Genomic DNA, 69,918 nt, shown 5'->3' on the forward strand with positions numbered 1-69,918 from the left:
AAAGTACAGGATGAACTCTTAAAGCGTGCGATTTTAACGGAAGCAAGGATCCAATTTCCAGAGGTTTATTAAACAGCACACACATTCACTTTAAACAGCGTAACATCAATGAGCTATATAAAATCTAGAGGAAAGCACTCTTAGCGTGCACTTTGCAGGAATGCTTCTACAAACAGGAGAGTTGTCCTGTTACTTCTCAAAAGCGCGTGGGACATTTGAATGGCCCTCTTCAACTTCCCAGCATGCAACTGCACTTTAAAAATTAACGAATTGTTCCTACTTCAGACAGTTAGGATCCTTATGCACATAGCACTGCTGAAAGATTTTTCTAACTTGAAAACTTTATACGGAAGTTAGCTTTATAAGTTCAGCTGGTTAAAGTTTCCATGATGAACTTTTATTTGATGTCAATTTATGACGATCTTTGGGACATTAAAATGTCTAATGTGCAACTCCCAGTGAATTTTTAAATTGAAAAAGGCATGAAAAAAAAAGTCTGTCTCAGTTGCAGTTTTATGCACAGAGAAAAGACAGAATATGGGGGGAAAAAAGTGTTTGTGTTCACAGCATAAGTATATAAAAAGACAACATTTACTATGCTCAGATGCTTGAGCTCATTAAGTACACTGTAGATGATGTGAATGTAAATGGGGCAACGCGTTGTGCTCTATCACAGCTGACAGAGAGTGTCTCAGAGAGATGCCACTTCTTTAGGAATCTTACAACAGAGAGTAAGAGCCGCGCAGTCTGATAGTCTGACAAAGGAGCCACTTTGGGCAATTGAGAGACGGCCTGCATCAGCAGTTTTTACCTACTCTGGCGCAAGTGGAACACTCATTCTGTCGGAGTGGCATCGCTTTCTCATCACCATCAAATCTGTTTAGACGCTTGACAAGCTGCCAATATTTGGGGTGTGTTCTGACCACTTGTGATGCCTGTGAGTCTGAAGATAAAACTGCAGGTCTTTATCAGACACAATGTTATCTGTCTCTCTTTTATGCAATGTCAAAGAACAAGACAGAGGATTAACCTGAGGGAAAGTGAAAACGTTTATCAGTTTTACCCTGCGTTTTTTTCTCATAGCCATTCATATTATCAAGCGTCCTTTCTGTAGTCGTTTTCATTCGCAGTGGTTGCTCTAATACAGGAAACAATCATTTACACTCTTCTGTGATTGCATCTCACTGTTCACTTTCTCACAGTCTTTGAGTTTTTCAACGTATTCTTACTTTTGTTACTGTTGCTGTTTGACATTAAAAGCAAACTGTCATACAGGCCAGCTTTTACAATGACATCTCATTGTAAGTTAGTCTAGTGCTGCTGACAGCATCATTCCTTGAACATATCTTCTTTTTTTTCCTTTTTTTTTTTTTTTTTAAAGGAGAGCAATGCTATTGAGCATCAACCAACTCTTTGCTAAGGTGTTCTGATACTATTTGTGATGGCAATTGATCCTGCCCTTACTTGTATGATTCAACTATCCTATGTGAGAAATATTGATATTGATTTATAGAAATAAACAACACTTGAAGGAATCAGAGTCGTAAGATTAATACAGTTCATTTTAAATGAACTGTATTAACAACAACAAACACTGACAAAGACATGAATGCAGGTTGTCTGTGCTGTTAAGAAGTCTCCCATTACAGGAACAAGTGGCAGAAATCAGAACAGACAATGACTCCCCCTTCATCAATTAACCCACTGAAATCAAATGAACCCACAAGGAGTAGCACTCCCCTCTGGCGTTATACGCCACAAATGAAGAGCGATGCACATTGCTGCACTTGTGAGGTGGCCAGGGTGACACAAAAGCACCAAACAGGTGTAGAAAAAAGGCCTCTGGGGCTGCATGCACTAAACAGATGCTTTTCCTCCGCCTTCAGCCGCCACCTTTACAAGTCCCTGAAAAACAAGGGGACCGTCATTTGATCTGTGTTCTGCTGCAGCATCCCGCCCTGGGAGGTGAGCAAGCCAAGCGACCTAATTAGAGCAGCGAGAGTCCCCGGGGTTGAGTGACGGATAGACCTGCCAATCACGCGGCAGAACGCCTCCATCAAACCGTGACTTCTCACCTGACACAAAGAGGGAAGGGAGGCAATAAGGACAGAGAGTGTGTGTGCACTGCGTCTAAAAGGGCTGACAAGATCCCCAGCCAGTTTGGCAAATAAAAACAACAGAAAGCTGCAGTGTCAGGATGCTTTTAAAGCGTACAGAGGGACGGACTAAAGCAGTGGCCGCGCTTAGCTTAAATTATTAACGTGCAAATAAATAAACCAGGCTTGGCTTTACGAGCGTCTCTGGTGTAACTTAATTAACCATGACAAGCCACAGGGAGGAAGAAATGACACACAAAGACAGAAAAACTGAGAATCACAGAGTAGGAAAAACATAGACGACAGAGAAAGAAGTAAAAACAGTTGCTAGGCAACATACAACATCTATAGGAATTCAGCAAGGTATTCATTTTTTGAGATTTCTGTCTCCAGGGTTACCGTGGAAATGTAACATCTCAAGCGCTTCTGTGGACCTTATTTTACTCTGAAAAAAAAAAAAAATCACAAAGAGATCTGCTCCACTGTTTTCTCTGTGTTGTCTCGACATTTTGTTCCCTAACAGCCGCGATAAATCAGCTTACATTTGGCTGGAGATTGAAATCTGTCACGTCATACATGGATCAGGGAAGTCCTGGGATTATCAGAGGCATTGTAGCATTGCACACTGAGCTTTTTTCGCTGAGAAAATGACAGCACAGTAATTGTACAATTAGCACAGCATGAAGGTTTTTTTGAAATGCCTACAAGTAGTTAATAATGTGATTGTTCCTCAAATTGGGTAATGGAGCACAAGAGGTATGAAAAGAATATCTCATTTAGGCGTGTAATTTCCTGCACTGATTTTTTTTTTTTTTTTTTTTGCCATCTCCGATAAAATGAGAGTGCTGCAGAAGCCAGCATGACTTTTTCTTGATTCAATAAGATAAGCAAAAATGCTTCTGTTTTGTTTGTGTGTGTGCATTAAGAGGGCCGGGCCTTTATTTAAAGGATTCAACTCGCAACTCACCTGGCTGTTGTCTGTAATCTCTTGCTTGCTTGCTTACTGAGTGGGAGTGGCAGCCAATCAGATTTTTAACACCAGAAGTCAATCTTCTAACACACATTTACAGACACACACACAAATACACACAGTGACAGTCTTATGTAATCAAGCTCTTCACCATCCATCCATTATCTCTTTGAAACAGATATAATATTAAAATAGCAGGTTTATATATTTTTATTGCAGAAAATCCATTTGTGTCTGATTTTTATTCGGAGAAGTCACGTGTTAATCCATATGAAGCCATCCAGATCTAAAATGGAGCTGTGCATATTTTCATTAGCTTTTGAAAAATGATGGGTGTCTGCCTAATTCAGGATGAGCGAAAGTGCTGTTTGGCAGCGGGCAGCAAATCAATGCACCAAAAATGTTTGTGCATCCAAACTCTGCACATAATGTGTTTGTTCTCATTAAGCAACCGTTTGATTGGTCGCAGATCATCTCTCAATGGAACGTGATAATTACGATTTGCAACAGCAAAGACAGACAATGTTAATGCCCCCCCCCACCACCACCACCACCACCACCACCACCACCCCCCGGCCCAAAAGACACCCTTTAACCTAAGTGTGCTCTAACTGCAATTGAATCCCAGCCAAGCATGATATTGGCAAAGCTGTCGGGCTTGCAGAAAATATTTACCCGGCTACAAGCAGGGCAGCGTTTCCCTTTAGAGAAATTCTCTTCCTTGATGTGTCTGCAGTCAGGTGAAGAGATTACAAACAGATTTTTCCCAAAACAAAAACCGAAATCCTCATGTGGCACAGATGCACCATCAAACTCAGGTTTTATCTGTTTCTGGAATTTATCAACCAATCAGGCAACAGGCCAATAGTTTGTTGTTAGGCGAGAGGCAACGCGGCAACATAAACATCCAAAATGTAATACACTGGAAGAAAGTGGTTTGCAATGTGCATCCATAGGGGGAAAAAATGTTTTGGGGTTAAAAGGATACAGAACAACTAAATTAAGCAGTGGTGAACATTACTAGGGCTATTACTATCGTAATGTTTGTTTTGTCCATGTTATATTAACAGTGAATCATAATGCACACAAAGTCAAAGTCCTGAAATAAATCTTTGACTGATGAGTTGCTCAAAACCAAAAATAACTGAGTTCAACTTTAGTAATATAATAACAACCACTTGATATATTTAAATGACTTTAGTAATGAGCGTTCTAAATTTAAAGTTTTTTTTTTTTTTAATTACAGAGCAGTGTTCTTTATTTTTGTTCTAAAACGTCCTTGAAACAAGTCAACACGGCGTGCAACAGATTGATTGTGACTTCAGACTCAATAACAAAGCTGATGTGAAGGTCCAGCCTCCACAGTCTTTCATCCATTCATAGCCAGTATATTCTCTGTTGATCCGTTTGTTGTGATGTTATGTCATAAGTTGCCATGTCTTAATCTGAATCTGCCAATATGAATAGCACATTTGGGACATTACATTTTTTTCAGAGAAAAAGAAATATGTATATGCAATGTATTGGCAATTGACATTCAAATGATGACTTTAACTATAGGACTTTTATTTGAAAGTAGAATGTTCATTGTGAATCTATCTATCTATCTATCTATCTATCTATCTATCTATCACCAGCCAACTTTCCAGTAATCACAAGCACTTGGTGGCTTCAGCTACTGCCCATTCCTACCAACCCTCTGTTCTTACTCAGCCTTGCGTCGCTGTGTACACAGGAACACCAGTGGGCTCTGAGAATAGCTCACAGCTGGCACTGAGAAGCTTACATATTTCACACTCAAGCCACCGTGCTCAGAAATACTCCTCCTGACTATCCCGGCTCATTTCCAGCTAAGGACCAGCGGTGATTCCCTCACTCAGGCTTTCTTTCTCCTTGCTTCTTGTCAGTCTTTGAACCGTTCTTTAAATCTCTGACACAGCCTTAACATGCTTACTCCACTAATAATACCCATGAATTAAGGAGAACTTAAGAAGGGAAGAGATGTGACAGCAGAAGGCACTAATAGGTAATAAGAGAAATAATCACAATTAATGAGTATAAGAAAATGGCTGGTACAAATGATAAGATTTGGACAAAATTTTGAGTTAGAATAACCATGTATAGCTAATTTTAGACAACAGCTAATACTAGCATATAGCCACTTCATATTACTGCTAGCAGGGAAGTTGCTGAATGTAAAGGTTACCTCTTTATTTCGTGGGCAGGTGTTATTTGGTCATGTTTATGTTAGCTAGACATTGGTTAAATGGTAACCTTCACTGTTGTCTGATCTAAGCTCAATATTCTTTTAACACAGTTCCATTTGTTTACATTGTGGGCGCCAGTAGCCTAATGGTTAGTGCGAGCGCCCGATGTATGGAGGCTTGGTAATCCAGGTGGATGACCCAGGTTCAAATCAGACATTTGGCTTATTTGCATGTCATTTCCCACTTTCTCTCACCCCGATTTCCAACTCTATCCACCGTCTTATCTCTGAATACTAAGAAAAACATAAAAATCCCCAAAATAAACAACATTGCTTGATATAATAAATAATTATGTAAGCATTAGGTCACTTCCTTGGTCATTTGAATGTGATTCAAGGCTTTTTTTTCTGAGTCTTCAACTTCTTTCCTGTAAGGGAAAGTTAGTATTCACTCACTCTTTTTTCAGATAAATAATACTAAATTCTTACATTTTTATATTGAGTCAAAATATAGGGCTACCCATCAGGGGGCCGACGTGAAGTCAAATGAGTTCCATCTTAAACAGTTGAAACTATGAAATGATGCATGGATTAATGTGTCAGTTAGGATAATAATATTACACACAAAAAATGTATTATATAATATAATACATTTCCTAAGAAGGATTCTGTACAGTAAACTATGTTATACTTCAAAGTATAATTCTTTTTTTTTTTCACACGAAGAAGAAGAACTTAAAGTTGTTGATTATTTCTGCACTTTAGTATTACTTCTACTTTAGGCTGCTTCTAAGATCTGACTACTTCTTCCCCTGCCACTAACTTATTTGTTCATCGAAACAAGGTCTTTCGGGAGCTCCTTTAAAAAGGGTTAAAAAGAGTTTTCTGTCAAAAGATTCTTTCTGCTTTCATCCCTGGGTGCATACTTTGTATTTTTTCTGTCTGTTCCTAATTCCTTCTGTTATTTACACTCCAGTTTATCATCGCTAACAAGCTGAGGAGCATCTTTGTCTGTGTGTGACATACAGAAAGTCATGTTCACACAGGTGGGCCACTGCCGGCTTGAGTCATATTGAGATGACAAGGGATTCCCACAGCAGTGACAGGGGCAGATTAGTGGGAGGCTCCACACACAGAGACTCAAGGTGAAGCCAGAGCTAGCTGTCAAAATAGCGAGCAAGCACAGCCAAAAGCGCAGGTTGGGCGTAGGGGGGGTGGACTGTTTAGTGAGAAGCAGCCAGATGGAGCGGCTCCATAGGGCACGAAGCATAGGACTGGGAGTGAAGCCTCGGAAGCCTGGACTGATCCTCTCCTTGAGTGAGAGGACGCTGCTGTAGCTTCAATGTCAGACTGCACCGTGTCAATTTATTTTACACTTTTCAAAAGGGCTTCATTCATTCAGCAGCTGTAGTCACTGATCTTAACTGGTCAACGCTTCCTCTCTGTCATCAGATATGGTCCCACTCTAAAGGCTGGTAATCTCATTTCATCTTATCATCAACAAATCCAATGGAACAAAACAAGTGATCCTGCTACCTGCTAGTTTTAGCATATTCCTCGACACTGAACTCTATTGTTGTCCAGAGATGATTCAAAACTCATCAATGAGCCGTAATACTGACACAGGAGATATGTTCCTTCAAGAGAAATAGCTGGCTCAGCCAAATATTTTGCATCTGACCTTCCCAAAAGGCCAACAGATACTAATCTGTTTCATTCAAACTAATTCACTATTTAGGGTGCTTTGTAAAAGTGTTACAGAGCCGATGAATATATCTGCATAAAATAAACAAGCGCCTTAATGATACCCGCCCTCATATGAACTCTGCCGATACTCCGACCCAGCAGATCCTGACACACACTTCATCCAACCACTGCCTCGCTCTCATCCTTAAGCATCCCTCTACAGTCCATCATTAATAACCGGTATATGCAAACAGTCTGTATTAAAAAGCCTCCATCCCTGATTACCTCCTTCTTCTTACAAGACACAGCCACTCACCTGCCATAAATTAGAACTCTGCTGTTAATGGTTCTCCCTCTGCCTCATCTCCCAGCACTTAATTTCTACACCAGACAGTGGCATCATCATTATTATACATGCAGGATCTCTATCGGAATACAGTTGGACTAACGAGCACTTCTTACCTGATCGCATTAGACTTGCACTTGAGGACACTTACTTACCACCGAGGGGACACAGTTAGTCCTCTAATTAAGACCTCTGTCTCTTACCTATGTATGTTCAAGCATACGTCCTTGGGTTCTAGGATGTATTGAGCTTCTGTGCATGTGTGTGTGTGTGGGTGGAAGGTTTGGTGTATGTGTGATGCATTTGTGCTACATATGTTTGTGCGAGCATGTGGGTGTTTATTTTTCCCCCCCCTCTCTCTCTCCGTCGTGTTTGTGAATGCATATCTGTGTGTGTGTGTGTGTGTGTGTGTGTGTGTGTGTGTGTGTGTGTGTGTGTGTGTGTGTGTGTGTGTGTGTGTATAATATGAAGGGTGTTTGAAGTTTGTCTCCAGAGTCTAGATGGTTTACAATGTTTACAGCACACACTCACACGCACTCACTCACTCACACACACACACACACACATAGTACACACAGACAGGCACAGGCACACACCAAGGCTTCCTGTGTCGTGAGGCGAGCTCTTTACTGTCTCCTCCTTGCATTTCATATTCAGAGTCAGAGTCAGTGTCAGAAGAGAAAAAACCTGCCCAGTCCACAGAAAAGATGACTGTTTTCTCTCTCTCTCTCTCTCTCTCTCTCTCTCTCTCTCTCATTACATTCCCCCCTCTTTAATTTTCTCCCTCGCCATTTCTCTCGCTCTCTCTCTCTCTCTCACACACACACTGAGGCTAGCAGTCAGGAAATGCACATCAGTCATAATACTTTCCTAAAATGAAAACAGATTCCGCTGCAGCTGAAAACATTCCTCTGTTTCTCCACTGTTTCCTCCTCTCTACCCTTCCTTTCCCTCTCCTCCTCTCTGCTCCGAGCTTTTTCTCCCACATACGAGGGTCTCGTTTGCTTTCTGTCACAGATGGATGATCACCAGCACACCAGACAGTTGTTTTGTGGGTTTGTGTGATCGCAGCGATCTCAAGTATGTGACATTGGCCTCACAGAGAGAGAGAGAGAGAGAGAGAGAGAGAGAGAGAGAGAGAGAGAGAGAGAGAGAGAGAGAGAGAGAGAGAGAGAATGACAGTAATCTGCTGCTGCCTCCATAAAGTCCCACAGTATGGGCTCTTATGCTTTCTAAAGGTATTTTTTTATTGATGCAGGTTGCAATAACAGCTAGTAAATCAGTGTGAGGGAGATGTTAGTGTGAGCTGGAATGTTGTTTTACAGGCTGTCGCTGGTTAGCTACAAGTCCTTTATGTATAGTATGACCTAGAGGAGAAGGTGAACAAATACACCACATAAGGAATTGTATTCTTGTCAATTTTGGACCATAACTACTTATGTTTTCTGGAATTAAAGCTGCAATTTAAGATTACAACAGAACAAGTATTTAACACATGTCCTTTTTGGGTATCCTGGTTTTGCAAATATAGTGTTTACCAGGTCTACAAGATCCAGAGGCCAGATTCACAAACATTTTCTTGAGATAAAAATGAAGTGTAATTTCTGATTGTTTTCTTAAGACCAGTGTCATTTCTCGTGAACTTCCTTATTTTCTTACCCACGAACTTCCTTATTTTCTTACTTGTAAACTTCTCAGATTCTGTAGGGCAGTCATATATCCCTAAATAATAAGTATATATTAGATGTGAAATCATTGACTAAAGGACTGAAATATTATTTCACTATAATAAGCATGTTTGTCAAAATTATCATATTTATGATTTACTTAAGAAATAAATAACTTTGAGTAAAGCAAAAGATTCTAACATTAGTTAGTTTCTCTGTGTAAAGGCAAATTAGATTCAAATTAACTGTCAAATTCACGAGTTTATTTTCAGGAGTACCAGAGACATGACACCTAAGCCAAAAATTTTACAAAATTAAGTTAAAGTTAGTAAGAAAATTAGAATGAAATTTAAGAAATTTGCATCCAAGAATCTCGTTAATTCTTACGGTTTTTTTCTGAGGAAGAAACATGAGAATACATAAACACTTTATTCATGAATATCAAATCTACTTAACGTTTGTCTGAAGACTGAAGTTAAGAAGAAATCAGCACTTAAGAAGTTGGGTTTTTTTTCTTAAGCAGGTTTAGTGAATCCGGCTTCTGATTAATTATCCCCTTGTAATCATGGTCACAACACAGCGTACAGACTTCTGATCATGTGTGTGCGAATGTGTCTTGGTTCCTCACCACATTAGGTTTTTTTTTTATCACCCTGGTATTCCTGGTTGCAGATCCTGTTTGTTTGTTGTTTTGTTTTCAAATCATGCAAAGAACTTATGTGTAAAAAACCTCAACATGAACATTGTCAAAAGCAGGAAGAGACTCAAAAATGGGATTTAATAACCATGTTAATATGCTCATATAAAAAGGAATGCCTTCATCTGTTTCTGTTGTAATTTTCAAGATGTCACTTTAGATAGATAGATAGATAGATAGATAGATAGATAGATAGATAGATAGATAGATAGATAGATAGATAGATAGATAGATAGATAGATAGATAGATAGATAGATAGATAGATAGATAGATAGATAGATAGATAGATAGATAGATAGATAGATAGATAGATAGATAGATAGATAGATAGATAGATAGATAGATAGATAGATACTTTATTGATCCCGAGGGAAATTCAGGAAGGACTTTTAATTCCAGAACACTTTATTTATCAAACCAAAAACTGATTCTTTATAAAAGGTGTTGACTGACTTGAAGGAGGACACATCTGGCATCTACATATTAAGTATGTATATTATGTATGTTGTTTGTAAATCTGTTAGTAGAGTTTCTGCCTGTCTTGACCAGGACACTCTTGAAAAAGAGATTTTTAATCTGGATTTTTTCATCCTGGTTAAATAAAAGTTCAAAAAAACTAATAATAAGTAGATGCAAAAGGATTGGTGTTTAAAAATGGCAAGGATAAAATCTTAAAAAGGAGCATATTTATGAACCTTTTCGTACAGATTACGATTTTTACATGCAGAACACAAAAGTGAAAAAAATAATAATAATACCCAGGATAATAGGGCGCACTTAAAGAAGAGAACAGAAGGAGATCCTCACATTTTACCAGCCAGGACCAGTAAGTGTAACGCCAATCTCCAATTTATGTATCAAAGTTTTTGTTGAATTCAAATAAATAAAATACATTTCTGTCCAATAAATCAACTAATGTTGTCCAACAAATGAAGTCAGAGGTGGTTAAAATGCATTTAGGGAAGCATAACTACGCAACACACAGCCTCCTCAGCATACCATGTACATATGTCTAATTGTCAACATTAGTATGCAATCCGTGTCAGTCAGTCTGTCTCTTTGTCTCAGACCTTACCTCTAACCAGGACACTTGGAGTGTCATTACCGTTTCATTTTCTGTCTTGGACTTCCCTGTAGGAGCCCTGCCAGAGAGGCACTGCTGTGCACCAACCAGTCATAAATATTCTCAACAAGCCGGCTGATGGATGGTCTCTTTCTCCCTCACTCTGAAAGGGATGTTCAAACAGGGGCCAGCGCGACGGCCAACAAACGCCACGGCAAGTGAATGAAAGCTTTTCTCCACGAGGGAATAACCTCGGCTGAAGGGCTGACAGAGACGTAATCGCTGTAACGTGTCAGACTGAGTGAATTTAAGACGTGTGATGCTTTGGATTTCAGCGTCGGTGCACAGGAATTTCAAATAAGATGCTTTTGAAGAGCTTAGGATAGTCCCTGCTTTCTCTGACGGACACAAGAGAAGAAGAAGGGGAAGAAGAAATCAAGTTTGTCGGAGAGATTGAGAGATTTCTGCAAGGCTCATGTGTCACCTCTCAAAACTTTGTTTCTCTTCCTAATACAAAAGAACTGCAAAAATCAGTACCATGTGACATGAGTTGCTTTAGCTTTTGATATAATATGCCTGGTGTCAGAAACCTGCATGATCACCTAAAAAGTCCTCAGGACCCCTATGTTTGTGTGCTTCTCAGCAGCCTGGGCTTAGTCCATACTGCATGCCTTTCCACTCGGCTGCCTTCTGTAGTAGAACAGTTAACACGCTGATTGCAGGATGAAAACTGTGAAAACACTGCTCAATCTTCTGCACCCTCAAAACCAGCCACTTTTGCAAAAAAAAAAAAAAAAAAGTAAAAGATGCTGCCTGCTGAGCCAAAAGCCCCTTATTTCTCAGATAAACTGAGTGCAAAAGTGCCTGTTTCCGCTGTGAGCTGTCAGTCAAAATCTTATTCACCTTCCTCCCAAAATGCAAGCCTAATCTTCCAATTTATCACCTGGTGAGCCTTTTATTTGTACATCAACATATTCAACTGAAAGAGCTTTGATTTTTGGCTTTAGATATCAAACAGAGGCAGCATTCTTTCCAAGTTAGTTGCTTGGCAATGAAACAAGAGTTACAGCAACATTTCCTGAGAAATTATTATTGAAAGAGGGAAGAGAATGCTGGGAAGAGTGAGTTTCTTTGTAACGTGTTTGTGTGATTTGGTAGCATATGAACATTACATCTTCAGTATGTATGGTTTGTGTGATGAGCTTTAAAAAAAAAAAAAGCATGTTCATACTGTATTTAATTATGCCAGTTTGTCTTGGCCCCACAGAAATGTGTATTATAAGCGTTTTGTGATATGTTTAGGGCATGAAAATAACGTAAAACAATTAAGTGGCAAGATTTGTTTGGAGCATTTTACAATTTTGTTTAAAGCCTTGTTTGTACAGTCAGATATGTTTAGGCCAAAAAGTGCTTGTTGGTATAACATATAAAATTGGTATTCAAAGCATCATGAGTTATGTTTGGTGTTAGAATCATAACACGAAGGGGAGTTTTTCTTGTTATGCATATAAGCTGGGATGCACTGGTTTTGTTGTGGTTATGGTGCTTTTTTTAAAAACCCCCGTTGCAATGATTGCCCAATAACACCACCAGCAATTGGTTCACCTTTGTACAGCAGACACACATTTACGCGTGCCTCCCACAGTCTGATGACTTGTCGATCACAGCTGGCCTCGCGTGTCAGTGTGACGTGCGTGATTTATTTATTGATACTGTACCAGAGAGAAGATGTTGGAGTGGCAGTCCTCAAGGCTTGCCCCGTTAGCCACCCAATTCGCTGTTGTAGTCATAGTCGTCCGCCGTTGGGGTCGTCAGCGCTGGGCATGTCGAAATCCTACATCGGTACCAAACACCGAGCAGGGCTGACAAATCTATTTCCTCAAAACAAGCAGGATTTAGAACCTCACGAGACGTCCGGATAAGAGACGAGGAATTGGGCGTTTTCAGAAAGAAGTGAAGGGCGCATCCATGAAACCCCCCGAGCGGATATAATGTTGTAATGTAAATCCGGGGATCAAAACATTGTTACAATCCAGGTCAGGCGGTTCCAAATGTGATCACTGTCAAAAGGCGGAGGGCTCACAAATGTATCCATGTCAATCCAAAACGCACAGAAGATCAGCCTGTTTCCATATCAGTCTGTCCGCGGATAGTTGTGTCAATAAAAGAGCAATAATCCATGAGGTAAGCTTTTTTTTCCCGCTCCGGAGGACAGCCTAAATAGATGAAAAGAATCAGAGTCAAACTTCTGTTCAAAAAAAAAAATGTCCAACGCTTTAGAGTGAACTTAAACGCGAGACATTACATGCGGGATATCTGATGCCGTCTGCTCCACAGGCTGATGCACCACTTGTGATAGTTTTCGAGAATTGCATGAGCTATTTATAGCCTCCTTTCTTTACCACAACCCGTTCCTCTCACAATGTAGCCCAAGTCTGCCTCGGCACAAAACAGGCGCTGCGAGCAGGAATGTTTAATCCCTCTGTTGCTCTTGTATGAAACGGAGCGCAGACGAAAGAGAGCGGGGTCGCCGCTGAGGAAAAGAGAAAAAGCCCCCCTCCGTTAGTGCTCCTCTCCGTGGCAGGCAAGGGCGGCGGGTTCCCAGTATAACCCCGAATCATGAGTCAAAGCGATCAGACAAGAACAACTATTCTTACACTTCCACCAGCAGCAGCAGCGGCGGCAGGAAAACGGCGAGCAGGCTTCTGTAGACGGAGGTTTGAAAAAATCCTTCCTTCCTTTCAGTTTGATATCATTACGAAACGTCCTCGCGCGGTCACAGCAGCCTCAATCTTAAAACAAAAAACCAAAAAAAACTGTGATAATTGTGTTCAATGACTCACTTCAAGCCAAAGTGATCGTCCTCGTGTGGCACCGATGGGTTGACAGAAACAATGTGTTTTTTTTCTCCCCTTTCTGCAGATTTCTCCTTTTACGACATTTAAAAGCGAATCCTCTTCCTCCTCCTTCCTGGAGAAAATGATGATTTGATTATTGAATTACAACCTCAAAAATGTGCATGGTTTCTTGAGCAGATAGACTCTTTCTTTGCTTGCTTACGTCCTTCCTCCCTCGTTGTGTTTATCCCTCACGGCGTGTTATTATATTTGGTAAATAAGTGCGCGTGAAGCTCGAGTGTGTCATTCTCACCGTCTTGTGTGTGTTTGTTTGACGCGAGGTGCCGCTGTAGCGTTTTTTTTTTCTTCCTCGCGCACGATCGTCCAGCCCACCACGCATTGTAATGTAATGGCGATCGGAAGCGGAGCCTACTACAGAGACTCGCCCTCCCATTTGGCCAAGTTTGCGCTCACGTGATCAAAGTCTGGGATTACAGTACTGTTTAGTATCTTTGATATGAGGCTGCATGCGACAATGGAGACGCCGTGCCTGTCGCGCGCGCTTACAGTGAAATGCCCTGTAGTTTTTTTTTCCCTTTTGTTTTGTCATCCTTTGTTGTTATATGTGTTCCTTGTTTCTTGCTGCCGGTTCTTCTGGTTGTTAAAATGCTTGAATAAAGATGATTTTAAATGATTGCTTTTCATCTCTGTGTGGTCTTGTTTTGTGATGCATGTGTTACATAATGTAACTGTTCCCACAACAGAGGATGTGACAGAATGGAGGTCAGAATGACTTACTGAGCTCATACTGTGTTTCATAAGAGTATGCAGTCTTACCCCCCCTCCAAATACGACATCATTGCATTGGGGACAATTGGTGGTCTTAGAGTTTGAAAATAAATAAAAACAAATAATTGACTTAATATTTATTTGCTATTTTTGACTGTTATCCTCAGGCCTACTACAGCCACTGCAGGGTATGATTGGGTAAAGTCCCTTGAGACACCAATTTACATGTTTTTGTGCTATTTACTATTTTCATATCAGTAAAATAAAAACAAATAAGGTATAGCATAAATCATATCAACTGTAAAGAACAGCATCCCAACTCGTTTTTTTACTACAGGTCCTGAATCAGCTTGCCTTTTCATGTTTTAATCTATATTAAAACTGTATAAAAAATAATTGATAACATATGAGTAATTATATTTACACTTAATCATTAGCTAGTAGTTTACTATAGTGATAAATCAACTGAGAATGTGTTCTTCTATTCAATTGGACAATTCAAACCAGCAGTGCTGCCCCCTGTTGGTCATTACAAAGTATAAGCAAATTTAAGGCTTTGCCTCTCTTTGGGGACCATGAGACTGTGACTGAATGTTTATACCGTCTGTGCTTTACAGCTTTAGGAAAAGGAGCCAATTCCCAAAGTACATTTCTTGTAAAAATCAACAAGTGCTTAAAAAACATGGTTTATCTTATCTGTAGTAATGGAACTTTGATACAATCATGTAACTTTTATAACATTTAAGACTTTTCCAAACTTACAATTCAGCAGCTCAATAGTTAGTTTATTTTATTAATTTTGTAGACTATTGCCTATGTATGTAACTTCTGTTTCCGAGTTATAACTTATAACTGTGTTCAAAAGGTTGTTCAACTTCAGAAATATATTCACACATGCAAAGGTGAACTTGCATCTCAAGGCACAAGAGAAAAGCGATGTTTTAAGACCGCGCTTCAAAGTTAACTTAACAGTTCTACAGACATCAGGTCAAGCAGCAATTTTGTTCCACAAATTCTCACCATGGTGACTAAATGCACCTTCACCAGATTTCGTTTTGTCTTTGGATAAATTCAGCAGACTCATAATTGCTGATCTGATGGATCTGATTGGGCGGCTGTCAGTGAGCAGATCAGAAAAATTATTGAGGTGCCATTCCATTTAAAGGTTTCTAAACCAGAAGACACATTTAGAATTCAATTCTGTTCTTCTGTGTTGTAGATTACTTTTTCATGAATTTAGTTTTAAAAAGAGAAAAAAAAAATAGTATACGCACATCTCAGCAAATTGCATACAGGTGCAGGACAAAAATAATGTTGCCCTTAAAAGTTATTGCTCACTGAAAGCTGAACAGACCAGTGTGCGAACCTTCCCCTTTTTTCTACATGAAATCAGTTTGAGTCGTGAGAAAATGGAGAAATGAATAGCTGCAGACCTTTAAACACTGGAACCCCTTAAGGTTTATAAAAGGTTCAATATTGAGTTAATTCAGTGAATACACTTTCATCCCTCAATCACTATGTCCCTAACAGGAGAATCAAACCTATCACATGAAATTGAATGGGCTTTTTCATTTGCACTAATAAATGTACAATGATTTTTCTAAATGTCCACACTCTTCACAAATTACAGAAACCTTCATCCTTTTATCAGGCATCCTTTCCAAGGATTTATTTTGAACGTCAGTGTGACTGCATGGGGATTCAGCTGAGACCGTGTTCGAGACAGAATTAGTTACAGATGGTGACAGAGAAGTCTCTTCTCCCTGCCAGGTTTTCCACTGAGCTCAATCACAGTCTGTACAAATAATAACCGTGCTCTCCTGGAGTGAGATGAGGTCTTTAAAGTAGCAGCGTCAGCAGCGGAGATAAGTGTCACTGGTGTGTCAGAGTGCCTGTATAATCTGAGGATGAAACCTGAAGTTAACTCAGAAGAGGAGAGAAATAATACAAAAAAAGTTCTTGACTTCAATTTTGGAAAAGAAAAACAATGTATTATTTAAACAGGCCGATTAATTAGTTTTTTAGGACGTGCAACATTTGGGCAGAAAAGAATGAAGTTTTAAGTGTTCTAACGTATTTCCCAAGTCCGATCCGTAAAACTAGGGATTGATTTATCAATAATTCCCGTCTTTTTATAAAACAGAATATGCTGTTATTTAATTAAGCAATATAACCACAAATCAGTGAAAGCTAATGAAACAAGAAGAACTAGAAAACCCTAACAGAGAAGGAGCGTTTACTTTCAGCTCAGTTACATGATGAGTATGAAACCATTTTAATTAACTCTACTGTCATTCAGTGTTCTGAGAACATTTCTCTTATCTGTCACTATCCTCACCATTTCCTCTTCTTAAGAAACTTTTTAAAGTCCTCCTCACTACTCCGATCAGGTTTTCACCGTAGGAGCTCTCTCACGATTCTTCATGAACGACTTTAACTGTTACAAGGATTTAGTCCAAACTTAAAGGGGAAATACTTCAAGATGTCATGAGAATTTTCTTAGAATGCTTTCTGGAATTGAACCCTAAAGTGCATCAGAATTGTCTGATCTGACCTCCAATCTATAAATTAACATTTTAAAAGATTTCTTCTCTTTACCAAACATGTTTTTGTTACAAATCTGCTGCATGTTAAGGATATTGCTGCAAACTTAAGCGCCATTAATTGCAGGTATGAGAAAGAGAGAAGCCTCTAGGTGACTTACTATACTGTAAACTGAAATTCACAGAAAACAGATGAACTGGCAGATGTTGCTTTGCTTTTGATAAGAACAGGCGCTCACTTGTTACTCTATAGACAGGAATGTAAACAATGCAACAAACAAAAAAGAAATATTGGCTAGAATTTGTTTGATGCTAACAGCTGGCTATGTACATCAGAAATACAGAGATGATGACATCCGTTCCTCGATGCATACATCCAAGCCGTACAATAAAAGCTGCTGGGTTTCAACGCTGAATCCATCTGAAAAGTCGTTTAAGGCACAGTTTTCTGACAAAAAAAATAGGTTCAAATGGCCAGTTTGAGATTGTCAAAAGGTTTGTTTTGGCCCACATACCTCTTTTTGAATTAGTGTTATTTAGCACAAGGGCTGTTTTTGTCACATTAATGTATGAAACAGGAACATTATTAATATTTTGTAGAATTTAGAAGTTCACATTTTCTCAAGGAGACATTTAAACGCCAAGCTGCCATCATGTGAAAAGGATGAACAGTGGCAGTTGTTTGATTTCTATTTTATAATTTATATGCAGTTCTAGGCTGCGTTTCTACATGTACGAGATGTAACCTCTGAGTGTAAACCTAACAGAGCTATTTATAGACAATTGTGTGTTTCACATTTCTGGAAAAGATCACCATGCTGACATTCCCACTTTATTGTGGCATGTAAGTTCACATGTGACAGCCGTCATCATGCATCTTTTCATATATATTATTTTTTCAATTTCATAAACTATATTAATCTCAGAGGGGGAAATTGTGGTTTGCACTCTGTTATTTTGGAGACATGCTTCCTACACATAAAGACCTGAATCACACACATGCAGAAGCACAAGCAGAACCTGAGGCCATGCATTAATGGAGAGAAGTCAGAGTGCGCGGCTGCCCCCACAGGAAACGCCCCCCTGAGCTGGTGGGGGTTCGGTGCCTTGCTCAGGGACACCTCGGCAGTGCTCGAGAAGTGGTCTGGCACCTCTCAAGCTACCAGACCAACTTCCATATTTTGGTCCCCAAATTGAACCAGCGACCCTTCGGTTCCCAACCTAAGTCCCTACGGACTCATGCTGCCGCCCCTAAAATATAATAATTATATATTTGAGGAAACCGTTAACAGCTGGTATGTACTGCCGCAGCGAGGGAGCCTTTAGTCCAGTGATTCCTTTTTCTATCTGAAAAGCAAGAGGGGGAAAGATATGAATCAGATGGATGAGCGAGGGCTTAGCCTGCCGGTTATTGATCCCTCTGCTCCTGGACTGATCCAGAACTCATTTAGAGACTTTTTTTTCACCCTTTTGTTCAATACATCCTTTAAAGGCTTCAAAAGACTCTCACACACATCTTGGCACCCGTGCTGTGGAGCTGATGGGATGAGATGCTATCAGTCTGAATAAATCTATTTCAATATGCCACACATTTCCCCTCATCAGGCCCCCACTGACTTCAACTGTGTGAGGAGAAAAGATGCATTACTGCTCTGATTAAAAATAATGTGCTTGTCTAGACAATGTGTTTAGACTTCTTCTGGGCGGAGTGTATAGGCATGTGCGTGTGTTAAATGTGTGGCTTTCTTGAAGTGTAAATGGATCTTTCATATATTGTGTGCTGATGAAGCTGACAAGGTGCAGTTATGAACATATAGCCTACTCACATGGATATTTAGAGCTGTTGTGGGACCAATCAGAAAAAATACCAGTGAAGGAAGGTTCCCAAATGACCACACAGGGGTGTCCCTGCTCTGGTTCCCAATTAAAGTTAACACGGTTGTGTTGCAGGGCGCCAGAAAGGTTGATGCAATGGGGCGGGTAGAAGTTGTCAGTGTATCTGGCGAGCGCACATAAACAGCGCCTGGGTCTGGTAAAGATGGCAACACTGTTCAGATTGAGAATAGGGCTAATGATAATTAACCACAGGAGGAAAAGACTAATGATGCCTGACACTGGACTCAAATCTGTTCAGTATGTCGAACATTTAAAACACAAGAGCTCTTAAATAACAAATATTTCCGAAATATCATGTCAAATTGATTGGATATGTATAATCATTGCTGAGGTTAGCTTAAAACAACAATAGCTTTTCCACCTTAAAGTAAATGCAATGAATATACAAACAGCATGTACATAATAAAGCAGACTTTCTGAGTGTGGTTTGAGCAAATTTGAAACCACAACTGCTCACTTGTTGATTGAAATTCAACGTGACATCATAGCTAGCCAATGGGGTTTTTTGTAGGGCCAATATAACCTCACAGAAGATGTCAGACATTCTAACTACATGTTTTCCTTAATGTGTTACATGCAGCTAACTGTTTGGTGGCTCATTATAAATTTAGGACATGCATTTTGCCAGGGATAATGCTTACGTGGACATCTTAGGCTGTTTATCATTCATACCCAGGGAAAAAACGTGTTTCTTTTTAAGAACAAGCAGTAGCCTCGCAGTATCTTCATTAGTGATTGATGGATCACCATGCACTAAGTTAACACACACCGAGCAGCACATTCTCTCCATAAAATCAGATGAGAGTTTCTCCTCTCCTCGTGGCTCCACTACCTCGCTGGCATTTCCTGGAGCGCAGAGAGTCTGGCTGAGAAGAATAGATGGTGTGCATTATAATGAACATGGGCTGACACCGTCTCATCCATCATTCCACAGAGGAAAATTATAGCAGTGCCAGGGAGAGAGTAAGAGAGCGAGAGACTTTAAATCACAGTCGGTCCAACTCTTCTTAGACTGTCATCAGCTCTTTGTTGTTTTTTAAACTGCCAAGTTCACTTCTGGTTTTTCTCTCAGAAGAAACACTCTGTGTCCCTGTCACTTTACTGTAAACCTTCTGTAATATCTACTTTAACTTCTACTATTTATCCTTTAACGTGCTTCAGGCTGTTTCTTCTCATATGTTAATGTTGTTTACTTGTCTGCAGATTTGCTTCCTGTAAATGAGGCAGCACCTTACTGTTATTTTTCATTACTGATAAGGTGGTAATTTTTCAATAGGTGAGGAAATCTCTCCTTGATTATTTTCATTTATTCTTAACCCAAATAAATTCAATTGTTTAATATTTTTTGAAGTGAACAAAACATGCGAGGACAGAACCAGTCTTTATCATTCCAATAATATTTCTCTTTGGGTGGTGTTGCAGTTATGATGGTCAGTCACCTGGCTTGGATAAGACTTGAGGACCACACCAAGTCTTGGTGGGAGGGTCAGGCTATTTTCTGTACATTTTTCTTTCTCCTGAATACAATTGTTAGGTTGGCATAATGTTTTGATCAAACATTTATTTTACAGAGATGAGGCACAATAGATTTCTTTTGCATTTAGAGTCATCATAAGTTTGACATTCATGACATTTAAATTTTGATCTAATATTTTTGACAACTCATGGATAGTACAGTCCTCGTTCCCATAGGTTAATTTGTACTAACGCTGATCTCCAAATGTTTTACTATCTGAACACACAAATCTCACTTTGTTTAGTACTTGTGTCTGACCAAATATCTGCAGAACTAATAACATATCCAACAGCTTTAGATGGACCTTTGAATTGCTAACAAACAATTGCTGCTGTGCATGCAACTTTCTGAACTTCACTTCTGTAATGCCAAAGCCTCGTCGTTTAAGACTCTTAACTCACTAATAATTCAAACTAAGTTCATCCCCAAAAATGTGCTTAAATCATTTTCCGCTGATTCATCATACCGTTTTTTTTCAATAACTAAGACATGCTCCCAAACACTACAAGCTACAATTAGTTTTTTAAAGGTCACTTCTTTGGCCTTAATCAGAAAGGATAGCTTTAAAGCCACAGCAAATGAGGAGGGAGAAAGTGAGGATAAACATATCATTATCACATATTTTAATAATTATTGCCTGCCATGTTACATGCTGTCTCATGCTAAGTGATGTTAAATGTACTCTCCCTCTGTGCATGATCCACTCTTCCTGTGCCAAGTATAATTCACCTTCATCCTGAACATGATTCCAGTTTTCCTTCTGTGTGATTTTGCACACATTTATGAAAATAACAAAGATTTGTCACCGAGCCAAACACGTACTGAATTAGCACTCCTGAGTTTTGGGGGGATTTTAAATGATTCTAGTTATATAAAAGGATACACTGGATGTGACGGTTTTTTTTGTGTGTGCCTCATTTTGCATGTAAATGTGTCTGACTATGTGTGTTATTTTTATCTGTTGTCTCGAGCGAGTCAGTCAAGCTCTGTGAAGACTGTTGTAATGGTGTTTCCGCAGCATATTGATTTCATGACGAGCAGACGATGTCTTTGTGAGATTACTCGAGAGATGGGAAATTAGATGTTATCTCATAACAACAGAGGGTGAGGAGTCATATGGTGTGTTATCTGATTTTGAAATGATGTTGAGCTGTCAAACTCTAATTCACAGATGATATTGTACTACAATTTTCATTTGCAGACAAACATGATAACCTGGGATATATACTGTTACAGGCAAATCAAGCGCAAGAGGGGACAAATATAGATTTTAATTTAAATTGCAAATACTTGCTTAAAGTTATGCAGGGTGAGACGTAGCCTGAAGGTTAGAGCAAGGCCTTTAATCCTCTGTTGCTCCAGTAATGCTCCACTGTGGCCACTATAGAAACCTGGTTGTGATGCATATTTCAAACTGCAAGTAGAAGAATACAGCCTGAGCCACACATTGCGCTTTCATGTAGAAATATAACCACAGATAGTGTTCTCTTAGTGACCAGCCAGCATTTCCACATGGCTGCACCCTCTGATGCCACCTGAACAGAATTCAGTGGGAGCCTTCAAGCTCCTCATACATTATGCATCTCTGAAGGTCTGCTCAGTTTTCATGTCCTCCTAATTCACTTCACAAAGAGAGGGAGCTGTGCCAGCATACAGAGCACACAGCCAGTGTTGCAATGTTCAAATCTGCAATCAACACATCAGCACAGTTTCTTTGTTAAAAAGAAAGCTGCCATTTTGCTTTTATGTGTCTTGAACATTTTGGGTTTTTTTTTTTTTATGTATGTATGTTTGTATATGTACCGGTATTTATTATGAAATATATGGCATATCTGATATTCAGAATGAATCCTGGTATTTCTGTAAAAATAAAAAGGTGAGTCCAGGTAAAAGAAGTTCGTCAATGATTCCCTGGACAATAAAGAACATTGTGCAGCCCCCTTTAGCGACTTGCTAAAGGCCTTTGACTCTGACCGTGTAATTATGAAACGCAGACTACAAAGTGTAACATTGTCCGAACGGTATGTCTGTCTATTTGTTTGTGAATGAGTTTTCAAACAGATCCGAGAGTGTGAAGGCAGAAGGCATCAACTCTAAATGTCTTAAAATATTAAATGGCAATACTGTTCATCACACTTTTATTAACAGTGTCAGTCATAATGTTTCTCTTGTAGATTTTTATTTAGCAGATGGCAATGTTATTTATTGCTCCGCTCCTGCACAGCATCAGGCTCTCTGTCTGTTGGAGGAAGATGCATCAGATTGTCAAGACTTTGACTAATAACTTTCTGCTCTGTGACCAATCATACGTCGACTTTTGTTTGGAATTGTTATACGTGTTGTATGTGTGTAACTTTTGAGAATGTGCTGCTGCCTGTTTTGTCCATGGCACTGACAGGATAAAAGCGTAAGCACTGCTCTTTGTCTTCATGTTGCAGACAGAAACTGATATTTATTAGTTAAATGCTCAGTGACACGGCTCTGGCCTTGCCCTTCATTTTTTATTCTCCTTTCTCTCATTTCTTTTGTGGTGTGATTTGATGTGCCCTGATTGTCTTTTGTTTTTCTTTGCTGCACAGCATAAAATCATTCATGAAAATCAATCCTAACATAGCCCGCTCCTCTGTTTCTCAAAACGTAGCCTTCTGCTGACCTCAATAAATCGACCAGTGAGCGTTAAACATTTCAGTTAGTGCCCTTAAAGTAGCCCTTCCACAAACATAGTCCTTTACTAAAGGGGGGCCCTGAGATGTGTGTATGAGACAGCAAGAGAGAAAGGAATAGAGATAGTGGCATTTAGTAACCATCATTTAACTGTTGTAAAATGATGGCCCATTCCAAAGGATTACGTCTTTTTGTCAGTTTAAGATCAGGAATGTTGTTCAGTCTGTCCTTTTTGGGTGTCAAACAAAAAGTCATTAGGTTAAAGGTGATTTAAAATTGTCTTTCTGGTGCATGGGTGTTTGGTTAGAAGGATTTTTACTCATGCTATTGCTGTAGGAGAGGTAATTTGAGTCTTTGGTCTGTACACACTTTGGTCCAGACGTTTAAATTATTCCAACAACGGTTGGATAAATGTCGCGTTGCACCCAGATATCTTAGTGCCAAGAAGTCTTTATGACTTTTCGTTTAACTCCACCGGAAGTTAAAAGTCTTCAAGGATACTCCAGACGTTAATCCCAATCAATTTGGTTACCATGAGGTTTAAAGACAAATAGATTTTCCACTATCAAATGGACTGTCATGACATTAAAAAACACATTTCTATCGGAATATTATCAGTGCATTTTGTGTTAGACCTTGAGACCAAGCAGATAGTGGTAGAAAGGGATGCACTTTTTTTTTTTTTTTTAGCCGTTAGCAGACGCAATTGAGTCTTAGTGAATCAGGCCCTTTTGGGTCAATAACAAAATGTTTTCAGTTTTCTTTGGTTTTTTTTTGTTTTTTTTAGATCAAAAAGTTTATGATATTCCGTTTCTGACATAGAAAAGATAACAGTTTTAACAGTACTACTTGATAGATGTCCTATATTGTCAGGCATATGTTTCTATCTGGCAGCCAATCAGAATAAATTCTTCTTCTAAAACAGGTATACACTCAGGGAGGATTTAGTCTTTCAGTAGGTATGGATGTTTTCTGTACCTGATTATCATGTCCTGTTCAGGATTAGTTACTTCCAGCCTCCTTTTAACCATAATAGGAACCTAGAAGCTTTTACAACACCTCTGCACCCTTTGTCACACTGGCAACACTTAAAGTGTTCATCTACCACCAATACTTTGCCCTCCGTTCACCTGCTACTGTCTTTGCATCAGGTCTCTAGTATCCTGTGCTCCGATAAAAGCAGATATTATCTGATATCACTTTGCAATCCACACATCCTACAAAAAGCAATGAAGAAATCAGAGCTCTGTATTTCTATTGAACATCCTCTTAGCACCTGTTCCTTTAGCAGCTCAAGAGCCCTTGAGGGCAGGTGCTTCAGAGACAAGAGACTAAAGACTCAGAGCCAAGAATTCCTCGCAATGAACACACTCACACATTTGATAAAGTGCACTGCTGCTGCTATTGTTGCCAATTGTTTGTTATAATGAAATATTGAGCAGGATAGAAGGTTTTTAAAGTAAATCTATTGCTCTGACTACAGGGGTTAACTGAAACATAATACTAGCTAGGATCAAAATATTAATTTCCCTGAAAGTCTGGAAACCCAAACAAGGAAACTCAAAAGAGAGCTCCGGTAAGAAGGTCATCCACTTTGTTCTTATATGGGTCTCACAGTTAGATGATGAATATCTGGTTCAAACTCGATGCCAGGGGAAAAGGATTAACTAACATTATGAGAAAAAATAAGTCATGACATCATTATCTTTAAGCTTAAGACATATTTTGATGTAAAAGAATGTAACATATTTGGAAAAAATATTTTAAGGAAGTTTCAACTTTGACGCAAACTGCAGACATTTAGATAGAAAAATGTCCACTATTTTTGTATTTTCTCGACCTTTTGACACGTTTCAGACTAGCCAAACAAATAATTGCATTTCATAATTCTGTGGCAAAGTCATTACACTTGTGTCAGCATGCTCTGTATTTCATTATAGCAATCATTAGTTTAAGGTTAAGGTTGCTTTTTTCTAAGTGAACTGCACACATACTGTATATAAAAACAAACTGACAGATATTTATGCTTGCTTGTACTGAGTGAAGGCTTGTTTTTCTGCTTCTGGCTGTATGGATATCAGTGTGAGTTGTGGGGGTGGAGGAGGGGGAGGCGATTGAAAGGCTGGGAACTCCTGAAAAAAAGGCAGCGAGACAAGTGAGCGCGAGAGAGGGAGGTCTTTTGGCTACTTGTGGCCTTCACAACCCGGGCACAAATCATAAAGGGACATGGCAATCTGAGTGACAGATGAACAATGCTCCCATTTTCCAGCCCCCTGTGAACAGGCCCATCCATCACAGGAGGGGAGATTAATTCAATTCATCAGCTTTTTGTCTCCGCGGGCCCCCTAATGCCACCTGATATTGCTCAAGGGGGACTTATAAATGTTTGTGGATTTGATCCGAGCTCGGTTGCTTGACATTGAATTAAAACATTACTCTTTTGTTGTAGCAGCACTGGTTTTGCCAACAGCCTTCCTGCCAATTCTGCCATAATTCTGATCAAAATTAATTCCTACAAAGGGAGAAATGTTTGCCAAAGGCATCAAACAACATCAACGAGGGTTTACACAGTGAAAAGAGCTGTGGTGATATTTGGGCTGGAGGTAACAAAGAAAATACATGTGCTGTAAATGTTTTATAGAATCTCCCATAATGAAAAAGCTATAGTACATTACGGTTAAGACTGATTTTTGAATTCTAAGCATGTCACTGTAAAAAGCAAATCACAAGTTTGGACAGTACATCACTTCTTATCCGCCCCGCCCCCCCCCCCCCCCAAAAAAAAAAAAAGTCATCTTTTAATATCCTTCTCTTTCAACACAATCTCAAGTCAATGTAAAGAAAACCCATTTTTAGAAAGTGTACACCAAATCAAAACTTCTTGTAGCCCTTTTCAAAGTGAACACTTTCCTCAGCTTTAGAAACAACCATGTTTGTTTCATTATTTTTTTTTATTTTTTTTTACAAATGTTCAAGTGATGAATAAGAAAAGGACCCAAGATTTTAAATAAAGGTTAGTGAGGACATTTCAGATAATTGAGCAAACATGGAGGACCAATACACGTTAAATATATAAAGATAATACATTTAAGTTTAACACTAAAATTCAAGTACAAGCCAAACGTTTAGTTGGAGTTCTGTCTGAGGTGAAATATCGCAAAACCCAACGTCAGTGCTGACCTCTAGTGGCGAATTCAGGAATTGATTACTCCTCAGATTTTGCACAAAAGCAGTAATCACAAAGCTAAACTAAATTTACCTCGAGCCTGTTGTCTTCATATTTTAAACTGGATGAACGCGTTCAGTGAGCCTTTAGGGATACTAATCTGTAACATAGGTTTGTTCATGCCACCGTTACTTTGCCAAGTGCTGTGCTCACAGTGGATTAATGTTGGGCCTATGTAAATAACAGAACAATCTTGACCTGCTCCTATTGGAAAGTGTCTTGTGAGATCATTTGCACTTCATATTGTAGGCAGTCTTGTACACCCTCATTAATTAAAAGTATGCATACCAGTGTCAGGAATCACATGCGCTGAATATTTAGTTTAAGTACTTTTGGCAGTTAGCATACATTTTCACATTCAAGTGCTTCAAAGCCTGACGTCTTGAATAAGGATTTGACTGCCGAGAATAACCGTTTAATTTGCCCCACAGGTAAATCATATGGAAACACCCACAACTGTATGATCATGAGTAGAATCTGTACACTCTCAGAGAAGAAGTGGTTGACAGAAAGTTATAAAAGTGCCATTGCATAGTCCATGGCCTAGTGTTGGGAAAAAAAAAATACAAACACCAGAGAGTCTGATGGGTTTTTTTATACACAAACGTGTACTTTATTTCAAGAACAGCCATCCATCTGATGCCGATAGTGAAACCTGCCTCCCCTCCAGACACAGTAATAATAAGCCATGCTCACAGAGCCCACAAGAGACACCAAGAGGATGCCTACAACCAGGACGACTTTCCAGGCAGCGGTCTCTGTTACTTTATCTAACTCTGAGAACAGGACAGAAACACAAAATGTAAAAAAAAAAAATCACATTTAATCTAATGTGGAACAAGTTTTACCAAGAATTTGCTAAACTCTCACCTTGTGCATTAAGAGCACTAGAGTCTGGAGTGGTCTGTAAGTTCTGGTCCATTGGTGTCACCCATTGAACAACTTCCAGGGGGTTGTTGAACCACTCAGTATCCTCTGCTGGCTGCAATTGTTCATCTGTGTCATCAAACAGTGGCTGCTCATCAGCAAGAACCCACCGGCCCTGGACATATCGAGGAAAACCTGAAAAACCATTCAAAATTTCAGGAGTGTTGTGGTTACGTTTACTCAGGCTTGAAGCACATTTAAGCCTTTTCATTTGTTCCCACCTGGTTGAGCCGATGATGATGATGCGGCCAAAAGAACCAAGAACACAAAAATGAGAACAAACATATCTGCAGCTGCCGGCTCTGATTTCTGAAGCTTTTTATGTGCTCACTTCGTCTCCAGAATTGGCCTCAGCTGTGGCCTCCTGATTCAATCAAGATAAATGACTGCAGAATCCCTCTTGAGTGGCTCTACTTCATTGGTTAGACTTTTCCTTGACTTACACCATTCATCTGATGATGGAAGGTTTTACACAGGAAGAAGAAACTGTGCCTGCAATAGAGTAAGTGCTTCCAACGCCACATGAGATAACACGATGGAAGGAGTTATGCAGTAAAGCAGACTTTGATGTTTAGACAAAACCTGAGCTGATCACTTTTCTAAAACAGGTTGCTGTGGATTTGTGGTAAAAGGAAATAACATGAAACTGAGAAAATGTCAGTACCTCATGTACATTTAAAATGGAGTTTAAAACAGGTCAAATGTATTTAGAGAGTGATTTGTGTTTTTGGAAAGAAAGTCCAGGCAGACTCATTGCTCCATCATTTATTTCACTTCTTCCGATTTTACAATGTTGATAAATCTCCAGTGTTTCATATGTTCTTATAGAAAATGAGAAGCGCTGAAGATAAAGTGTCCACGGCAAGGAACAAAGCTTTTAGCGTTAGACGTTGTTTTCACACTTGAAAAATAACCTTCACCTTATGAACAACAGCAAACAGAACTAATGTTGTTTTTCCCCCCCAATTAAAGCTGAAAAATGTGACTCATGAAACCCACATCCGAACATAATGCTGCGAATGAAAATGTGACAGAAAGGTTGAGAAGTGTAAAACAAGTCATTGTCATTTTGTATCCAAGACAATAAAAACAATAATCCTTGTACAGCATGAAATGTTAAAATTGCACATATTAAATATTTTATTTCTTTACTAGGGTAGCTTCTCAATGCCGACTTTAACATGTGACATACAGTACAGTGTAACATTAGTAATTGTTGCTTTATATTTAAGAGTCAAAGATCCAGGGTCATGTGCACAATAAATCACTGGCGTGGTTGACAGGGAAGAAACTTTGTTCAGATGTTTGACTCTGGCCTCTTTGTTACATTTGCTCTGTTCCTGATCTTCCATGACAAACAGTTTGTGCGTGAAACAGACGGTTTCTTGAAACAAGGTGAGAAGAACATTTCTCACACGTCACAGCTCTGAGCAGGTGTGTGGCCATTATTTTTCAAGAACCTCGTACTAATAAACAGGTTGAGTCTGTTTTCAAGTCAAACCATGTTACCACACTCTTCTCTATCAGTAGGACAAAGTGAACCAGGTCCCTCCCAGCACAGAGAAGACAGCGTGACACTAAAACATTACACACTAAGTATTTCTTTCAAAAACAGGTACATTTGTGTACACGTACACATCACTTGCAAAGAGAAGTATTCCCAAAGCAAGGCGTCCCTCGTTCCCTTTGTGACAGCTCATCCCAATTTTAAGCTCCCATCTATTTGCATAAGATTTTCGGTCTCACGTCCTCACATTAAACCATTGTGCAACGACAAATATAACGTGTCAACGATCCCTTTAGTTTGTAGAGTTCACGTTTGACTCAACTTGTTTCCCTTGCATAGCTCAAGATGAGAGACTATATACAGTCATATGGCTCGTCAAATAATATAAATATATAACATCTGAGTGTTTCTAAAATAATCCCTTTTCTGTATGACACTGACCTCGACATTAAAGAGAAAATTACACTGCATCTCCTCTTCTGCATCAAGGAGACACACGTTTCAGCTGTAAAAAAAACCTTAAAGTTTAAAGCCTGATTTTGTGTAAAGTTTAAAGCTCAAAGGATTTAGCTTTGTATTCATATCCTTTTTTTTTTTTTTTTTTTTTAGAGTATTTTATATTGTAACCGTTTTATCTTAAGCCTAACATAATCAAAACTAGAGTTGTAGTGGAGACCACGCTGACCGAGACATGATCTAAGATATTTAGAGAACGAGGTCGAGACCAAGACCATAAATACACAGAGAAACCCTCATCTGGTGGTCAGGGGTGCGTGTCATTGACTTACACTGTAACAGCGGGAAGGTTGTGGCCGTAACTAGGGGATAAAAATCTAATTATGAAAGAACTGAAAGGATTAGTTCTTTTGGAAAGATGTGTTTTCTTTTCTAATCACGGTAATGACGAGAGAAAGAAGCCTTTCAGTGGCGGTCTTGACTCGTCTTGATTTAAAATCCGGCGCCCACCCAGTCTGAGATCGAGACGAGGACGAGTAAAAACTGGAGGCGAGACAGAGGCCCTGAAAAAGGCCGATTTTGGAGTGCTACGATTTAAGAAAACACCTGGAGTCCTGATGCAGGGAAGACCGCTTTAAACAACAAATCTTGTGGAGATAACATTTTCAAACTAGACGTAGAGAAGATTTGCGACAGAAATGTAAGAGATGAGAAACCATAAACTGAGTAATAATTTTGAAAGACTTGTGACAGCACAAGTCTTTCAGACCCGTAAACCATTCAGAGAAAGCAGATAGTAACCACGGTGTGAAAGATGCTCCCTATTGAAGGCTCACGTGTTAAACAATACGAACAAAAAGGAAACAATGCAAATGTGCAGACAAGTAACAGACATCTCCGTTTAAAAAAAAAAAAAAAAGTACAGCTGAAGACATTTTGAAGTGAACAATGGATGACGTGACGGTTATTGGGCCTTTCATTACAGTCCCACTGAATATTGCTAATAGACACAGGAAGAGGGGATATCTCCTGGACATGAGGTGACTCTTCAGTGGAGGCTGTCTGCGAGGAGGATCACAGGAACAGAACAGCACTCTGTATTTCTGTCAAAGAATTCTTTAACAAGCAGGAATTCACTGCATGAAGTGGACTTTTCATACGGTTACGTCCCTGATTAAAACTCCTGTGGGGCTAAAATTACAAAGAAGAAGGATTTCACTTTCACCAACTTCACTTAACTGTTGAACGTTTGGTAATGAAATCAATTGTGTGTCTCTATCGTTGACCAGCCGTAGAGTCAAAGCTCCATGAAATCCTTCCTCACATTTCTTTAGTGCTTCACAGTGTGGAATAATCAGCAGCGGTCGGCTTCGACTGGACTGCTCCCCGACACAGAGAGGAACATTTCACCTGTGTGATCCTCCTCCTCTTTTTTTTTTTTTTTTTCATTATTTGTGCTTCTCTTCATCATTGTAGACCTTCCGAAGGCTCGAATCCAGCAGGTAATCCACTGACCTACAAGTACAGCAAAGAGAAAAGTTGTGAGGTTGAACATGGTTAAACATTTCTAAATTCATTTAGTGAAAGAGAAAAGAAAGAAAAGTGGTTGATGAAAAAACACATCTATAGAGAATATCAGTGAAGCCAACTCTCTGTTCATCCATACAGAGGGGAAAGGGGATCTGAAGGTGTGGAAATCTGCACTTATTACACCGATTTACAAATCTGGTGAGACCCCCTCCCCCCTGCAATTATAGGCCCATCAGTATTCCTCCTATTATGTCGAAAGTTGCAGAGAAATGCGCAGCTAAGCAAATATATACGTCACCTGGATAACAGCTCTCTGATGCAGTTTGGATTCAGACCCAACCGTTCAACAGAGACAGCTAATTGCTTCCACATTGAAAAAAAATCATATCGCATTGCTTGTCCACTGGCATCCCGATGGGATCTGTTCTGGGCCCGCGTTTATTTTGCTTGTGTGTGAATGGCTTGCCATCTGTATGTCCTGAGGTTAACGTTCAAATATATGCTGACAACACTGTTTTTATGTACATGGTTTAAACAAAAGGAAGACGTTGCTTCCAAACAGTTGCAATGGTCAAAAAAAAGAAATGACAGCATGGCTTAATCAGTGCTCTCTCCAACTCAAGGTGCACATGCATACCATGAATTTCTCACATTTGACCTGCTTTCTGACAAGCTGGTCTCAGGCAATTCACACCGCACTGAAGCCACGACAGTCTTGGTTTAAACAATAAACGTTTTAAACAAAACAAAACAAAAAAAAAAACACAAAGCAATTTCACCACCGTTCAATCCTCCTGAACATGATTAAACACAAAAATGCATGCCTGGTTTATGAAATGACCCATGGTTTGGCCCCTCCCCTACTCAGAGACTTTGTAAGCATACGAACAAACGCACATCACCTCACGAGAGATGGAACATCCCGGCATTTATCAGAGAGCGTAACTCTTACCGCTCATGAAACACGGGCTAATTAATAACCACGTCTGTCAGCGCTGAGGCAGTTCCGCCCTCTGCTGCCACCTTGTGGCTGCTTGTCGCTGAACGCGTCCTGTGTTTAAAATGAACGTGGCCTGCATGTTTTAGTTGTCCTTTGTTGTGAGCTTCAGGCAAAGCTCGCTCAATTATTTATACGTGACCTCGTGTAATCTGTATCATAGTGCTACATGTCCTGTTGTGTGCACGTAACATTGACTTTAGTTTGTTATTGGATACGTGTTTTTACTAATACCTGTTGAACTTGTACATTGTTATGTCTGCTCGATGCTGCTCCACGTCTGTCCTGCATGTTATACTTTTTTTTTTTTTTTTATGAACCAAATGCTGCTTGTTTGGCTTCTCGTGATGTATTTTCACTTGTGATCTGTCTGCTTCATTAACTGCCATGTTTATTTTTTTCCATTTGTAGTTTTTAGCAACTGAATTTGTTTTGATGTTCTACGGATGAAAATTAGCCTTTTGGCTAACTCTGGCATATTTACTGAAATGTCTGGGATTTTTTTGTTTTTAATATGCATTGTCCCTGCAAAATGTAATGAATTAAAGAAGAGAAGCACCGAACAAGAGCAGACCCACAAAAAAACTTTTAACCACCCGCATACTTCCACTTTTGTTCGATAATAATAAATGGAACAAAGGTGAAGTGTCCTGGCGTAGGTCCCTGGTTAAGTGTCTCTTAATAATACTCAAATTTTGGGCCTTAATGATGCACCTCCAACAGTGTAAAGAAATGAAATAACAGATCCTCATTTATCTGCTGTGAGCACTTACTTTACGTCTAACCCAGCAGCGACTGAAGCCTAACCCGGAAAAACCCATCAAAGCTTACATAACGAGCGCTTTACATAATCTACAAAGAGCCAACCTGTCGATGGGAGTGATGATGAAGGGGATCGTAGAGAGGCCTATCGCTGTGGTGGTCCACTTGCGGACAGGCAGGGGCCACTTGGTGCTTTTGCCCAGCAGGTATAGCGACGCAGCACACACGCGGTTGATGGTGAAGCCCGGGATTATCACAGAGGCCAGGGCCTGCCACACGAACGTGTCCACCACCGCCACCGCTATCCGCGTCGTCTTCCCCGGGTTCTCCCCGTGGGCCTTGAGGAACAGATGGAGGATCGAGACAATGAGGATAGTCGCAAGCTGTCGCAAAATCGGGTTTGATAACACAGTAGAAACACTCTCTTTATTGAAAGACACAGCCTCTATTAGACCTTAAAAGGCGGCGAAAACAAACCTGCTTGTAAGTAGCTGCATCCAGTCACCTGTTTCATTTCCATGTCAGACAACTTCATCTCAAATCATTGCTTAAAGCCTGAGGCAGTGAATGAGTCCAGATGTTGATCAAACTAAAATGAGCATAACCGAAAAAAAACTTCTGCTGTCTGTTAACGAATCACATCAGCCATCAGATGAGTCGAGTAATCCGCTGTAGCATTAGCAAACAAGTGATATAAGATGCTGTTGACCTGGTATTCTTTATCTCCTTTCTCATTACATAATGAGAACACACACACACACACACACACACACACACACACACACACACACACACACACACACACACACACACACACACACACACACACACACACACACACACACACACACACACACACACACACACACACACACACACACACACACACACACACACACACACACACACACACACACACACACACACACACACACACACACACACACACACACACACACACACAATGTCTTACCAAGGCTGCTTTCTTCCCTTTGTCCACAGCGTCCGCGGTGACGTATGCCGTGGCCACAGCATAGCTGGCCCACACGAAACTCACCGGCACCAGAGCCCGAAAAGCCTCTCCCACCTCATTGGTGTAGCCTGTGTGGGGAAAAACACACATCTGACTTTTGACCTTCATCATTTTCTCTAAATGCTTGAAGTGGTCACCGAGCTGAGAAGGCGTCAAGACTGCATAAAGAGAATCGTTAGGACTGAACATTTAAAGAAAACTAACTCTGCTTTGATTCCATTCAAAGCCATGGGACAGTCCGTCATTTAAATACCGACCCTGGATTCTTGAGCACATATCAAGAGGTTAAAAGGCCAGAACTTTGTCTCAGGCACTGTGGAAACTGAGAGAAGGATTTGGGGAATTGTGACACATTTCACAAAGTCTGAATAGTCCCAAAAGCACGGATTACCAGTGTGACCGCACCCCACACTGACAATCCTTACCGTGCCCGAGCACGCTTCAACACTGAAGTCCACTTCAGTTGGCCATACTGCTCCGTTCATTTCACAGGCACGCTGCACTTCCTCGGCTTTGGCACACTTCAGAGAGGAGAGCTTGGGCACGGCACAGAATGGAACGTCAGTGCGATCGTGCTCTTATTATAAAGAAGTCACCTGTGCTAAACGCCAGAGTTCATTTACATCGCCAATAAATGACACACAGGAGCGTTTATCTGTGGTTCAATGGACACAGACTTGTGTGTGTGTGTGTGTGTGTGTGTGTGTGTGTGTGTGTGTGTGTGTGTGTGTGGAGGGAGTGTGTTCAGCCGACGATGAAAGAAGAAGAACTGAAGTGAAGATAAAAACGTGCGTGAAGGTACGAAGGTTCGGATGGTAAAAGAGGGGAGGTAAATATTGAGATGAACTTCCTGTGGAGAAGTCACAGAAAGGAGACGCGACAGACTTTCTGCATCATTTTTAAAATGTATATATTTTTAAACATTATTGCAATGACAACATGTCAAGACTCAACCCAAGGATCCTCCTCACACTGCACTCTCTAATGTTTTCACTCGGCAGACACTGAACGTGGGATTTGTTGCTGTCTTGCGTAACCATTGTACCGTTTGTTCCAAAGCAATAAAAAAATAAACTTTTCCAGACAGAAGGTTTGAAATGTCAACGCTGGGAAGAAAAGTACGTTTGGCAAAAACAAAATCTCATCGTGGCACAATGTACCTTGTACATAAGGGGAAATTGCACATCATGAGAGTATAAAATGTTGATTTACTGTAATAAGTACAATAAGTGTAACAATATGTTTTAGTAGAACTTTTAATGTACACTTAGTTTTAAATTGCACTTTTTTTTTTTCAAATACCAAAGTTGAAGTCTTGGAGGGTTTTCAGCTGGATTCACATCTGTCTGATGAAACAGCTGCTCACCATTATGTTAGATTCTGCTCGGTGTTTTTGGAAGATATATCACAAAGACTGTGAAAAGCTGTCTCCATATTTAAGGAAATAACTTTTTTTGTGATTATGTGACTTGTAAAAATTCAATTTATTTAAATGCCATTATAATTTGTGAGAAATATGTTCTAGTTTTGTTTAGGGGTTGGTTGATGGTCACACCACTACAAAGTAACTGTAGATAGAGTCTGCAGCTGTGGAGAATTACATTAGAGCAGGGGTGTCCAAAGTGCCTCCCGGGGGCCATTTGCGGCCCTTGAGGCATTTTTTTTTGTGGCCCCTGACCTCAATCAAAGAATCAGAAGATTTTGGCGAGGTTGGCATTTTTTCTTTTTTTTTCCTTTTTCATGTTAGCAAGGGCTGAAAGATATTCATGAAATAGAAAATGTTCAGTCCAAGGTGTGTTTTTTTATTTCTTTTTGTAGCAGTTTTGACTATTTTCCACATTTTTTCTTAACTATGAAAAAGAACCTATGCATAATTCTTTGCAAACAAGCAGACTGTTGTCTCACCATTTAATAACCGGAGCTAAACACAGCAAGCTTTAAGGAAAAAATTAACCATGTTACAGGCTTGATTCTGAGAAAAACTAATTAAAAAACACATAACGTATGAAAAAGTCCAAGTGTTTGATTTCCTTTTATTAAACAGTCTCTTTTGATTCTGATCCACAAAGCCTTACTATTATTTTTGTTAATTAATTATTTATTGGGTTTTCAAGTTATTTTCTTGTAGAGGTCAAAACCAAAAAAGTTCCTTACAGTATTATCTTAAAAAACAAAACCTGTGAGCGATTCTAACACGACAATTTTGGCACGCAGGAAAAACAAAGTTTGGACGCCACTGTATTCCAGTCAGGAAACTGGTGCAGCGTGAATGCCCTTCACATTTTTCTCCTCTTCGCGCACTCTAACAATCCTGATCCAGATGTTACAACAGCTTTAAAAGTCAAGTAGTTTGTGTCTGCCTCAGTGTTGTGTCAGTCTGGTGATGCCTAAAGGGCGTTTTGTCCCGTTTGTGAGTCACTGCCTCACCTCGCTGTGTAACTTACCTGAGCGACCTAAAGTCAATGTAACTCTCGTGTTTTAAACGCGTAATGGATTTAAAACTCCGACAGCCGCTTTGTCCAATCACGAGCGTCGTCCTTTACGTCCTATGGCAACAACATATCGACCTTTAACAGCCGAGTTAAAGCTAAAAATAGATGTTTAATGGAGGGGTTAGCCAGCTATGCTAACCTTCAGCGAGCTAGTTTTGAGGGTCAAAAAAGGCTTCAGTGTAACGTTAAGTACTCCCCGTTCATTTGTAAGTGTGCTGAGGAAGAAAAGGAGAAAAGAGCGACGACCAATGGCAAATAAAATACATACCCAGGAAGCGGACCCATGTGTCGCGATATATATCCACTGTTTTGCCTGATTTTTCTTCAATGGGATCCATACTTTCCTTGCTTTGACGTTACTCCATCCCCCTGTAACCACACACACCGGTGAGCTGAGCTGAGAGGCAGAGGGGGGAGTACAGGGGGCGTGTCGCGTGCAATAACTGCTGCAGCACGCGGAACTGGGCGGGGTCTGCAAATCAGATGGGTGGGGTGTTTATGTGACGCAATCAACACCATCTGCTGGATGAGGGAAAGAAATACAAATATTTTCATAGTATTATTACTGAGCTCATGAACAGTGTACATCTGTATTTCCATCATGTTATGGCATTTTTATTTTTATCTTTTCAAATCCCTGAATATTATAACAGTGTGCTCGTCAACACATTTAAGTTCTAAGTTGTTTGATGTTACTGAGGTAAAGAGGACTTTACAGGCACATGCATGTACATCATTATTTTATTACACTCTTACTGCTGGTGTTTTAAGTGATTCAATGATTCTTTCTGGGACTCACTCTGTTGTTTGTTTTTACTCAGGTGCAGAAGGACAAGACAAGACCAGAAGGAGGACCAGGACCAGGACCCGACACCCCTGCTATCCATCCAGGGTTCCCATGACGATAAAGAAGAAGAAATGCTTTCTCCTGACAGGACAAGACTGAGATCATGTGATGCCTTGATCATTAAAGTAGGTAAGCCCTTCAAAAAGATTACAGCTAAAGCTTTAGTGACATCAAATTGTGATAAGCTAAAGACAACATAACACAGTGTATTATGTTGACATTTGATAGTTAATAAAATATTAAAAAGTTGTTTGTGATGTTTCTTTTTAGAACTTCTATGCCTCCTGTGAATGGACAGCCAGCTGATCATCCCTGGAAGCTCAGACGCCACAGCAGTCCACTGAACTCACTCCAGCTTCCAGCCCCCCAAACCAAAGCAAGCAGAAGAAGAACACAGCCCCAGTCCAAAAGGATCAGGAGTGATCAGCTTTCCTTTTTTTTTTTTTTTTTTTTTACTTTTTTTTTGCAAGTCATGAATTAGTCATGTTTTCAATGCATGGATGGAGTGTGGTGTTGTGAAGTACGTCCAAAACCAAACCAGCTGGTGGAGGCCTGGGAGGGAGAGAGATGTTAAACGTGGAAGCTACTAAAATAAGATCAGGACGGATTAACTCCAGTGTACACACTTTGCTGAAGTCCTTCCTGACTCTGCCTTCTGGCTGATGAGCAAGGAAGCTAAATCAACCATCAACACATGCAGGGAAAGAAAGGGCGAGACAATGATCAACAGCCCAAGCTGTTACTATACTTGTTTGCAGTGTTGTACATTTTTAACATATTTTTTATTAATCTTAGAGCTGTTGTACTCCTACAGCTCATTCATTAGTTAAACGTTTAAGCAGGGAAAGCAGGAAGAGGTCAGAGGAGGTTAAAGAAGTTGGACTTTAGTTTACATACACAAAGTATGTTTTTTTAAAGATAAATGAATACAAGTAATACAAAGTTCTGATAGTTTACTTCATAGAATACCTTTAGCTTTTTATCTGTCACAGCATCATATGATTTTTAGGGAACCGTTACTACTTACGACAACATTAGGCCTTTATTGTGTAAGAGGAAAAGGTTAAATTGCTTCATAAATAAGCAGAATCAGACTGATAGGGGTGTCATGTATTTGCTAGGTCACTTAGGCAGGCATTGGTTTGAATAGTAGGCCTTAATCATAGTCTTAAAAATGACACCCCAACCACTCCAGAAGCACAACCTTACCAGATGAACCAGATGAAGGCCAAGTGTGCTGGAGCTTTTTGAGCACATCAACATGTTCAGAAGCTGATAACATTGGACAGCAAACAGCCCCACTGTTTGCTGGATTGTGATGTTGATTTAACGCCACTGCAAACATGTTAAACTTACTGTTCCTGTTTATGCATTTCCCTTCACACTTACATATAATAAACGTGATGAAACAACCACATGTTGAACACTTATAACATTGCACATCATATACTGTATTATACATGGACGTAGTTTTGGTAAGCCATCTTGTATCACTTTATTGTCTGTTGTCTCAAAGGCTGTAGTGGTGAATATTATTGTAGTTTTTGTCTTGTCTGTATTTTGTCATTCTTGTGAAGTTTTTGGTCATGTTTGTCCTCGAAAAAAAGCAAAATAAAATATTGTAAATAAAAAAACAAAAAATACACGGATGTAGTTTAAGTAAAATCACCTATTGGTTACAGAAAGGAAATCTGTGAAGCCCAATGATGGTAGGAGGTTATCGCTAAAGGTGCAAATGTAATATTCTTCACCATTCTCTTATTTTTTAACTGCCTTTCTTGGTCATTAACTAGCCTCTAATATAATAAGTTATATTATAATTAAGTTTAAATCAAAGATTTCATCTAAAATTAATTGTGAGTATTTTTTTTTAAATAATAGATTGTTAATTCCAAAGAGAAAACAAGTTCTGCAAAAAAATAGCATCACAGTTTTAGTGCAAGTTTTGCAAACTTTGCACTTCTGTTAAAATGCCTTTAGTCACACCCTTGGTTAAGAAATGTGAGTTGGTGCATTTTGTAGATGTGTCACAGGGGATCTCCTAGAGATTGCAACATAGATATAAGCATTTAGATATAAGCTGTTGCAAGACTTGAAACAGCCATTTAAAAGCATCTCATAAAACTCTGTGAAAGACCACGTTATTGGCTTTAATAGTCTTATTTACAAAGGCAAAATGTGTTTCATGGAGCTAGAGGAATACAGACTCTCATTTCTAACATGCCAGGTCTATTCTGATAAAATGTCACTTTCGTCAGCAACTCTGCCCAGGAAACAGAAGTGAGAAGTTGCATCCAGCTGGAGGAAGTCAGGAGAAGAGGTCGCTTCACAGACTGACTCCGCACCGAGATTTAACGTGAGTACAATTTACCTGTTAAAAATGCAAATTAATCCATATCTTCTTTTGGTAGATTTTTATAAAGACAGGGATTCTGTGCTTTGTATTTCAGATTGAGCCACCAGCATGGATGTGGATTATATTGACTATGTTGACATCGATTACACTCCAGACAATGAAACTGAGAACAGCAACAGCACATTGGTGAACTTCAGCCGTTCTAAATCACAGTCTTTGACTCATGTCCTGGTAGTGGTAAATATCATTATATCTGTTCTTGGCCTTGGAGGAAATTCGCTAGTGATCTGGATCTGTGGATGGAAAATGAAAAGAACTGTCATCACCACTTGGTACATCAGTTTGGCCATTTCAGACTTTCTGTTCTGTGCCTTTTTGCCCCTGGAAGTTTTCTACATGATCACCTCACACTGGCCTTTTGGACTGGTGTTGTGTAAGCTCACCTCCTCTGCCCTGTTCCTCAACATGTACAGCAGTGTGTTCCTGTTGGTTCTGATCAGCATGGATCGCTGTTTAATGATCTCCTTTCCCGTGTGGTCACATAACCATCGGACAGTGAGGAAAGCATTTGGAGTTGTTCTACTCATGTGGTTCCTTTCTTCACTCCTGACGCTGCCTTCACTGATCTTTAGGCAGATCACAATCCACGGTTCAGTTACTCAGTGCTACACAGATTACAAGGTCCACTCCAGACATAGGGCGGTGGTACTTATCCGGTTCATCTGTGGGTTCCTCATCCCCTTCCTGATGATCGTGTTCTGCTGCTCAGTGCTCAGCATCAAGCTGAGTCGTTTGACCATGAAGTCAACAAAGCCATACAAAGTGATGGCGGCTCTCATCCTGTCGTTTTTCTTCTGTTGGGTGCCCTATCATAGCTTTGTCCTCTTAGAGTTGGACCTGAAGAACCACAGCCTGGAAGTACTTCAGACTGGACTGAAGGTGGGGGCCACGCTGGCTTCAGCAAACAGCTTCATTTCCCCAGTTCTCTATGTGTTTATTGGTAACGACTTTAAACAAATTCTAAAACGCTCTTTGACGTCGAGGATAGAGGAGGCCATGGCGGAGGATTTTCGGACGGTTGGTTTCAATCACTCAAGGTCAAAGTCAATGGAAATTATCCACAATCAAGTTAAACCATTGGCATAAAGAAGCCACTAACTTGAGGCGAGGCACATCATGTTGCTCAGGATAGAATCAAATAACCAAAACATTTTTTTAGTGACAAACTCAAATGTTATTGCATGTTTAACCTCATGTGCACCATATTGTAAATAAATCTTTAGATGTATTATATCTGTACAATCATGTCTTGTGTTAATGTTTTGTTTTGAATCGGTTTGCTCTAAATTGCCTTTTGTAAGAGTCCTAAACATTTTGAATCAAATTTAGCTTTTAAAATGTATTGTGATTTTGAAGGGAGTTTTTTATATTGGAGTTTATAAAGGGAAATTTTCTTTGTCTAATTGTTTGCAATGTTGGAACTTACTGCAAAGTTTTTGATATTAAAATATATCTTTTATTTATATTTACCCAGTTGAATTATTAATTTTTATTGTTGTTTTTGATTTATGAATAAAACTTTTAATAGCCAATCTGCTCTTACTTTTGTTTTTTGTTTTTGTTACAAAAACCATACATTATCAATCAATTGATGAAATGTACTTATAACGCACAGCTGATCAAAGTTCTGTACATGAAAGAAAAGAGAAATACAGTATAATTACAGAAAATAAAAAAAAACCTCAGAAAAGTCACTTACATTTGTGCCCACAAAAATACACACTAAATACTAAAAATAAACATGATAACAAGTGAAAAAAAATTGATAGAAATGCAAACAACCTAATAAGGACTCAAACGCCCAACATGTAAAAGAGGTGAGACTTCACACAGAAGGGGGCAGAACATGGGGCAGACCCGACTGAGGGACGAAGGCTGTTCCACAACCTAGGCACCTTGTCTAAGAAGGCTTGGTCACTACAAAGTGTCTGATGCAAAAGAAAATTTTACTTTGAGAGTGTGGCCTTAAAGTTACACAACACTTCCCTCAACTCTAAAGAGCTTCTACAAGAATCTTTCAAGCTCCTTTTCGACCCTCGGAACTTTCCCCCTGAACTAGGGGTCTCTTTGGAACTAGTGAGTTTCGACTGAAGGGAAATATGGTCTAAATTTAGTTCTGGGGTAAATAGTCTGGCAAAAAAGTTCAGAATCATTGCATGGCTTGAATCACCTTGAGTACAGAAGTGTTGCTTCTAAAAGGTTCACTGTCTTATCTTGATTGATATCTATGTTTATTTCGAACATGTCAGTAAATGTAAAGTAGGCTGGTTAAATAAATGATAAAACAATATGAAAATGAAATTCTAAAAGCAATATCTACTAACATAGAAAGACAAAACATGAAGTAGACCTACATGTTTGAACAGGAGTAGTATGAAGTGTTTTTGGGTTTTTTTTTGCTCTCCCGTTTTGTTGCCGGAAGACAAGGACTGACGTCAACATGTATACTGCTTCATGATTGGAGGAGAATCGTCAGCCAAGCTCCCTTCCAGGATCTACTACCGGTTATCCGCAGCGGATGTGTGATGCAAGCAGTTGTAAGGATAGACCCTCAACATCTCTCATCAACTTTTGATATTTCATTTAAATCACTTGCTGTCTGGACGACAGCTTAGATCAACGCTTTGTAGTACTTTCTTTATACTGATTTAATCCGTAAAATAGTCAAACGGTCAGTTCACTTTAGCTGCTTGGTAGCTGTATCTTCATGGAAGCTAGCTCGATAGCATCTAGTCGATTTTATACGAGTTAACTTACTTTGTAGAGTTAATTCTAAAAAAGGTAGTCATTCGTCCCCTCGTCTTTTTGTCACCAACAAATCCCTCAACCACTTGGCCTCCCTATGTGCCGGCGGAGTCAGCTGAGCCTTCCCGTTGACCTGATCTATCTTTAAATGGCCACCGCAGCTCCCCCTCCGGCCTCTGGCTCCACTGCGGCCACTGAAAACCCAAATCCCGGATCCAGCAGCTCGTCTGCAGCCGACAGCGGCAACCAGGACAGCACTTTCGAGTGTAACATCTGTCTGGACACCGCCAAGGATGCAGTGATCAGTCTGTGTGGACACCTTTTCTGGTAAGAACTGTTGTTTATGGCTCTTGTTTACAGTGGAGCATTATAACCCAGGTCAGTCAGGGTATTAAAGGGGATATATTATAAATTTTTTTCAACTTTTCAAACAGTCCCCCTGTGCTCTACATGACAGATCTGTGCTGTACTTTGGTCCAAGTATAACGTAAATTAAGCACCAGAGGAGGTTTGTTACCTGTAGAAACCAGCTCTCTCAGAACGCTCCGTTTTGGTGTGTGTGTCTCTTTAAATGCAATAAGCCCCCCTGAGTTTTCCCAGTATCACTCCTCTGTAGAGACAATAAAAATGGCAGACCTCTGCAAAGACCTGTGTTTTGCTCTAGGCTGGAGGTGGAGTAAATATGTGGAGATACCAGGGAAGGGGAAGGGATTTTCTTTTCTTTATTTTTTTTTACCAGAATCCAATATGTGATGTCACAAACTGAGAAAATTTTAAATGGAGCATTTATCTCTGTGTGGTAAGACTTATGCAGACCACAAAGAAAGGACTTGATGGATTTATTTCAAATTCTGTGGGTTGATAGACACTCAGGTTACCCAAATAATTGTTCAAAAACACTGTAAAAGTGGATTTTTCATAATATTTAAGACAACAGGTAGCTATGGGACAGACCAGATCAAGATAGGTAAAGCTGATCTTACTAGCCTGTCTTATCGCATCCTATTAGCTAATATCAGTCTGGAAAACAAACAATAATAACCAGAAAGTGTCTAAAGTATTTCTGTTAATTCTACTCCAAGTTGGAAAAAAGGCAAAGTGGAAAATAATGTTCATCTGTATTGTAAGACCACCATTTTATTTCCCATTTTAAACACGTCTATAATACCAGACAAGGTTTGGCATTATCTTCAAATACACTTAAATGCTTCCCAAGATAAAAGAAAAAAAATGTCTTTAAAATGAAAGTGTAGAGCTGCCAGTGTAACACAGTATAACTTGCAAGCTGTTCGACTGAAAGTTTCCAGCCTCTGAAGCCAGGTCTCCCCCTTCACATTCAATGTCAGCATCTGGTCTCTTATCAATGTTAGCACAGTGCCAATGTTGTCATAAAAAAGAGACGAAAAGTCCAAAAGCAGGGAGCCATTATGCTTGTTTTTTTCCCCATGCTCTGAAGTATCTGAACTCGTCTTCATCGTTCACTTGGGAGAGATGAATTGTTTTCATTCGTGAGCACACAATATTTGGATGACACGTTTTGATGAATTTTACTAATCATACCTCTTCCTTGTTGAAACACCTTCCCTCTTCTCTTCCTTTGCACTTCCTCTCCATAAGTTGGCCTTGCTTGCATCAGGTAAGCTTCACCTACACTGTGAATTAATATAACTTAGATATGCGATGAAGACATGTCGAGGTCCCTAAGTCTCTCTCTCTCTCTCTCCCCCCCCCCCCCCCCCCCCTGCACATAGTGGTTGGAGACGAGACCCAACAGACAAGTGTGTCCGGTGTGTAAAGCTGGCATCAGCCGGGACAAAGTTATCCCCTTATATGGGCGTGGAAGCACAGGTCAACAAGACCCCAGGTTGGTACTTTTTCTATCATATTAGATCTATTAGGTCTATTAACTGAAACTTCACTTAGTATTTAATCACAACACTAGCATCTCCAGAGGTGAATATGTTCCATTGATATTATATATATATTCTAGAGCAACATTTAATAACTCTGTTTGTGATTCATGTGAAAAAAAAAGAAATACACATTTTTGTAGTCTTATTTCAGATGCAAGCAGAGTTGGCTCTAACAAAACGTGATGTATTTTTTTTAATATAAATAGAGAAAGAACACCTCCGCGACCACAGGGGCAAAGACCTGAGCCAGAAAACCGTGGTGTGAGTACTAAACAAATACCTTTGCATGCTTAGGACTAAGTATCCACTGTATTCCCCCAGTATTCTTTACATGGCAACTTTGCTGTGTATAGAGTCTTCGTATGCTTGGTATGATGAAACTTGTACAAAGGATGATGTAGGTGCTCCCCTAATGTGTGCATGAACATAGAGTTCCCAATGGGCTCCATTAGCTTCGAGGTGCAGACTAATCTCTGGAGAATGACAACTGACTGTTGCGTCACATCTCCCACTCTCTGAATGTCAGACTGCACCTCAGATTAACTTAATATTGGTCTTGTCATGTTAACACACATACACCCTTGTCATTCATGAACTGCTGTTTCACAGGGTTTTCAAGGCTTTGGTTTTGGGGATGGAGGTTTCCAAATGTCGTTTGGAATCGGCGCGTTTCCATTTGGTATTTTTGCAACAGCTTTCAACATCAATGACGGAAGGCCTCCTCCAGGTATTTATCTTTGATATGCCACCATTAACCCTTGTTTTTGTTTTTATATCGCCAATGTTACAAATATATTCTGTTAAACAATTTCACAAACAGCAGCTCCTGGGACGCCACAGCACATGGATGAACAGTTTCTCTCTCGACTCTTCCTGTTTGTCGCTCTGGTGATTATGTTCTGGTTGCTGATTGCTTAAGAGCAATAAAAAAAAAAAAAGAACCCGAAAGACATCTTAATGGTCTGCACCAATGGGATTCTGCCTTCAACCATTTATTGTTCTTTGACAAATTTTTTTCTGTCCTCCTGTCAACAAAGATGGGAGAAGTTTTCAAAAATAAAGCTACCTTTGTTAGTCCAAGAATAACAACTCTTCAAACCAGGTGACACTGGTTGCTTAATGTTTCATCTGCAGTTCTTTTGTACTTGGTGTTCAACTCACCAAAACTGTCATCAGCAAACGGCTGGTCGGCTGTTTTATCATGCCAGAATTAAAACAGCACAAGAGGCCATCATTGTTTCCTCTCACATCACATTCTTAATTCAATGAGACACTGAATGTTGTGAGCTTATTACACTATATAATGTCTGTCCCACATGTTTTCTAAAGACATTTTTACCAGCCTATTTCTGGACACTGGTACCCCACTTGATCCCAATTGACTGTTCTTACCTGTCACGATATTTTCTGTCATTTTTCAACGCCTTTTCATTCAGGCAAACATATTTTTATTAATCACTGAAAAGTACCTGATAGCAAAAACTGATTACTGGCATGTACGGTCTTTCTGTTCACTAATTAACTTAAGTTGGTTTCTTCTTTGTTTTATCCAGCCATGCTTGATTTTATAAATGAAACATCTCCTTTGCTAATTAAGAAGAAATCCCACTCAAATCAAAACAATGTCATAAATTGTGTTTTTATTTTACAGAAAATTCCTTTTTTTTTTTGCAAGTTAACAGTTGTAAGATGTATGAAAGTGGTCCTTTCCAATCCAGAAAGTGTTTTAATTTCTGTATTTTACTGTAATATAAAATATCAAAGACTGTATATTATTACAACGTAGAAATGAGCTGTGGCGTGAATTCACTCGCCATATGGAGCGATGTAAATACAGACCTTAATCAGATTGTGTGTGTTGTCCTGTTTATTTGTGAATCTATAAATATTTCTTTCTTCAGCTAAGCCTTAGATGAGCCACCAAACCGGTGTGGTGTTAAAAAACATTAACAGGCGTGAACATAGTCTTTCTTCACTCTCGATTATTTCCCCTGGGGAAAAAATTAGAATAAAAACAAAAACACAGGTTGACCATTGTGTGAAAAAGTGTTTTTAGAAATCAGAAAAAGATGCACTAATTGTCCGTGTGGTCTATTCCTGAGTGTCTGATTCGGTTTGTTTCTCCTGAGGTTCAGGATGTGTAATGTTAAACTCTGCTTCATACATTATTTGCTGGATCTTCATTTTTGTCTCGCATCTTTTCTGCGGAGCGAGGCGCTTCAGAGCGGGCACAAAGCTCAGCAGAAACAGTTCGTCCTCATCCCGCGGCCTGTTGGAGAACGACGCACCATTGTCTTTTACCAGCCACTTTGTCGGGGACGCTTGAGAAGAATTAAGTGAGTGTGAGTCTGGAATGAGGGCTCGCTTTCGCCCAGTTTTGTTTATGTAGGAGGAGCCTGATGACATCTTTGTCATTACAGCCAGCTGGGCAATCTGAGTGTCTTGATGCATCGCAGGACTCTGTGTCACAAACGCTACCTGCGGTTTGATATCCTGACTCGCAGCCTTCCCGTGGGACGGCTTGCCTGCCTCTGACGATGCGGTTTCTCCTCCCGGGCTGTTAGATTCGATATCAAGATTGTCGTGGTCATCGTCATTGTTGCCTGTGATATCTGGGTTTCCGCTTCTTGATCCAGCGAAGGGTGCAATAAAATTCATGAGTTGTCTGTATTTCCATCTGCTTTGAAAGACTTCCCCTTGTTTCTTGCTTTTGTTCTCCATTCTGACTTCTTTTAAGTACCGGTCTCTCATGTTCTTCCATTTTCTTTTACACTCTTCAGCTGGGAAATAAAAATATCACAGTGTAAGAAGCTCAAAATAACAGAGTATTATTTCACAATCTGCAACCTTTAGATCCACACAAGCTGAGAATACCATCATGGTCTTTAAGAATGTGTGGTTGAAAGGAAAAATAATAGATTTGGCAGCAAAACTTAAAAAAAACTGTATTTCTTGACCAATATTGTCCACCTTTGTTTATACAGAGTGAGAATGTAAAATTCATCCTATAATTGATTTAAATGTCCAAGTCCATGTCAACTTACGTTGTTTGATTTTGCAACATGTCCAGTTGAAAGTGAAACAGTGAGGTGTCTCACCGACAATCTACAACAAAGTCTTTTGGCTTTGGAGGCTTTTTTTCCCCACCTCCCCTCTGAGACCAAATATTTCTCTTACAACAACAAAATGAACCTTTATCATTCTAATCCCCAGTAATGAAATTTGAACTGCTTGAACCAGCGTGGATGTGCTACAATTCCCTCTGTTGAGAACTACAATGAGAGCAGATAGTGATCTCACATGCTCCACAAACTATACATCAACAACCTGGCTGCTATTAAACCCAAGTGAAAAGGATGGGATGGTGTTTATTGTTATCCGTTTTCAAAAGCTCTTATAAGAGGAGCTTAAGACAGATTGTGGAAATCCATTAATTCATTAAATTAGTAATTTCATATACCTCCCTGGTACTTTCCCTCAGTATTTATTTGTAGGGGAAAAGGCTTGACCCTTGATGGATGGATGGGACATTCTGAAATTAAAAGATGAATGATGATCAAAGTAAATGCTAAATGTGGACAACTGAAAAATACTTTTTCCATTGTTATTGGGACACATGATAAATAAATTCCAAAGGAATCTCTTCACACACAATACTGTTTGGTTGGTTTGCATCTTTTTAAGTCAATCTTTCAACAGTACACATGCTGTTAATTTTCTTCTGTAGTCTTGCAACCAATAGGTCCCTAACTGAAGCAGTTTAACATTAAACTCTTGAAACATCAGTCATTTTGGATTTGTGTTTTTAAATATATCCCTAATAATATCGTAATGCATGAGAAGCATATGGGGAAATTTAAAAAAAAGTTAATATCAAACTATATGCTATCAATGTTTTAAAGCTTAGTTTAATAAAGTTAAATAGGCTGCCGTTTATTTTCTTTATTTGTATGCTTCTACGTCCAGATAAGGAATCTTTCTTAAAACCTGTTAAATGTCAGTCTGGGGGCCTCTAACCCATGCCACACGTTTGAATTCAACACAGCATGCTGCTAGGCGTTTTCACGAGACTTCGAGTAGCTTTCTGTTTACACGGAGCTCTGGCTGTTTCATGAGCGAGACCGAAGGCACGCGGATCGGTGAAGACCGCGAGTCTGTGCCGCTGAGCATTTTTCCTCTCCGGCCGTGCGGTGCTGCCTGGTCACGCGGCTGGCGCCGCACAGACGGAGCTGGACCGTGCCGTTCGGTGCAGCGCGGCCTACGGCTTGCGAGCTGCGCCTGCTACCGCTAGCACGGTACGCGCGGCTGCATCCTCACCGCCATGATATGCTCGCGCGGATAAAAATAAATAAATAAATAAAGTTAACAAATTGCAGCAGGAGACACGTAAAACTCCTCCACAGTGTTTTCTTTTCCCCGTGTGTTTAGGACTACGCACCAACGTCCGTTAAACAGATTACAATAAAAGTTGTGTGAAGCAAAAAAATAAATAAATTAACACTTACATGTAATACCAAGTATCATACCAATGTTTCTCCAAGCATTTGCCCTACTTTCTGTGCAGCGGTAATTCGGCAGAGTGACATTGTAAAGCTCTGGGCAGTTAAATACAGCCAATATTAACTTATCGTCCATTTTGCCCCAGTGCTCTTCTGTCTGTGCTGCGCGGACGCGGAAGCGGCAGTCTTCTCCCGCCTTTTCCGCCCTGTTGCTGCTGACCGAACGCGAGTTATCGCGAGTGGCGGGCTGCCTGCCGCGCAGTGTCGCTCCGCTGTTCCACGGTGGCATTCTAGTCTTTTGTCACAGGGGGGCGCACGACTATTTTATTGCCTTCCATTATGACGCTGCCCTGCTATGGTGTTAAATTATAAGCTATCTATTTTTATTACAGCCAAGTCACAGGGGTCATGTTAGCTTTTTGAGCCAAGACCAAAACATAATTCTTGGCCTATTTATAGACCCACACGCTCTTCCTTAATCTTGGGCCTGGAAATAGCATTAGATAAGAACCTTTTTTTGTTTCGTTTGTGTTAATTTCAATTTCTGTTTTGTCCTCTGGCATTGTTGTAGCTATTTCTAGAGCTCTACCAAAAGACCGTTTTGAATGAGGCACTAATATTATACAAAAGATAACATCCTTTTTTTATTGAGAAGGGAAGTAAGACAGCCTATTTCAAAAGTTGTTTAACGTTGTTTAATCTTGATGCTCACAGTCACTTAAAAGGCTTTGTATAGTTGTTTTCAATGTATGAAGAAGGAAAATATATTTTGGTTTCAACACTGTTGTTGTTTATTTCTAACTTTTCTCGATACTTTGCTTGGTTTGAACTCTGGCCTCTTACTCTAATAATACAGTAGAATGTAAACTTACACTGAAAGTATTGTCCATAGAATTTAAGGCTTTGAAAGAGGATTTAAAATACGAAACAGTTGTTTACAGAAACATCAGAAAAGTGGACTAAGTTAAAGCATTGTAGCATAAACACCTATTGGTGCAGCCTGCATGGACACATTGTCATAGATGTGCCCTGAGTCATCGGGTCACTCAGCCGGGCGACCTGAAGGGGGGGGGGGGGGGGGTGATCAGACCCCAGCTTGTGTCCAGGTATTATACACTGCCACGCATCACTCCTCTTTAGCCTTCTCAGCCACTTCCAGGATGTTCTTGACAGCTCTCCTCCTTCACAGCTTACAGATTCCCAAGAGGCCCAGGACCTGGTAGGAAATACATTTATTTCTTCCTTGGGGTTTATGCTGATCTTACTCTGCAAAATATGCATAGCACAGCTCCTGAACATATTAACATGAGGAAAGATGTGTTCATCAACATTCAGTGTTGAGAAAGTCTGCAAGGCAGGAGTGCCAGACAAATTCAGCACCAGATCCCAGAGCTCATTCTCAGTTTCTTGGGAAAAGAAGAAAAAACATCATGTTTGTAATTACACAGCAAAGGAGATTCTGCAACCACATGGTGGTTGTCTTGATTTCCCCCTGTTTACTAAGTTTCCCTGGACAAGCTGGAGAAAACACTGAGAGGAAGGTTGCTCCTCTGTGTTTTCAGGTCACAGCTGCAACATCCAGATTTCCAGGGGGCTTTGGGCCCTGGTGCAGCAGCGAACAGAGACACTGAGCTTTTCTTGCATGAATAGTCTGATGTCTTGTGGACTCTTCTGTTATTCATCAACACTCACTGTGTGGCTGTGTTTGAATTCTCATATCTTCTGTCTGAATTGTACAGATGTTATTTGCTCCCACAGACCTGCTCTTCATGAAATCACATCCTAAGGCAAGGGGACATTACAGACACAGATCTTATATATGTCAGCAGCGCCTTCACAAACTCTGCATCACAGATGTTTAATATATCTCTCCCAGATTCAAAATCTGGCATTACAACACAGTACGGCAGCAAAGCAAGAGCAAAATATCCCCCCCCCCAAAAAAAAATTAAAAAAAATAAAACAAACGTTAAAAACTTTATCTCTTGACCAATTGTGTCTGCCTTTGTTTATGCATAGTGAGAAAGTAAAATTTGTTTGTTATAAATGTCCAAGTCCATGTCAACCTATGTTGTGTGAAGAATGTGAGCTTTGGCATGTTTGATTTTGCAACATGTCCAGTTGAAAGTGAAACAGTGAGGTGTCTCACCGACAATCTACAACAAAGTCTTTTGGCTTTGGAGGCTTTTTTTCCCCACCTCCCCTCTGAGACCAAATATTTCTCTTACAACAACAAAATGAACCTTTATCATTCTAATCCCCAGTAATGAAATTTGAACTGCTTGAACCAGCGTGGATGTGCTACAATTCCCTCTATTGAGAACTACAATGAGGGCAGATAGTGATCTCACATGCTCCACAAACTATACATCAACAATCTGGCTGCTATTAAACCCAAGTGAAAAGGATGGGATGGTGTTTATTGTTATCCGTTTTCAAAAGCCCTTATAAGAGGAGCTTAAGACAGATTGTGGAAATCCATTAATTCTCTGACAAGAGGGGGAAAAAGCTGCTTAAAGTCCAAGTGAAATCAAATACTAAAGTGGTAGTAGTAGTAGTCAGTAGAAGCGTAGAACCAATAATAAGATGCTTTATAAAACTGATTACAACATTGACAATTTACATTAATACATAAACCCTGTGTAAACAATGTGTTCAGACATTGATATCATATCATTGTTATGATCATATCATTGTTATGATCTGTTATGATTTCTATAGTTTGTGAAGTCTGGTAAGACTAAATGAAATCCTCTTTTAAAACAAAGCATAATAACTAAGACTTATTGCTACTGGATGGTGATGTGGTACAAGAGGTGTTTTTTTAATGATTCTATCAGTCATATATACCTCCCTGGTTCTTTCTCTCAGTGTTTTGTTGTCGGGGAAAAGGCTTGACCCTTGATGGATGCATTCAGAAATTAAAAGATGATCAAAGTAAATGCTAAATATAGATATATACTTTTTCCATTGTCCTTAGGATGCATGGTAAATAAATTCCAAAGGAATCTCTTCACACACAATACGGTATTGTTGGTTTGCATCTTTTTAAGTCAGTCTTTCAACAGTACAGATGCTGTTGTTGCTTATTTCTTATAGTCGTGCAACCAATAGGTTCCTAACTGAAGCAACACTTGTTTCAAACTATGACATTGACAAACAATGTTCCATATTGTCAGCCACAAAACTACATACCCCAAAATGCACTTCAAAGTTAAATACTAATAATGTTGCAAAACAACTGCATGCCCTCAAGGACAAAATCATGGCAACTATTATTATAATTGATTCTTTGCTTTTGAAACCATTCTGCATTTGTTCACTAAATTACTTATCTTAAAAAAATACATTCAAAACTACCCAAAAATAATGGACTTGAGCGTGTAGAGAACAAACTCCCTTTCTAGTGACTGAGGTTGATCCTCATGGCCTGACTGATGTATAGCCTTGTATTATATTCATTTTAAATGTAAGAGGGTTTTTTTTTTCCAGTGACACTGCATTCATTTTACAGTGGGATATATAAACGTGAAATAATCACAGCAAACCTTAACACATTCAGTATGGGTAGTCAGTTTAGGAAACTTAAGTTATTGTATTAATTCCCTATCGTTCAGTGTTTTTTATTTGTTTTTTTAACTTTATTTGAGAAATATGGGTAGAGAAATTATCGCTGACAGGGTAATGCAGGACACAAAACAGGGACTGTCATTCCTCTGTGCAAAGTCATAACAGGAAATGCCCCTGGTGGAGTGAGCTTTGACGACTGGGGGGGTCCATGCCAGATGACCGATAAGCCTGTAACATAGCATCACACAGCCAGTGTGACACGCGCTGAGCAGACAGGGGAGGCCCCTGTGATTGTTCTCTGTAGTGCACAAACAGACGCTGTCAGCTGCGCAGTGCAGCCGTGCGCGCAACTTAGCAAAAATAGTGCGCGCGCCAGGGCCAGAGAAGATGATAAGCGGCCTCCTTCTCAGAGCTATAAGGAGGAGGAGAGAAGAATCCAGTCAGAGGCATCACTCTCGATCTGAAAGTGCTCGTGAGATTTTTAAGCGTAAAAGCCGGGTTAGGGCGTAAAGTAGCCGAACTGCCATCCTCTTGAATCCTGAGGCATGAAGGAGCCACAGAGAGAGAGCAGAAAAATCACTCACTCTCTTTGCTTACGTCAGAGGCAAAAGCAAGGTTTTGATTTGATTTGATTTGAAGGTTTTGTTTTGAGCGACAGAAATTTCATAGAAACTTGATCCAGAGGTTCAAACAGCGCTATGATGAGCGCGCGTAAAACCAGCTTGAAATAAGGGACCGACAGACGCATCCACTCACTTAGGAGGATTGTCCCGTGAGAACCACAGCGCGCACTGAACTTTTTCACGTGCGGCAAACAGATCCTCCTCTCCTCTGCCTTCCCGAACCGGCACCAAATCTCAGAGACCAGCTCGGGATTTAGACACCAGTCCCTCAGTTGAGCCGTATATGAAGTGTGGTTCTCCTGACTGGAAAAAAAGGTTTATTGCGATGTATGAAATCACAGGATTTATTTAGGAGGGGGTTTGAATTTAACCTGTAATACTCTGCTGCGAAATACTGCAGCACATAGATAAGAAACACTTTGTATGCTTGGGAATACAAACCACATTCCGCGGACATTTCTCTGTTTATTCTTTAAATTTATTTGGCGTATAAGGCACAATTCTCTCAGTGTCGCGAATACCTGTCACTTGCAAGATTTATTCATCTGCCTTATTAATGTATGTAACCATAAATACTGTTGTTGTCAGACTCTGCTTGTGATCATTTGTTTATCCGGAAAAATAGAAAAGTGAAGTACATTTAACAGCTAATCTTTAAATTCAGCATGCACAAGTCTCTGCACAGCAAAAAAATAAATAAATTTAAAAAAAAATCATCTTTAAATCCAGGTTTTCTAATACCAGGCAATCCCCTTTTCTCCAAAACCTCAACAATGAGGATCTAAGGAGCTCTCCACTTCTCATTGTATGCACTGAAATCTGATTTCTTTGGGAGAAAAGGAATGAGGTAAGATTAACGGAATCTGCTGTCCTCCCTAACCTCTTCACAAAACTGCCCAGATTAGCTAGGAATTAAGTTTCAACCGTTTTATGTGTCTGGTCCATCGGGGGGATTATGGTTTTACTTTTTTTTTTTTGCCTCCCAATTTCACTATAAGGGCCTGACTGATGTTGTGGAGAGCAGAGAAGCAGAAGAGCAGCCGAGCCTTACCTCTCAGAAAAAGGGTTTGCTGTCGATATATTTTGTGATATTCACTGCTTTTGTTTTCTTGGGATTTCTTTGGAGATGGATGGGCTGATCAGGATGGAAAGACAAAAGTTTCCTTTCACTATTGAGAACATACTGAGCAAATATCCGAACAGTAATGGAGACAGGCGGTCATGTGGGACAAATGGATTAAAAGAGAAGGCGCTGTGTGCTGTTGGAGGCCAGACAGAGACTGTTCATCATGCCTGCATGTGCTGCTGCTGCTGCTCCCACTGTGGAGACATTTTCCAGACTGATTTCATCCATGAAGGTAAGAGCATCACCTACTCGGAGACCTGTTGTTAGCTGATTTATATACTTCAGTAATGCTCACTTCAGATCTCCTCCCTCCCTTGCAGTCTGTCAGTACGGATGGCCCCCAGCGATGCTCACAGACCCCTGCAGGCTTGGAGATGCTCACAGAGATGAGATGTCACCGGGACCTGGTCAGGTGCAGAGGAGAACAAGGAGACATCGCACTATTTTCACAGAGGAGCAGCTGGACGCACTGGAGGAGCTGTTCCTGCAGAATCAATATCCAGATGTGAACACGAGGGAGAGACTAGCACAACAAACTCACTTAAGAGAAGAAAGAGTAGAGGTATGAATGCAAGTATGATGACATAGTTTGACATTAAAGCCTCGAGATTAAACCGAATCTTCTCTCTGTTTTGTTGAAATGAAACATCTGCGCTGAATATGATACACAATGCAGTTGTATGTATCTGTTCAAATTAGAATAAACAAGGTGCCATCAGTACTGTACTGTATGTCATGACGATAGAAACAAATAAAAATCATCTTTTTCTTTCTGTTGACAGGTTTGGTTTAAAAACCGAAGAGCAAAGTGGAGGCGTCAGAAAAGACTGTCATTTGGTGTGGGAAACACAGAAAACTAAATTCCATTAAAAAAAGAGTAAAATGTGTACGACTGTGTGTGTGTGTGTGTGTGTGTGTGTGATACAAGGATTTATTGTTGCTATGGATACTGATTATCAAACATGATTTTTAATGCCAGTCCAGTATCATGACTGAAGCCACTTTGAGTGCATGATAGAAGAACAGACACCATGTGATGCAACTCCTGAACATTACATCTTACATTTGTAAGTGCATTATAATTGTGTGTAGGCAAAAAAGTGTCCTTGAGAACAAATAAATTTGTTTTTAGATAAGGGAAGAAGGTGATTCTTTCACACAAGCCACAAAACATCCACATACTGTAGATTTATAACCAGGCATTGGGTGAGGAATTTAATTTTTGTTTTCCTTTTATTTTTGTTCATCGCAAAAAGCTTGTGCTGGGGGAAAAGTTAATCATCCAGATGTTCACAACTTTCAAGTTTTTCAAAACTTGACAAATGTCTGAGATTGTCTGTCATGAGTCTCAAGAGATAATCAAATATGATGACAGGAACATTTGGGGCTTAAATATTTTTGTTTTTTAGGCAGATGACCTGGATAAGTCTGGCTTGGTTTATATATTATAGAACTTTAGTAATAAATAGTAATGATGATAAGTAGTAGCCTGGCAGCAGTGGTAGAAATTGTAGTATTTGAATATATAGACATGTACACATAGATAGATAGATAGATAGATAGATACTTTATTGATCCCGAGGGAAATTCAAGGAATATACATATTATTAAATTATTTTCAGGAAAATAATAATTTAGAAACTGAATCCCACACTGAAATCTTGAAGGAGATTTCATGAACGTGTACACAGTAGAGTTGTATGCCACCTTAATGTCTGTAGAATGGGTCAAGCAAAGAGCTGACATGCAGTGATTCAAACAGCATCATCTAGCCCAGACTAAACGTGTGAAATAAGACTCAGACATGCATGGGTGGTAATGCAGGGCTCAAATGACATTTGAGTTCCAGCACATACAAGCATTGTAGAGAAAGGACAAGGTGGACAAGTTGTAAACAAACAAACAAAAAAACGACAGGACTGATGTTATCGTCACATCCGGCCTATTGGAACAATCAGACAATTATATTTAATTCAGAGTAAAATTTATATCGTCAAATATAGGAAGGGCAACAGGACTGAGGTGAGGTCCTGGTCTCTGAAGTTTTTAAATCAAGCAGGAACAGTTTAATGTGTGCTTGTTTACCTGTAGAAAATACATCACAAAGACAGAACATGATATTTGACATTTATCTACCTGTGGAGGGCAGCAATACGCCTAGATGCGTCTTAACCTCCACAAAATCTACAAGAAGAAGAAAGAAAATCTGCGAGGAAGTAAACTTCCGGTGACGTCAACACGGTTACTACCTACATTGTTTTTACGATGTGCTAAAGTTAGCTTACAGTAATTCTTTGGTGTGTTGGTGGCGTTCACACTTTAATTGTTTGTTGGATGAGGCACGTCTAAGATACTTTTCTGTGTTTTCGAGTAAAAAAAAAGGCAATCGGCTCAATTCTTGTCGGTTTTTGGTAAAAAGTGACGCTTTAGCCGCTAGCCTAAAAGGCTAACAGAAACCACAATGGAGGGCAGCGCGAGTGTGAGGAGATCACTGTCCGGGACTCTCGTCCCTACGACGACCACAACAGTGGCTCTCTTACCCCAACCCGAAGAGACAGACAAGGGGAAGATGAAGAGAAAGGTCCTTGATGAAGAGGAGTACATTGAGGTACCTGGTAGTTTCATATCCGACTGCTAGAACAAACGACAGTGTTAGCATGCTAAATAATAGTAATAATACATTAGTTCAAACAGTTCAAAGGCTTAATTTATCAGTAAACAAAACTTTGAAATAGATGTGTGTGATAGTTAACGTGAGATGTTAAGTGTTAAATGTCCATGTTTTCCAAAAACGACTGTATGTCATATGTACTTGACTAAGTTTTGAACCAGTCAAGAGATTCAAAATGTCTCCTTGAGCCTTCTTTGCATATATTGTTCAGAGTGAATGTTTAGACACTGAACTGCATGATATGTCAAGGACTTCTTTAAAGAAATATGCACTTCAAATGAAAGAATGGTTCCAGGTAGGGCTAAGCGATAAATGAACTCTTTGTGTGTGTATATATATATATATATATATATATATGTGTGTGTGTGTGTGTGTATTTTTTTTTCCAAATGAGATATAAGCTAGTTTGTCACTTTACAAAAGTGTGCTTTTATTCATTCTACCATTCATCTCTCTCTCTGACCCACTGCGTGTTGACGTTGTGAAGGTGGCTGTTAATAAGAGTGTGTGGTGATATTTGACAATCGGCCCATGAGGATTTGATTTACAACTTACGTCTTTGTTCTTGTTATTTTATTGTCAGAAAGAAATATCGTCATGTCGTGTATCTGCAATCAGCTACAAATGATTAAGAAGTGATTTCTGGTCCATTCCGCCGCAGCCCTAGTTCTGGTATATTTACAAAGAACATGTGGTCATCTCTTCTAAAACAAAGTAAAATCTAATTTCTTGTCTGATGTCAACAGAATTTAGAGAAGATCATTCAGAGGGATTTCTTCCCAGATGTGACTAAACTGCAAGCGCAGAAGGACTATCTTGACGCAGAGGAAAATGGCGACTTGGGGAGAATGAGAGAGATTTCCATCCGATATGGATCGTCTTTGACTAAATCTACACCACGTTCTAACGCTCCCTGTGAGTACTGCCCTTGCAAACATACAATATACCACTTAAAAGAAACAAAGCTTAGTCTGGTTGTTCTTCACACCCCTTTGTTTTTGCCCCTTTGTTCATGCATTAGATGTGACGCCGGCGAGCTTTGAGACGCCAGTGGGCCACGCAGGTTCTCCCTCCTCCACTGTCGGCCATAAAGATGGAGGTAAGATCCAACAGAATGTTCTGAGCTTAATTAGACCGTTTGTATGAACTTTAAAATCTGTCCGCAGCTAATTAAATATGTTTCTCAGTGATATTGAAATAAGTGTACAATCAAATGGTGAACAGAAATGTAACTGTTAGTTTTGTTTTTGTGTTTTTAGAAGGCAAAGATGATGACAAGGAAGAGAAAGAGCTGCCTTCTCTCGATCGTTTCCTCGCTAAAAACACCAGTGAAGACAACGCGTCGTTCGAACAGATAATGGAACTGGCCAGTGACAAGGAGAAGATGAAGCACTCGTGGTTATATGAGGCTGAGGCTGAATATAAACAGGTAGGTACAAACACAGCTTGAAGCACCAATTCAGTCCCAAACTTCTGCATGTACTGATGGAAGTGCCGCTTAACTGATTAACAGAATATTTGATGCATGCTTTCTGAGACAGGAAACCAGCTATTAAAATTGTGGAACCCAATGAAATGACCATTCTGATTTTTTTTCTTTTCTTTTTTTTCCCCCAGCGCCATGAAGAGAACCTTGCCTTACCATCTGTAGAGAAGGGGGCGCTTGAATGTGTCAAAGCTGGACTTGAGACATGGGAGTACAAAGCAAAGAATGCCTTGATGTATTATCCAGAGGGTGAGAACACCAAACTTGGATTACATTTCAGAATATTTTTCATTGACATGAATCCTTACTGAAGGCATGGAACTGATGACATTCTGCTGTGAGAGAAATGTCAATTTGATATCCATTTTCCGTTTTTATAAATCAGGTGTACCGGACGAAGATGCTTTATTTAAGAAGCCGAGGGAGGTAATTCACAAGAACACGCGCTTTGCTGGAGACCCCTTCAGCAAGGCTCTCAACAAAAGTCAGATTCAGCAAGCTGCAGCCCTCAATGCACAGGTATGATTGAGGAATGTAGTCTATGACGTGAAGAAATGAGGAACGACGTTGAGTTGGACTGCTTTCGGTCTGAGGAATGTCTTCTGTCGCTGATGTGTGTGTGGTTTTCTGTCCAGTTCAAACAGGGTAAAGTAGGCCCCGATGGGAAAGAGCTCATCCCTCATGAATCTCCAACAGTGAACGGATACGGTTTTGAAACGATGCCTTCCCCTGCCCCTGGTAAGTGGTTCTTTACGTCTTCCTCACCATAGAAACAGCCCTGGGTCAGATGAAGATGAATGTTACCTTCATTGACTGACTCAAGAGTTCTTCCTACATTTGGACCACGATTTCTGAAAGCTGTTTCTGTCTCCTCAGGAGTTTCCGAGTCGCCTCTAATGACCTGGGGAGAGATCGAGAGCACGCCGTTTCGTCTGGATGGATCAGACAGCCCTTATGTCGAAAGAAACCATGGTCCCTCCTTTAAGGTACTGAACCTTCAGTGCTGTCTGTAAGGATTTGTTTATGGTTGATTTTAAAATGATTTTATCACACTAAACGTGTTCTTTTGTGAAAGATTCCAGAACCAGGAAGAAGAGAGAGGCTGGGTCTAAAGATGGCCAATGAAGCTGCCGCTAAAAACCGTGCAAAGAAACATGAAGCATTGCGAAAAGCTACAGAGAATCTCGCAAGGTAAAGCCATTAGATTAATTTTGCCTTAGTGAATACAGCTTTTTTTTTGTTAACTCCTTTCTTTAAAGTGTGAAGTATAGCTTCAGTTTGTAATTGTTTTACTTGTGTAATAAATGGTTGCCAGTATTTTAAACCAAGTGGCTAAATCAAACTTTGTGTTGCAGTCTTACACCCAAAGGTCTAAGCCCCGCCCTCACCCCTGCCCTGCAGAGACTCGTTAATCGGACGTCTAGTAAATACACTGACAAAGCACTGCGAGCAAGTTACACCCCATCACCCTCGCATAGAGCCAACAGCTGCAAGTCTCCCTTCGGTGGCCCGTCCACACCTTCAGGCACACCAACGCCAAACAAAGCCAAGACACCGAGCTCCCAGGACATCACATCACTCACAGACAATCTGCTGGAGCTGCCCAAGAGACGAAAAGCCGCAGACTATTTTTAAGGACAAGTAGAAGATCTCTGCAGAAATTGTAGAGAGCAGACTGAATGTGTTTGAGAGGATTTGATTTTAAACTACAGATCCTTTTTTTTCCCCAAACGACAAAACACACGTTCCTACTGTATGTCTGAAGAAATGTACAGAGGACTGAAGAAATCTTCTCATTTTATGGCCACTTCTTTGGATAAATGTAAAATACAACGTAGTGGCCACACTTTATTTAATTTTTTATAATTTTATTTTTTTTTCCAGTCGAAGCTTTCATGGATGTTTGTACAGCAACTAACTAAGCAGCTCATGTCTAGTTTTAATTTTTACATTGAAAATGTAGTAGCCGGATTCATACATACATACACAGATTTCAAAGCACAACATCCAACAGCTGGGGCCCAGGTGTCCTTATATTCTGACATGTCATATCAGTTTTTGTCTCTGCATCATAGAAAAACTCAATGTTACAGTTTGCTGGCCTATCAGACTTCCCCAACATCACATTTAATGTTATTCAACATTGTACATTTAAAAAGAAAACTGTAAATAATAAAAAAAAAAAGAAAAAGAAATTGCATCTACACTGATTTCTGTTTATGACTTACAAATACAGGAGAAGATCAGCATAAAGATTGATTACTTCTATGAAGTAATTTCTAACACCTGAAACTGCTGCCAAGGACTATCTAACCAAAAAGTGAATAATAAATAACAGAATATTGCAGATTTTAGAACGTGATTTACACTGAAAGATTATTTAAGAGGCAAGAGGCATGGCCAGTGAAGCTCATTCTGATTGTGTACTAGTTTGTCCTCAGGGGGGTGCCAAAATCAACACAAATTGAAAATTCCTGACAGGAGCTTTAATTTAGGAGTCAAGATGCTTACAGGGAGATCTGAATGGCCTCTGTACAACCTTTTATTAAAATGTATGATTAAATTATATTACACAGCTTCAGCCAACATGTGTTTGCAAGAGATTAACTCAATGAATTACCTTTTCAATTGTTCTGTTCTACTTCTTGCCAACACTAGATACAATGGATACTTTATCGATCCTGAGGGAAATTCACTGAGGAAATTATAATTTAAAAGGGGATTCCCTACTGGCAGTTTTGTTGCGAAATGGTTACCATCTTGTATGAGTAAATTGAAACAGATGCTTCAACCTGATTTATAACTTCACCTCTTAAGGAGGGGTGCAGAAGTCAAAGGTCAGTGTTTTCATAACCCGTGTTCTTGTGTGGGTTAAACATAAATCTGGTTGAGTCGCCAAACGTTACTTTGAGTACTATTAAGTGTATAACCTCAGTAAAACTTGAGCATAATGAATCTTTAACACTTTATTTCTTACAAGAAAGTCTGTCGTTCCATATCTAGTGGGTAGTATGTTGTACTCAAACTTTAAACTTTGAAGAAAAAAAAAAGTGATGTTTAACAAAAAGTAAATAATCTAGGACATTTCCTAGACGGATTAACACGTGCTGTCTCACAAGGTCAAAAAGGTTACTATCCCAGTGAGAGGTTACAAACATTGGTTCATGTGAGTGTGGGACCTTGATATATTGCTGCATTTCAATGAACAGAGTCGGTCTTCATCACAGTCATTTAATAATAACGGAACTTACACCACGCCCTGTGCACGAAGCTGTGAGACTTAAACAGTATGTTGACATCCTCTAAGTACAGCCAGTGCTAGTATTTTGGCTGAGATTCACCACGTAACAATCTCAAAGGGCAAACACACTGGTGGTTATCGTGTGTCACGGTCACGCCGAGTGTAATCTCCTAAACTCCGCCCCCCTCCGTCCAGCTGATATCCTGCTTGTTCCATGTTTGGGATTGTTGGATTGTTGTGATGGGGAGGCCGCAGCCATCTTGGATCAGCGCGGCTCCACACAGCAGCGGGAGAGGACGAGGAGACGTTAACGGCAGAGCCAGCTAGCTAATGTTAGCCCCTCGGCCAGATTAACAACAATCAGCGTTGCGAGTATGTGTGCTGATACACGGTGTTTATCTCTCTTAAACGGCGCTTCGAGTGCATAGAAATGGGTAGGAAGAAGTGTGCTGAGCGGTTAACGTTATAAACCCGAAGAGGGCGGCGACGGTGCAGATCCTCGGTATATCTTTGAACATTTCTGAATAGAGGAGATACTATGAATGGAGGATAAATGTTGCCGAAGGCTGACAGCAGCAGTTTCGTCCTCTTCTCTCTTCTCTTCGTCCTCACGGTAACGGATCCACCACGGACAGGTAAATACATCTGAATTGTGTTTTGGTCTTTGCGTGTCTGTGAAGAAGAAGAGGGGCAAACGGAGATTACAGCCAGAGGCAGAAAGCGGCCGGTCAGGCCTGCTCGATGAATCGGGGGACTCCGGTGCTAATGCTGGACCGTGTGCAGGACTCTTGTGCACTTATCTGCATTTATTTAAGTGGGCTTACTTTAAGACATATTGCTGCCATTGAATAACCAAATATCAATACATTTACCGTAAACAAACATTTAAAGGGGACATATTATGAAAAATCCACTTTTACAGTGTTTTTGAACCATTTATTTGAGTAACCTGAGAGTCTATCAACCCACAGAATTTGAAATAAATCCATCCAGTCCTTTGTTTGTGGTCTGCAATAGTCTTACCATACAGAGAAAAATGCTCCGTTTTAAATGTTCCCAGTTTGTGACATCACAAGTTGGATTCTGTTAAACTCCCCTCCGCTCCCCCATGGACTCCACCTCCAGACTAGAGTAAAACTTTTGCACAGGTCTGTCCACTATTATTGTCTCCACAGAGGAGTGATGTCGACAAGGAAAACTCAGGAGGGCATATAAAGAGACCAGAACGGAGCGCTCTGAGAGAGCTGGTTTCTACAGGGTCACAAACCTCTGCTGCTTGATTCATGTTATATTTGGACCAAAGCACAGCAAAGATGTTTCATTTAGAGCATGGGGGGGGGGGACTGTTTGAAAAGGTGAAAAAAGGGTGTAATCTGTAGTCTTTAACACAATTCCTCTTCAAGTATGGACCTTTGTCTCTCTTTTTTTTAAACTAGCAAGCTAGTTTTGACACTTATGGACACGGCTGTAAGGGTAAATTATGTTACAGATAATGATCTTGAGACACATTTGGTGCACAAAGGTTATTAGCTCATGTAGTGACCCCATAAAACTTGCACTTCAAAGATTTAATATGAAATGCATGTTAGAGATTCATGCTCCTCCATCACTAATGCTGCCTCACGTTAATGCAATCTGAATCTTTTCAGTAGACGCACCATTTACCGTCATTTGTATTACACTGTCAATGTGAATAGTTATAAAAAGAAATGCTTTAGACTACTTGACCGGAAAATCAATAATTCATGACTGATATGCATTTGCTATATACATTGCATTCAATCCTTTTGTCATAAAAGACTCAAATACTGCCGGCAATTCATAACGTAACCATACAAAACCCCTCACAAGGAAAAACACTGTTGATGCTTAAAATAGCAGCGGACGGGCACACAGAAGCCCACTTCAGGTAATTGTGTTTGACACAAAATGCCAGTGTTACATGAACCAAACAAGCAAATTATTTTACCTAATTTGTCTCAATTGGAAGCCGGTACTCGTGCTGTGAATGCAAATGCTTCCTTGGCTCTCTCCTTGATACATTTTAAGCAGCAAGAGGACAAATGCATCTTGGGATCCTGACAATTGTGTGGCTTGGAGAAACTGCTATCAATTCAAGTCCTGGATAAACGCGTTATTGTTTAGCTTAATCCAAAGAAGCAACAAGAATCCTGCCCGGAAAATGCATTACACACAGCGCTGCATCCCTCCTATTGTTTATTTGTCTGGAGGTTTGTTTTTTAAGCAGACATTACATTCATGTCAGGGTGCACGCTGAGGTTAATTTGTACTTAATTGCACAATGTAATCAACTGTTATCAGTCATCTTTCAAAAGGTTTACTTTAAGCTATCTGTGTCAAATACGTTTGAATCGAATACTCCTTCACATACTTTTCACTTTGTGTGTATACACCTTGTTGGAGGGATGCTGTTTCCTTCATGTCAGGGCTTCTACACACGTCTTGTTTTACAGAGCTCAGATCATGCTGGTGCACACAGACGTTCAGGCCTTTCAAAACCTTGATGCCCGCATGACTCGGACACTCACTTTAAAATACTCCAGTTTATTGGAGCAAAATTCGGCAAAATCATGCAGCTGTGAACGTGAAACACTTCTGTCACACAGGTGAGCTGAAACTATCTTACTGAGTCTTTCAGTAGGACTTGGCAAAGGTACCTGCAGCTTATATCATGTCAGACCTCAAAATCAAGTCTCCAAACAGACTGCAGCTGGCCTTGATAAATCCCAAACTTACATGACCTGTTCCACATCATGTTGTATCACGTAAGCTAGGTGTGTCCTAACGGGTGAAGATTGAATTTAACACCCAGGTGACCTTATATATTTTGGTAAAGGCTCTTTGGTGGTGACCTTCAGTTTCGTACAACTCGGTCTTAAAACTTGCCAGTGCATGTGCAGTGAAGTTGCAGGCTTCGTCACGCTCCATTCAGGGAAGGAGGTTGTGCATTTATTCCAAAATATCAACAGAATCTTCAATGACCTATTTTCAGATGCACGTTAAAATAATCTCCAGTAGCAGCACTGTGGTGTTCAACTCAGTGTTGCAAAACATAAATATCTGCATGTGTAGTGAGGCAGGAACAAATCTAAAATTAAAATAAAAAACTGATTCCCACAATGCAAAGCTCCATATCAGTTGATCAGTGATCAAAATGACGGACAGCCACGACGATGGTAACAAGCGAAATGATCAAAATCAGTGCAAATCACACAAAGATACCACTGAGGAAAATTTGAAAAAAAAAAATTCAGATCATAAATGGGTGATATTCTGTCACGTTTGCCGTCAGCTGGACGGTTGTTTACTTTCACATTCCAAGAGGGTAAAACTGTTTAGCTGGGCCTGTCTGTCAAACATCATAACCTCAGCCCGACAGACGTACTACACGCTCTATGTTGTCAGTGTGTAGTTTTATTGCCAGGTACATTCACACATAGAAGGACATTGAAAGCAGCCGGGGTCTCGGGTGTGTATAGATTCATGAGGACTTCGTCCGTCTGATCGGTGTCGGGTTTTTTATCGACCTCCTGTTCAAAGCCATGAAAGAAGACTAGAACTTAGAGGCCTTCATTCAGTACAGAAACAGTTAAAGGTGTTGTGAATGGGCTGTGTGGAAATTGGCATGTTGTACTTTATACTTTATCAATGATTTAAAAAAAAAAAAAAAAAAGCTCCCTTTTTTTGTTACGAAAGCACAGTCCGAAGCCCATTGCTTGGTTTGTCCGAGAAGTAAGTAACCTTTACACTTTGACAGCTTTCCTTAGATGAGATAAAAACACAGCCATTAATCACTGTGTTGATATGACTGCCTCCTACGATCCAGAGAATGAGACACTTTGCTTTGTGATTTTGTGTGTTTTTTTTATCACCACATTCGTTGTCAACACGACTCTGTGTTATGAGGAGACTGAACAAGCAGATATGGGTCACGTAAAGGCCTCCAACCTCAGGCTAGACTGGACTACTTCAGATAGTGGGACGCCTTTTAAAGTGCAGACATGCCAGACACTCCGGAGACTGAAAAAACTTCAGATACAGACATCAACAAGAACGAGCAGTCTGCTGAGCTTTCTGAGGGGCTGATAAACACTGGCAGCTGTTTTAACACTTTTTTTTTATAGTTCACATCAGAGCTAGCTATAGTTTACATGATGACAGACATCAGTTCTGCATCAGATGACTGGAGTCTACGGCTGAAGTTGACGGTTAACTTGCCGTGACCCAAAAAAATGTGTTGAACATTAAATACAGCCAGAACTTCTCACAGGTATGTTTAAAAAAACAAAAAAAAAGTTATTGGGTTTAAGCGGGACAGAAGTAACCCACCAACAGTGACAACTTATTTTCGCTTTTGATTCAGTGGTGGTGAGTTCAAAGAACGCAGATGAAGAGCTTCCTGTCAGAGACATGTAACGGCCCCCGACCTTCAACACGGTTGTTGTTTTTGCAGAAGAACGAAACGTTTCGAAACGTCTTGCTCGCACTCTGGTCCTGCAGTGCAGAGCCGAGAGGTTTCAGACGGGCTCAATGTTTGTGACAGCAGAGAGTCATGTAACAACAGATAGATGGAGTGTATTTTTCATCAGGTGAGGATCAAAGTTTATTGTAGTTGGAGCACATTAAATGCATAAATAAATTGCGCAGCATTAATTAGTTAATTGTTTTATATTCCTCTGATTCAATTCTTCAAAGCCAGTTATTAGGGAAACATTTCCAACCCCTAAACTGATTTTTTTTTTATTATTATTATTTCTTTAAAAAAAATTTTAACGTAACCAAACGTCCTTGTTTGTAGCCTGGTGTGCTTTCATCCACTGTAAAAAGAAATGTATTTGGTTTTAAATGTAAGCCGCTCTGAATGAAGAACAAATGAATGCTCTCTGCGCCTCATCACGTTTCCTATCTGACGATGAACTGTGGCTCGTCATCAGCTGCTGGAGATGAAGCAGCGTTTTTCACAGGGGCCGGTTGACTGTTGATACTTCAGTAGCTCTGAGTCAGTGCAGTCTCATAGTCTTCATTGTGTTTTTCCTCTGGCTTACGTAAGAGATGCGGAGGCTTTCATTTCTCGGAGTAGTCGGCATTCACTCGTTTGTAGACCGCATGTAATGCTTCAATAAGAGGTGATATAATCCTGTTTTTTGTTTTTTTTTGCCTTCATACAGAAAAGTCGTCCTTATCTTTCAAGCGGTTACGAAGCAAATTCAGGGCCGTTCAATCAGGCGTTTTGTCAGGTCATCGAAGTAAAAAAAACCCATCTCTCCGATGAAATCCTCCTCAAACATGAAGGGACAGAAGAAGCTTTCAGAAGCTGCCGGCCACAGTCGTCCCCCCCCCCCCCCCCCCCTTCACATAAACTCCATCCCACCCTGCAGCTCAGATCATTCATCGGGACACGCACTCGTCTTATGGAGCTGTTTTTCCTTTCCTACAACGCGTCATATCTCACAACTCCAAAAGTAAGGAGCCAGTGGAAGAATTCTCCTGCAGTACTTCTCAGGAAGAATGAATACGCTGGAAGACTGTTCAGACAGCAAAGCAGCTCTACTCAATCCACAGGCCGCACAAATCAGGCGTGGAGTTTTATATTTTGGGGGGGGGGGAGAGAGAGAGAGTGAAGCGCTCATGCAGACAGCTTGAAACATGTAGTCGGCTGTATTTAAAACACCTGACCCCGACTGGACTCGGCTCTGCATTTGTTGCATCTGCGTTCTACGCACAACCAGATCCTCCGTCTTAACATGAAGCATTCATTATTAACGTCACACATCCTCTCCTAATGTGTTTGGATACACGGGGCTCTAATGTCGTCCATCAGTCTGACACATATTCAGGCTCAGTGGGACTAATGAGAATGGATCCTTTACCCAGGAGAGCCGCAGGCCTGTAAAGCATCTCAATCCACTTAGCATTAACTAAGACGAGGTGACGTCGGCTCTTGGCAGAGCGAAGAGGAAACGCTTTGAGGTCAGCCTTATTAGACGGGTCAACCTCTCAAGCATGAGGCTTTATTTGCATGTTTTTATCTTGTTTGTGTTCCAGACAAACAAACAAAAAAAACTGCAACACTCCAGTCCACTGAGGAAAGAGTTCAAGCCTTCAGTCACAAAAATGAACTAGCTTTAGCAAAAACAGGAAGCTCACAGCATCACTCCACTGGTTAGAATTGTAAATGAAACTGGGTTGTAGTAGGGGGAGAGGAATCAAACGGTAACTTACTATGCAGTACACTATGACATGAATTAATACCTGGCCCTCACGGGTGTGCTGCAAAACAATTGTTATTTTTATTGCTGTTTTTTCTTTCTCGTCGGTTTTTCATCATCTCCCCATATTCGGCTGTTTCCTCCTTCTTTGGCGGATCACCTGTAGCTCCCTTTCCACTCGATCATGTCACGAGTGTCCGTGTGAGGAGTCAGGAAGCAGTGAGTCAGAATTGGCGGGCGACTCTGTTTTTCTAAAATACAATCGCAACAGCGGTCGGATGAGTTTTATCAAACGAGTCTGGAGAAGCGGATATTGCTGTATCAGATATTGAGTCGTAGCCTTTGTCCTGAAGAATACTTTGTCATACTTTGCGAACCTACGTCAAGACTGGGGAAGGAAGCAGGAGGTCGGACAAAATGAGGTCATTACGGCCTTTTGTCACAGTGGAGAATAAAAAGACGACCTCTTTTTGTTTTTGTTTAAAGATATCAATAAATCATCTTTTTTTTTTGGGGTCTAAATAGTTGAAACTCAGGGAAACACTGCAGTGGAAGAGTGAGAGATGTCGTCTCTCGGCGATCTGATTGTGAAAGGTAAATCTTTCCGGAGAACCTCCCTAAGCAACATGCCCACTGCTTTTGGCTTCCCTTATTTGAGGCGAGTGATCAGAACTTGTGAAGTCTGAACTCCAGTCTAAACAAAGGCATGTTTTAATCTCCACAGTGTAGCTGGTGGGACTGTAAGACCGGCTTGTTCAGGTTAAAGTCACCTGGCTTGTTGCTACACACATGAAACAATAGTCCCCTTAAAATAGCTCCTAGTGTAAAAAAAAATAAAAAATAGTTCAGCCATTGTTGTCAGGTGAGTGGGTGGTCCAGCTCCATTGTAGGCAAACACAACCACCTGCTGTATCCAAGAAACAGATGGTAGGGTGTATATGGACCCACTACTGGGGAAACAACTTGGCGGGGGGGGGGGGGGCGGGTGGGTCAGGGAGCGCCGCTGCAAATGCCAGAGCACTGTGAACGGTGTAAATCAGAGATGTCCTTGGACACACTGGGCAGCACAAACAGGATGGTCACTGTTATTGTTTCTATTCTTTTCAGGTCCACGGGTAGCTCTGGCAAGATTATTGTCAGGTAAGCAAGCAGTGTATGTGTCTAGTGGTTTTATTATGTTATGTTAGCAGTTCCCTCACTTCGAACCTTTCACAGACTGTAACGTAGTGAACCCGCCTTTAAAAACATGCAGGCCCCCCTCGTGTCCACCTCGCTTCTTTTTTTTTTTTTTTTTTTTTTTTCTTTCTGGGCTGAAAAGCGCTCGCATGAGCATTTTTGTGCTGAGGAAAAAAACTTGCTGCACGTCAGCCCCGTCTCCATGACAACGGTCTGTTATGGATGTGTTTTTATAATATTTTAGATTGTTTTTTTTCTCTTACTATGAGCATCCATCAGAATATACTAGCCCTTGTACTTGTTTTGGACGCTATCACGACTCTGATCAGAAAGGGAACAAGGAGGATTGTGGGTACGTGACAGGATCCGCAGGAGAAGGATAATATCACCGCCCTGTCCAGGAGTTGAAATTAAAACACTCGCACATCAACATCCAACCATCCAATCTGCTCCTGCATATAGAACTTTCTCTCTTTGTGAAGGTGTTTTTATCTGACATGTCGTACAGTTCAGGATGAACTGAAACGGCCAACACCAACTTCTCCTTCATTGTTTTTGGTTGCCAAGATGACGACTACCGGCCGTTCAACCTTGTGATTGGTTTGTTGAAATTAAAAAAAAAAAAAAAAAAAAACGCTAGTGATGTCTGCAGGGCCTTTTTGACAAGTTGAAAGATTTTTAACTTGAGCGCCTGGAGCGTCCGCACAAAAACAGCAGAGCGCTTGTTAAACACACTCTGGGCGCCGACGCTTTTCATCCAGCCGCCCGCTGTCTGCTGAAAACGCCCTCAACCCGTTAAAAACAACAGAGAGAAGACGCAAGGTGGACACAAGGCCTAAGTTCTACAATAATCCCCTATTCTTCGGTAAACACTGAGTTTGCTTATAGAACCTTGAATCACATGACTGAATCAGGAGACATGCAGCTCTGATGCCGAAGCGTCCTTTATGTTACTCACGTGCAGCGTGGAGAGACAAACAGAAAATTGTTCTGTGACCTCTGCTGCAGGTCTAAATGAAGCTCCTTCTTTCTGCATGCCGTCATAACCGAAGAAAACAACTCAATCTATTGTCATTTTCTCATTGAGCAACATGGTCTGACTCTTGTGAATATGCAGGATTCTCCGAAAGGATCCGTTTTCTCTTATCAACTCCTGAGACTTTTTTTTCTCTTTTTATTCTACAGCTTCAATGTTGCTTTCGTCCAACCTGAACTTTCTCCGAGTGTCGTATCTGTGACTGAGCAGCCGGGATTGACAGATGTTGTATTTATATTTCGAAGCAGTCTTCTGTGTCTCTTGATTTTGAAGTTTGTCTCACCGGAAACCCAGCAGGACGCATTTCAATCAATCTCACAGAAAGCGAGACCGACAGGGTTCTAACTGTGTAAATAAGAGACACGACAAACATTTGTGAAATTTAGAAGCGGTTCAAACTTTGTAGTTTGCTGGAAGTAGTTTGTGATGCAA

The 69,918-nt window shown here is 40.2% G+C and overlaps 9 protein-coding genes across 15 annotated transcripts in view; 5 read left to right on the forward strand and 4 right to left on the reverse strand.

The window, feature by feature from the left end:
* LOC306836883 (mediator of RNA polymerase II transcription subunit 13-like) overlaps positions 1–14,147 on the reverse strand; it is an 81,107-nt gene extending 66,960 nt beyond the window's left edge. For 3 of the 5 annotated variants that reach the window (XM_079364234.1, XM_079364233.1, XM_079364230.1), the window contains exon 1: positions 12,451–14,146. In XM_079364234.1, the coding sequence (XP_079220360.1) occupies positions 12,451–12,522 (72 nt within the window). In that variant the 5' untranslated portion in view covers positions 12,523–14,146. Of the gene's footprint in view, positions 1–12,450 lie in introns of all 5 variants that reach the window. The other 2 variants (XM_079364232.1, XM_079364231.1) reach the window with 1 other exon arrangement.
* A 12,643-nt stretch (positions 14,148–26,790) lies between these two features.
* Positions 26,791–27,459, reverse strand: LOC306836889 (uncharacterized protein). Its single transcript, XM_079364243.1, has 3 exons — positions 27,352–27,459; positions 27,074–27,265; positions 26,791–26,979 (listed from the first exon to the last, which is right to left on the reverse strand). The coding sequence occupies exons 1-3, from the start codon at positions 27,413–27,415 to the stop codon at positions 26,822–26,824; spliced, it is 414 nt and encodes a 137-aa protein (XP_079220369.1). The 5' UTR covers positions 27,416–27,459; the 3' UTR covers positions 26,791–26,821.
* Positions 27,460–29,894: 2,435 nt separating this feature from the next.
* mtfp1 (mitochondrial fission process 1) lies at positions 29,895–36,326 on the reverse strand. Its single transcript, XM_079364240.1, has 4 exons — positions 36,176–36,326; positions 33,356–33,483; positions 32,488–32,720; positions 29,895–30,608 (listed from the first exon to the last, which is right to left on the reverse strand). Exons 1-4 carry the CDS (start codon positions 36,243–36,245, stop codon positions 30,542–30,544), a joined length of 498 nt encoding a protein of 165 aa, XP_079220366.1. The 5' UTR covers positions 36,246–36,326; the 3' UTR covers positions 29,895–30,541.
* A 2,630-nt stretch (positions 36,327–38,956) lies between these two features.
* On the forward strand, positions 38,957–40,702 carry LOC306837360 (chemerin-like receptor 1). The gene is made up of 2 exons (XM_079365010.1): positions 38,957–39,110; positions 39,205–40,702. Exon 2 carries the CDS (start codon positions 39,219–39,221, stop codon positions 40,254–40,256), a length of 1,038 nt encoding a protein of 345 aa, XP_079221136.1. The 5' UTR covers positions 38,957–39,110; positions 39,205–39,218; the 3' UTR covers positions 40,257–40,702.
* A 931-nt stretch (positions 40,703–41,633) lies between these two features.
* Positions 41,634–45,241, forward strand: rnf185 (ring finger protein 185). Of its 2 annotated transcripts, none has more exons than XM_079365132.1 (7): positions 41,634–41,707; positions 42,031–42,242; positions 43,533–43,551; positions 43,667–43,779; positions 44,035–44,089; positions 44,438–44,555; positions 44,649–45,241. In XM_079365132.1, the coding sequence occupies exons 2-7, from the start codon at positions 42,064–42,066 to the stop codon at positions 44,744–44,746; spliced, it is 582 nt and encodes a 193-aa protein (XP_079221258.1). In that variant the 5' UTR covers positions 41,634–41,707; positions 42,031–42,063; the 3' UTR covers positions 44,747–45,241. The 2 variants fall into 2 exon arrangements, with proteins under 2 accessions (XP_079221258.1, XP_079221257.1); XM_079365131.1 differs by having other exon boundaries at positions 41,640–41,707; positions 42,077–42,242.
* A 323-nt stretch (positions 45,242–45,564) lies between these two features.
* Positions 45,565–48,848, reverse strand: LOC306837442 (uncharacterized protein). Its single transcript, XM_079365130.1, has 2 exons — positions 48,334–48,848; positions 45,565–46,608 (listed from the first exon to the last, which is right to left on the reverse strand). The coding sequence occupies exons 1-2, from the start codon at positions 48,614–48,616 to the stop codon at positions 45,920–45,922; spliced, it is 972 nt and encodes a 323-aa protein (XP_079221256.1). The 5' UTR covers positions 48,617–48,848; the 3' UTR covers positions 45,565–45,919.
* A 4,398-nt stretch (positions 48,849–53,246) lies between these two features.
* LOC306836835 (uncharacterized protein) lies at positions 53,247–54,506 on the forward strand (the record flags this gene model as incomplete). Its single annotated transcript, XM_079364148.1, has 3 exons — positions 53,247–53,878; positions 53,967–54,208; positions 54,429–54,506. Exons 1-3 carry the CDS (start codon positions 53,647–53,649, stop codon positions 54,504–54,506), a joined length of 552 nt encoding a protein of 183 aa, XP_079220274.1. The 5' UTR covers positions 53,247–53,646.
* A 1,333-nt stretch (positions 54,507–55,839) lies between these two features.
* On the forward strand, positions 55,840–59,951 carry ess2 (ess-2 splicing factor homolog). The gene is made up of 10 exons (XM_079364147.1): positions 55,840–56,254; positions 57,064–57,232; positions 57,339–57,416; positions 57,577–57,746; positions 57,935–58,052; positions 58,189–58,322; positions 58,439–58,541; positions 58,680–58,789; positions 58,879–58,994; positions 59,159–59,951. Exons 1-10 carry the CDS (start codon positions 56,108–56,110, stop codon positions 59,436–59,438), a joined length of 1,425 nt encoding a protein of 474 aa, XP_079220273.1. The 5' UTR covers positions 55,840–56,107; the 3' UTR covers positions 59,439–59,951.
* Positions 59,952–61,148: 1,197 nt separating this feature from the next.
* The window catches only part of dgcr2 (DiGeorge syndrome critical region gene 2), a 15,575-nt gene continuing 6,805 nt past the window's right edge, over positions 61,149–69,918 (forward strand). The window contains exons 1-2 of one of the 2 annotated variants that reach the window (XM_079364237.1): positions 61,149–61,679; positions 68,382–68,414. In XM_079364237.1, the coding sequence (XP_079220363.1) occupies positions 61,598–61,679; positions 68,382–68,414 (115 nt within the window). In that variant the 5' untranslated portion in view covers positions 61,149–61,597. The remainder of the gene's footprint in view (positions 61,680–68,381; positions 68,415–69,918) is intronic. The other variant, XM_079364238.1, reaches the window with a different exon arrangement.

Source organism: Symphodus melops (assembly GCF_947650265.1).
Source record: "Symphodus melops genome assembly, chromosome: 16".
NCBI lineage: Eukaryota > Metazoa > Chordata > Actinopteri > Labriformes > Labridae > Symphodus > Symphodus melops.

Bases quoted from the DNA above. Each gene is read 5' to 3' on its own strand.
- LOC306836889 (XM_079364243.1), bottom strand. From the start codon at position 27,415: ATGTTTGTTCTCATTTTTGTGTTCTTGGTTCTTTTGGCCGCATCATCA. The intron at 27,266-27,351 runs GTGGGAACAAAT...ATGGTTTTTCAG, and splicing joins ATCATCATCGGCTCAACCAG to GTTTTCCTCGATATGTCCAG. The intron at 26,980-27,073 runs GTGAGAGTTTAG...TCCTGTTCTCAG, and splicing joins TAGTGCTCTTAATGCACAAG to AGTTAGATAAAGTAACAGAG.
- mtfp1 (XM_079364240.1), bottom strand. From the start codon at position 36,245: ATGGATCCCATTGAAGAAAAATCAGGCAAAACAGTGGATATATATCGC. The intron at 33,484-36,175 runs GTATGTATTTTA...TTCCCCACACAG, and splicing joins CACATGGGTCCGCTTCCTGG to GCTACACCAATGAGGTGGGA. The intron at 30,609-32,487 runs GTTGGCTCTTTG...CTGTACTTGTAG, and splicing joins ATCATCACTCCCATCGACAG to GTCAGTGGATTACCTGCTGG.
- LOC306837360 (XM_079365010.1), top strand. From the start codon at position 39,219: ATGGATGTGGATTATATTGACTATGTTGACATCGATTACACTCCAGAC.
- rnf185 (XM_079365131.1), top strand. The intron at 43,780-44,034 runs GTTGGTACTTTT...TAATATAAATAG, and splicing joins ACAGGTCAACAAGACCCCAG to AGAAAGAACACCTCCGCGAC. The intron at 44,090-44,437 runs GTGAGTACTAAA...GCTGTTTCACAG, and splicing joins CTGAGCCAGAAAACCGTGGT to GGTTTTCAAGGCTTTGGTTT.
- LOC306837442 (XM_079365130.1), bottom strand. From the start codon at position 48,616: ATGCCACCGTGGAACAGCGGAGCGACACTGCGCGGCAGGCAGCCCGCC. The intron at 46,609-48,333 runs GTAAGTGTTAAT...TTTATTTCCCAG, and splicing joins TATGATACTTGGTATTACAT to CTGAAGAGTGTAAAAGAAAA.
- ess2 (XM_079364147.1), top strand. From the start codon at position 56,108: ATGGAGGGCAGCGCGAGTGTGAGGAGATCACTGTCCGGGACTCTCGTC. The intron at 56,255-57,063 runs GTACCTGGTAGT...TGATGTCAACAG, and splicing joins ATGAAGAGGAGTACATTGAG to AATTTAGAGAAGATCATTCA. The intron at 58,053-58,188 runs GTGAGAACACCA...TTTATAAATCAG, and splicing joins CTTGATGTATTATCCAGAGG to GTGTACCGGACGAAGATGCT.